This window comes from Arachis hypogaea, chromosome 10 (genome assembly GCF_003086295.3).
Source record: "Arachis hypogaea cultivar Tifrunner chromosome 10, arahy.Tifrunner.gnm2.J5K5, whole genome shotgun sequence".
Taxonomy (NCBI): domain Eukaryota; kingdom Viridiplantae; phylum Streptophyta; class Magnoliopsida; order Fabales; family Fabaceae; genus Arachis; species Arachis hypogaea.
In genome coordinates this window covers 59,999,493-60,071,581 of record NC_092045.1, presented here as the reverse complement: position 1 = coordinate 60,071,581, position 72,089 = coordinate 59,999,493, and the positions used below count along the sequence as shown (strand labels likewise).

General features: G+C 36.9%; 3 protein-coding genes and 1 non-coding gene across 5 annotated transcripts; 2 read left to right on the top strand and 2 right to left on the bottom strand.

Annotated features, from left to right (window-relative positions):
• The first annotated feature begins 23,269 nt into the window (after positions 1-23,269).
• LOC112715627 (polyadenylate-binding protein 2) lies at positions 23,270-28,562 on the top strand. Its single transcript, XM_025767405.3, has 9 exons — positions 23,270-24,288; positions 25,662-25,780; positions 25,891-26,547; positions 26,628-26,705; positions 26,833-26,922; positions 27,255-27,392; positions 27,526-27,699; positions 27,787-27,990; positions 28,116-28,562. Exons 1-9 carry the CDS (start codon positions 24,036-24,038, stop codon positions 28,359-28,361), a joined length of 1,959 nt encoding a protein of 652 aa, XP_025623190.1. The 5' UTR covers positions 23,270-24,035; the 3' UTR covers positions 28,362-28,562.
• A 6,705-nt stretch (positions 28,563-35,267) lies between these two features.
• LOC112719500 (small nucleolar RNA R71) lies at positions 35,268-35,374 on the top strand. Its single transcript, XR_003161800.1, has one exon. It is a non-coding gene; the product is annotated as a small nucleolar RNA R71 (small nucleolar RNA).
• A 2,687-nt stretch (positions 35,375-38,061) lies between these two features.
• On the bottom strand, positions 38,062-38,585 carry LOC140175655 (uncharacterized). The gene is made up of 2 exons (XM_072204185.1): positions 38,491-38,585; positions 38,062-38,362 (listed from the first exon to the last, which is right to left on the bottom strand). Exons 1-2 carry the CDS (start codon positions 38,583-38,585, stop codon positions 38,062-38,064), a joined length of 396 nt encoding a protein of 131 aa, XP_072060286.1.
• An 8,178-nt stretch (positions 38,586-46,763) lies between these two features.
• Positions 46,764-53,577, bottom strand: LOC112715626 (probable E3 ubiquitin ligase SUD1). 2 transcript variants are annotated; one of them, XM_025767403.3, is made up of 9 exons: positions 52,677-53,577; positions 51,395-52,087; positions 49,971-50,738; positions 49,673-49,884; positions 49,219-49,581; positions 48,814-48,974; positions 48,571-48,734; positions 48,328-48,474; positions 46,764-47,791 (listed from the first exon to the last, which is right to left on the bottom strand). In XM_025767403.3, the coding sequence occupies exons 1-9, from the start codon at positions 53,055-53,057 to the stop codon at positions 47,309-47,311; spliced, it is 3,372 nt and encodes a 1,123-aa protein (XP_025623188.1). In that variant the 5' UTR covers positions 53,058-53,577; the 3' UTR covers positions 46,764-47,308. The 2 variants fall into 2 exon arrangements, with proteins under 2 accessions (XP_025623188.1, XP_025623189.1); XM_025767404.3 differs by having other exon boundaries at positions 48,814-48,971; positions 52,677-53,570.
• Between the last annotated feature and the right edge of the window lie 18,512 nt (positions 53,578-72,089).

The following is a 72,089-nucleotide window of genomic DNA, read 5'->3' as shown; positions in this document are numbered from 1 at the left end:
TCTCACACCAAAGAGGTCGAACGAGTTGAACGTCCACCTCACACCCCTGAGAGACATGTTCATAGGAAGATTCGCAGGAGTAGGGATCTCTAAGTCATCTCGCAAAGGACACCTCAAAGAGGTATATTAAGGAAGGGAGAGAGGTTTGAATAGGACAACGGGGTGCAAACAAGCCTTCCGAGATTTCAAAAGTTCTTGGGGCAACCACCCATTCTTCCCTAACCAAGGGAAAGTGAAAAGCTCATATTATACCTCGTAGAGGGAAGTCGGGCAATAGCCTCATCACTAGTTAAAGAAGACAAAAGTGGGCAACAACCCATCTACTTCATCATCAAGGCTCTACAAGGGGCCGAACTATACTATCAAAAGATAGAAAAGTTCGCCTACGCCCCCATACTCACCTCTTGATGACTCCACCCATACTTTCAAGCTCATACTATCAGAGTTCGGACCAACCAGCCCATCGAAGGCATCCTAAAAGAAAACAGACTTAGCAGGAAGAACTCTACAGTGGGCAGTCAAAATCGATCTTCGACATAAAGCTCAGACAGCCATCAAATCATAGTACTTGGCCGACTTCATTACAGAGTACACTGACACCCCGGGAACTCCTACAAAATGGAAACTCTACATGGATAACTCTTCAAAAAAAACCAGGAGTGGTGCAGGTGTAATTATAGAAAAGTGATCAGGGAAGCCAAATCAAGCCAAATGACCAAGCTAAATACGAGGCACTACTGGCTGGTTTAAGGCTAGCTAAGAAGGTAGGAGCTTACCATGTCCAATGACTCACAAGTAGTCACCTCACAAATAGAAGGGAGCAACCAAGCTGAGGATCCCACCACAAAAAATACCTCGGGTAATTCGGGGGACCCTGGACAAAACCAGAGAACAGCTCGGACAATTCAGGAGACCCTGGACAAAAATAGAAAACAGCTCGAACATTTCGGGGAATATGAAGTCTGACACATACCTCGGGAGCAGAATGCCCGAGCTGATGCATTTTCAAAACTAACCAACACCAAACCATGGGGCAATAATAGAAGCCTCATCCAGGCTACATCACAAGACCACAACAAGTCAATCTCAGGGATGTACTCAGGGTCAGCCATAGTAACACGCATTAAAAAACTATGGAATCCAGCCAATTAGACATGCCGTCCGGGATCTTAGTATACATCTCAAAAACATAGGTCAACTATGGGGTTACTACCAAACAACTCGGGCAACAACTCGAACAATAACAGCAAAATATCAGGTGTCAGATACAACAGTAAAAGGAAAACCCCAGGACTCACACGAAGGTCCAGGGCACCCTTTAGAGGCAACAACGGAGAAAAAACCCAAATACAAAGTCAAAGCTTTACATCAAAAAGCATGCCAACTTCCACATTGCCCCACCAGAGGAGCTCATCAGTGTAACATCATCTTGGCCGTTCGCAAAGAGGGGACTCGACCTCCTCGGACTATTTCCCCAAGGATTGGGACAAGACAAGTTCCTCATTGTAGGGGTGTTCATAAAATGGATTGAGGCAGAGCCCCTAGCTAATGCCACTGCTCAAAGAAGTCAGAAATTCTTGTACAGAAACATTATTACAAGCACCAATTCACATCCGTAGAACACCCACAAGCCAATGGATAAGCAAAAGCTGCCAACAAAGTCATACTAGCTAGGTTAAAACGGAGACTACAGGACGCAAAGGGAGCTTGGGCTGAAGAGCTCCCACAAGTCCTATGGGCATATCAGACAACTCCACACTTCACCACGGGGGAATCACCCTTTCGATTGATTTACGGAATGGAGGCAATGATCCCAGTAGAGATCAAAGAAGGATCCCCCAGAATGATCTTCTACAATGAAGAGGTCAACTCCCAAATCCAAAGGAAAGAGCTCGACCTACTTCCAAGAGTCTGAGAGAGAGCTCCGATCAAGGAAGAGGCGTTAAAACGACGAATGGCCTCAAGATACAATCAGAAGGTAGTACAGCGAAGCTTTGCCAACAACAACCTCATCCTAATCCGAAATGATATCGGAACAACTCGACCTGGAGAAGGAAAGCTAGCAGCCAACTGGAAAGGACCATACCAAGTTGTTTAGAAGAACTGGGGAAAGGTTGCTACAGACTGTCCGAACTCGAAGGGCAAGAGCTACCAAGGTCATGGCATGCCTACCATCTAAAAAGGGCGCCAGGCTGAGATCCAAAAAGATTGCCCGACCTAGAAAGGTAAGTACTAACATGTACACACTCTTATCTTTATATTATTGTTTAAAAGATTGCAGATTCCCTAAAAAGTTTCCTACCAAGACGCCCGACTACGGCAGGTCAGCAAGGTGAAACACCAAAATCACCGCCCGATCACGACAAAGTCGGCAAGGTGAAACCCAACTTCACCGCCCGACCACGATGAAAACCGAATTCATCATTTGATTTCGACAAAGTGAAAACAAAATTCACTGCTATACCAAGACGCATTAATCTGAAATGCAAATTTCACTGTCGGATCACGACAAGGTCGGCGGGGTGAAAACTAAATTCACCGCCCGTTCATGATAAAAGTCGGGAAAGATGAAACCAGAATGCATCGCCCGATTTCGACAAGGTCGGCAAAAAAGTGAAAGCAACGTTCATCGCCCAATTATAAAGCAACAGATCGGCAGAAAGTGAAAAACAATTTCACTGCACGATCATGATAAAGACAACTGTCCGATAAAGGTGAAAACGCGATTCACCCAAAAGACGATCTAGAGATGACAACCACTTTCTACAAATCGGCAAAGATGAACACAGAATAATGTAAGAAGTTATCGAAGGTGATCTAAAAAAGAACCTGACGAGGTCTTACGGATCGCTAAAATAATAACTTAAGGACTGGTCGAACGTTAAGAAGTTGAACCAAGTCAACCCAAGTTATAAGTAAACCCTGGAAAGAGGTCTGGCCAACCCTATTAAAGAGGATTACTTTAACTTAGAAGGGTCTGACATAACAAAGTCAACCCAAAACAAAAAGTTATACAAGTAGTTCCTGAAAGAGATCTGACAAAGATCCAAGAAAGAGGACTACAAAAAATAACTTAAAGGAGACTGACGTAACCAAGTCAGACTCCTACTACCAAAGAGTTATAAAAGTAACCCCTGAAAGAGACCTGACAAAGGTCCAAGAAAGAGGATTACGAAATAACTTAGAAGAGATTGACATAAAGAAGTCGGTCTCCTACAACGGACAAGTTATAAAAGTAATCCCTGAAAGAGACCTAACAAAGGTCCAAGAAAGAGGATTACAAAAATAACTTAAAAGGGCCCGACATGAAGAAGTCAGCCTGAGCCAATTAAAGCGACAGATTGGACTGACAAGAAGAAGTCGGACCAACAAAAGCTACAGCTTGGACCGACAAGAAGAAGTCGGACCAACGAAAGCTACAGCTTGGACCGACAAAAAGAAGCCGGACCAACGAAAGCTACACGACAAGGCTATCAAAATGGTTCAGACTGACTAAAAAGTATTCTACGAGAATACTAAAAAGTCGTCGGACAAGTTAACCCCAAGGACCACCTCGACCAAGCAGAAAGTGGACAAAATCAGAAGTGATCAAAAGAGGTCGGACAACAAAGTACCGACTGGTGGACGAAATTGTGATTCAATTGTTATTCCATTTTGCAAAATTCATTGCTTTTCATTCCCTGGTAATGGCGCCAAAAACATGATGCCAATACCATAACTCACAACTCCGTTCAACTAACCAGCAAGTGTACTGGGTCGTCCAAGTAATAAACCTTACGCGAGTAAGGGTTGATCCCACAGAGATTGTTGGTATGAAGCAAGCTATGGTCACCTTGTAAATCTCAGTTAGGCAGATTAAATTAGTTTAATGGGTTTTCGAAAATTAATAATAAAATAGAAAATAAAAAGGGATAGAAATACTTATGTAAATCAATAGTGAGAATTTCAGATAGGTGTATGGAGATGCTGTGCTCCTCTTGAAGCTCTACTTCACTACTCACTCTTCCTTCAATCCTTCTTACTCCTTTCCATGGCAAGCTGTGTGTAGGGCATCACCATCATCGGTGGCTACTTTCAATCCTCTCGGGAAAATGATCCCATGTGCTGTGACTGCACGGCTAATCGTCTGGAGGCATCACCCATGGTTGATGGCTACATCCCGTCCTCTCAGTGAAAACGTTCCTATGCTCTGTCACAGCACGGCTAATCATCTGTCGGTTCTCAATCAGGTTGGAATAGAATCCATTGATTCTTTTGCGTTTGTCACTAACGCCCAGCCTTCAGGAGTTTGAAGCTCGTCACAGTCATTCAATACCGGAATCCTACTCGGAATACCACAGACAAGGTTAGACTTTCCGGATTCCCAGGATCCTACTCAGAATACCACAGACAAGGTTAGACTTTCCGGATCCTCATGAATGCCGCCATCTATCTAGCTTATACCACGAAGATTCTATTGGGGAATCTAAGAGATATGCGCCTGGCCTAAGGTAGAACGGAAGTGGTTGTCAGTCACGTGCGTTCATAGGTGAGAATGATGATGAGTGTCACAGATCATCACATTCATCAAGTTAAGTATAACGTATATCTTGGAATAAGAATAAAAGGGAATTGAATAAAAAGTAATAGTGATTGTATTGAAACTTGAGGTACAGCAGAGCTCCACACCCTTAATCTATGGTGTGCAAAAACTCCACTGTTGAAAATACATAAGTAAAAGGTTCAGGCATGGCCGAATGGCCAGCCCCCCTGAATGTGATCAGTAGTCTCCTAAGATGAAGAATAATACAAAACTGAGACCAAAGATGTCTAATACAATAGTAACTTATCCTATTTATACTAGACTAGCTACTAGGGTTTACATGAGTAAGTAATTGATGCATAAATTCACTTCCGGGGCCCACTTGGTGTATGTTTGGGCTGAGCTTGATCTATCCACGAGCTGAGGCTTTACTTGGAGTTGAACTCTGAGTTATAACGTGTTTTGGGCGTTCAACTCCGGATCATGACGTTTTTCTGGCGTTTAACTCCAGACAGCAGCATGTACTTGGCGTTCAACGCCAAGTTACGTCATCAATTTCCGAATTATGAACTATTATATATTACTGGAAAGCTATGGATGTCTACCTTCCAACGCCGTCGAGAGCACGCCAATTGGAGTTCTGTAGCTCCAGAAAATCCATTTCGAGTGCAGGGATGTCAGATTCCAACAGCATCAGCAGTCCTTTTGTCAGCCTTTTTCAGAGTTTTGCTCAAGTCCCTCAATTTCAGCCAGAAATTACCTGAAATCACAGAAAAACACACAAACTCATAGTAAAGTCCAGAAATGTGAATTTAACATAAAAACTAATGAAAACATCCCTAAAAGTAGCTCAAACTTACTAAAAACTACCTAAAAACAATGCCAAAAAGCGTATAAATTATCCGCTCATCACAACACCAAACTTAAATTGTTGCTTGTCCCCAAGCAACTGAAAATCAAATAGGATAAAAAGAAGAGAATATACTATAAATTCCAAAATATCAATGAATATTAATTATAATTAGATGAGCGGGACTTGTAGCTTTTTGCCTTTGAATAGTTTTGGCATCTCACTTTTTCCTTTGACGTTCAGAGTGATTGGCGTCTCTGGGAACTCAGAATTTTGGATAGTGTTATTGAATTTCCTAGTTAAGCATGTTGATTCTTGAACACAACTACTTATGAGTCTTGGCCGTGGCCCTAAGCACTTTGTTTTCCAGTATTACCACCGGATACATAAATGCCACAGACACATAACTGGGTGAACCTTTTCAGATTGTGACATAGCTTTGCTAGAGTCCCCAGTTAGAGGTGTCCAGAGCTCTTAAGCACACTCTTTTGCTTTGGATCACGACTTTAACCACTCAGTCTCAAGCTTTTCACTTGGACTTTCATGACACAAGCACATGGTTAGGGACAGCTTGATTTAGCCGCTTAGGCCTGGATTTAATTTCCTTGGGCCCTCCTATCCATTGATGCTCAAAGCCTTGGATCCTTTTTACCCTTGCCTTTTGGTTTTAAGGGCTATTGGCTTTTTCTGCTTGCTTTTTCTTTTTCTTTCTATTTTTTTCGCCATTTTTTTCGCACAAGCTTTTGCTTTTTCACTGCTTTTTCTTGCTTCAAGAATCAATTTCATGATTTTTTTTCAGATCATCAATAACATTTCTCTTTGTTCATCATTCTTTCAAGAGCCAACAGTTTTAACACTCATAAACAACAATATCAAAAGACATATGCACTGTTCAATCATTCATTTAGAAAGCAAAAGTATTGTCACCACATCAATATAATTAAAATTAAATTCAAGGATAAATTCGAAATTCATATACTTCTTGTTCTTTTGAATTAAAACTTTTTTCATTTAAGAGAGGTGAAGGATTAATGGATTTTATTCATAGCTTTAAGGCATGGTTACATACTAATGATCATGAAGTAGAGACACAAAACATAGATAAACACAACATTTAAAGACCGAAAACAGAAAGAAATAAAGAACAAGGAATGAATCCACCTTTAGTGGCGTCTTCTTCTTGAAGGACCAACAATGTCCTTAAGCTCTTCTATGTCTCTTCCTTGCCTTTGTTGCTCCTCCCTCGTTGCTCTTTGGTCTTCTCTTATTTCTTGGAGAATGATGGAGTGCTCATGATGTTCCACCCTTAATTGTTCCACATTGTGGTTCAAATCTTCTAAGGAGGTGTTGAGTTGCTCCCAATAGTTGTTGGGAGGAAAGTGCATCCCTTGAGGCATCTCAGGGATTTCTTGATGATGAGCTTCCTCATGCATCTCTTGAGAGTCGTGCATGGTCTCTCTTGCTTGCTCCATCCTCTTCTTGGTGATGGGCTTATCCTCTTCAATGGAGGTGTCTCCTTCTATGATAACTCCAGCTGAGTAACACAGATGGCAAATAAGGTGAGGAAAAGCTAGCCTTGCCATGGTGGAGGACTTATCGGCTATTTTGTAGAGTTCATTGGAGCTGACCTCATGAACTTCTACTTCCTCTCTAATCATGATGTTATGGATCATGATGGCCCGATCCACAGTAACTTCAGATCGGTTGCTAGTATGAATGATGGAGCGTTGAATGAACTCCAACCATCCTCTAGCCATAGGCTTGAGGTCCAGTCTTCTTAGTTGGACTGGCTTGCCTTTGGAATCTATTCTCCACTGAGCTCCTTCCACACATATGTCCATAAGGACTTGGTCCAACCTTTGATTGAAGTTGACCCTTCTAGTGTAGGGGCGTTCATCTCCTTGCATCATGGGCAAGTGAAACGCCAATCTCACATTTTCCGGACTAAAATCTAAGTATTTCCCCCGAACCATTGTGAGATAGTTCTTTGGATTCGGGTTCATACTTTGATCATGGTTCCTAGTGATCCATGCATTGGCATAGAACTCTTGAACCATCAATATTCCGACTTGTTGCATGGGGTTGGTTAGGACTTCCCAACCTCTTCTTTGGATTTCATGTCGGATTTCCGGATACTCATTCTTTTTGAGCTTGAAAGGGACCTCGGGGATCACCTTCTTCTTTGCCACAACATCATAGAAGTGGTCTTGATGGCTCTTGGAGATAAATCTTTCCATCTCCCATAACTCGGAGGTGGAAGCTTTTGTCTTCCCTTTCCCTTTTCTAGAGGATACTCCGGCCTTAGGTGCCATTGATGGTAATGGAAAAACAAAAAGCTTATGCTTTTACCACACCAAACTTAAAATCTTGCTCGCCCTCGAGCAAGAAAGAAAAGAAGAGAAGAAGAAGAAGAAGAAGAGAATAGGGTAGAGAGGGAGAGAGGTAGGTTCGGCCATTTTGGGTGGAAATGGGTGGGAAATTGATTTTGAATTTTATGAAGGTAGGTGGGGTTTATGGGGAAGAGTGGATTGATGTGAGTGGTGAAGGGGGTAATTGGGAAGAGGAATTGAGGTGATTGGTGAAGAATGTTGGGAATTGTGATATGGGGAATACAAATCACAAAGATAGGATTAGGAGGTAAGGTGGGAATATATTAGGTGGGGATCCTGTGGGGTCCACAGATCCTGAGATAATCCTGTGGGGTCCACAGGATCCTGAGGTGTCAAGGAATTCCATCCCTGCACCAAATAGGCATGTGAAATGCCTTTGCACACCAAACTGGCGTTTAAACGCCCATTGGTGCACGTTCTGGGCGTTCAACGCCCATGTAAAGCATGTTTTTGGCGTTGAACGCCAGTTTCATGCTTGTTGCTGGCATTCAGCGCCAGTTTTTCTTCTCTGGGCACATTCCTGGCGTTCAGCGCCAGAATGTTGCTTGTTTCTGGCGTTCAGCGCCAGAATGGTGCTCTGTTCTGGCGTTAAACGCCAGCCAGATGCATCTTACTGGCGTTGAACGCCAGTCTGTGCGTCCTCCAGGGTGTGAAAATTGTTTTCTTCTGTTTTTGACTCTGTTTTTAATTTTTATGATTTTTTTCGTGACTCCTCATGATCATGTACCTAATAAAACACAAAATAACAATAAAATAAAAATTAGATAATTAAAATTGGGTTGCCTCCCAACAAGCGCTTCATTAATGTCAATAGCTTGATAGTGGCTCTCATGGAGCCACAAGGTGATCAGGTCAATGTTAGTGTAGTCCCAACACCAAACTTAGAGTTTGACTGTGTGGGCTCTTCTTGACTCTGAACTGAGAGAAGCTCTTCATGCTTACTCTCTTTTGTCACAGAGGGATGGCCATGTGCCTTAAACACAAGGTAGTCCCCATTCAATTGAAGGACTAATTCACCTCTGTTGACATCTATCACAGCTCCTGCTGTGGCTAGGAAAGGTCTTCCAAGGATGATGCAATCATCCTCTTCCTTCCTAGTGTCTAAGATTATGAAATCAGCAGGGATGTAAAGGCCTTCAACCTTTATTAACACGTCCTCTACTATTCCATAAGCTTGTCTCAATGACTTGTCTGCCAATTGTAATGAGAACAAGGCAGGTTGTACCTCAATGATCCCCAGCTTCTCCATTACAGAGAGTGGCATAAGATTTATCCCTGACCCCAGATCACATAGAGCCTTTTTAAAGCTCATGGTGCCAATGGTACAAGGTATTAAGAACTTGCCAGGATCTTGTTTCTTTTGAGGTAGAGTTTTCTGAATCCAAGTATCCAGTTCATTAATGAGCAAGGGAGGTTCACTTTCCCAAGTCTCATTACCAAACAACTTGGCATTCAGCATCATGATAGCTCCTAAGTATTGAGCAATTTTCTCTCCAGTCACATCTTCATCCTCTTCAGAGGAAGAATAGTCTTCAGAGCTCATGAATGGTAGAAGGAGATTTAATGGAATCTCTATGGTCTCTATATGAGCCTCAGATTCCTTTGGATCCTTAATAGGAAACTCCTTCTTGCTTGAGGGACGTCCCAGGAGGTCTTCCTCACTAGGATTTTCGTCCTCCTCCTCCCCTGTGCATTCGGCCACATTGATCACATCAATGGCCTTGCACTCTCCTTTTGGATTCTCTTCTGTGTTGCTTGGGAGAATACTGGGAGGAGTTTCAATGACTTTCTTACTCAGCTGGCCTACTTGTGCCTCCAAATTTCTAATGGAGGATCTTGTTTCATTCATGAAACTGAAAGTGGCCTTTGACAGATCAGAGACTATATTGGCTAGATTAGAAGTGTTTTGTTCAGAATTCTCTGTCTGTTGCTGAGAAGATGATGGATATGGCTTGCTATTGCTCAGCCTATTGCGTCCACCATTGTTAAAGCCTTGTTGAGGCTTTTGTTGATCCTTCCATGAGAAATTTGGATGATTTCTCCATGATGAGTTATAGGTGTTTCCATAAGGTTCACCCATATAATTAACCTCTGCCATGGCAGGGTTTTCAGGATCATAAGCTTCTTCAGAAGCTGCCTCTCTAGTACTGTTGGATGCATGTTGCCATTCATTCAGATTTTGAGAGATCATGTTGACCTGTTGAGTCAACACTTTGTTCTGAGCCAATATGGCATTCAGAGCATCTATTTCAAGAACTCCTTTCTTCTGAGGTATCCCATTATTCACGGAATTCCTCTCAGAGGTGTACATGAATTGGTTGTTTGCAACCATGTCAATAAGCTCTTGAGCCTCTTCAGGCGTTTTCTTCAGGTGAATAGATCCACCTACAGAATGGTCCAGTGACATTTTCGAAAATTCAGAGAGACCATAATAGAATATATCTAATATGGTCCATTCTGAAAACATGTCAAATGGACATCTTTTGGTCAGCTACTTGTATCTTTCCCAAGCTTCATAGAGGGATTCACCATCTTTTTGTTTGAAGGTTTGAACATCCACTCTCAGCTTGCTCAGCTTTTGAGGAGGAAAGAATTTATCCAAGAAGGCTGTGACCAGCTTATCCCAGGAGTCCAGGCTATCCTTAGGTTGTGAATCCAACCATATTCTAGCTCTGTCTCTTACAGCAAAAGGGAAAAGCATGAGTCTGTAGACTTCAGGATCAACTCCATTCGTCTTTACAGTCTCATAGATCTGTAAGAACTCAGTTAAAAACTGATAAGGATCTTCAGATGGAAGTCCATAAAACTTGCAGTTTTGTTGCATTAAGGCAACTAGCTGAGGTTTCAGCTCAAAGTTATTGGCTCCAATGGCAGGAATGGAGATGCTTCTTCCATCAAACTTGGACGTTGGCTTTGTGAAGTCACCAAGCATTCTCCTTGCATTATTATTATTTTCGGCTGCCATCTCCTTCTCTTGTTCAAAAATTTCTGAAAGGTTGTTTCTGGATTGTTATAATTTAGCTTCTCTTAATTTTCTCTTCAGAGTCCTTTCAGGTTCTGGATCAATTTCAACAAGAGTGCCTTTTTCCCTGTTCATATGAAAGAGAAGAAGACAAGAAAAGAAAGAGGAATCCTCTATGTCACAGTATAGAGATTCCTTTATGTTAGTAGAAAAAGAAAGGGGAGAAGAATCCAAACACAAGGGATATAATGAGTTCGGATTTTTAGATGAAGAGAGGTGAAGAGAAATGTTAGTAAATAAATAATTAAATAGAATAAGAAAAGAGAGGGAGAATTTCGAAAATAATTTTTGAAAAAGGAGTTAGTAATTTTCGAAAATTACAAGGTATTAAAATTAAAACATGAAACACTTAATTAATTAAAAAGAATTTTTGAAAAGGAGAGAGGTATTTTCGAAAATTAGAGAGGGAAAAGTAGTTAGGTGGTTTTGAGAAAGATAAGAAATAAACAAAAAGTTAGTTAGTTGATTGAAAAAGATTTGAAATCAAATTTTGAAAAAGATAAGAAGATAGGAAGTTAGATAAGATATTTTGAAATCAAATTTTGAAAAAGATAAAATTTTTGAAAAAGATAAGATAAAAGATAAAAAGATTTAATTTAAAAAAAAATTTAAAATTACTTACTTCACTAACAAGAAACTACAAGATAAGATTCTAGAACTTAAAGATTGAACCTTTCTTAACAAGAAATTAACAAACTTCAAATTTTTGAATCAATCACATTAATTATTAGTGAATTTTCGAAAATTAGATGTAAAGATAAGAAAAAGACTTTGAAAATATTTTGAAAAATATTTTTGAAATTTTCGAAAAATAGAACAAAAAATGAAAAAGATATAATTTTTGAAAAAGATTTTGAAAAGATGAGATTTTTAAAATTGAAAATTTGACTTGACTTGTAAGAAACAACTAATTTTGAAAATTTTTGACTAAGTCAACTCAAATTTTCCAATATTTAGAGGAAAATAAGGAAAAGATATTTTTTTGATTTTTGAATTTTTAATTATGAGAGAGAAAAACAACAAAAATACTCAATGCATGAAATTTTTAGATCAAAACAATGAATGCATGCAAGAATGCTATGAATGTCAAGATGAACACCAAGAACACTTTGAAGATCATGATGAACATCAAGAACATATTTTTGAAAAATTTTTTGATGCAAAGAAAACATGCAAGACACCAAACTTTAGAAATCTTTAATGCATGAAAAATATGAATGCAAAGATGCACATGAAAAACAAGAAAAGACACAAAACAAGAAATCATCAAGATCAAACAAGAAGACTTGTCAAGAACAACTTGAAGATCATGAAGAACACTATGAATGCATGGAATTTCGAAAAATGCAAGAAAAATTTTTAAAGCATGCAATTGACACCAAACTTAAAAATTGACTCAAGACTCAAACAAGAAACACAAAATATTTTTGATTTTCATGATTTTCTAATTTTTTTGGATTTTTATTAATTTTTTCGAAAAAAAAGTTTAGAAAAACGAAAAATAAAAGAAAAATTTTGAAAAATTTTTGAAAAGAAAATTACCTAATCTGAGCAACAAGATGAACCGTCAGTTGTCCATACTCGAACAATCCCCGGCAACGGCGCCAAAAACTTGGTGGACGAAATTGTGATTCAATTGTTATTCCATTTTGCAAAATTCATTGCTTTTCATTCCCTGGTAATGGCGCCAAAAACATGATGCCAATACCATAACTCACAACTCCGTTCAACTAACCAGCAAGTGTACTGGGTCGTCCAAGTAATAAACCTTACGCGAGTAAGGGTCGATCCCACAGAGATTGTTGGTATGAAGCAAGCTATGGTCACCTTGTAAATCTCAGTTAGGCAGATTAAATTAGTTTAATGGGTTTTCGAAAATTAATAATAAAATAGAAAATAAAAAGCGATAGAAATACTTATGTAAATCAATAGTGAGAATTTCAGATAGATGTATGGAGATGCTGTGCTCCTCTTGAAACTCTACTTCACTACTCACTCTTCCTTCAATCCTTCTTACTCCTTTCCATGGCAAGCTGTGTGTAGGGCATCACCATCATCGGTGGCTACTTTCAATCCTCTCAGTAAAATGATCCCATGCGCTGTCACTGCACGGCTAATCGTCTGGAGGCATCACCCATGGTTGATGGCTACATCCCGTCCTCTCAGTGAAAACGTTCCTATGCTCTGTCACAGCACGGCTAATCATCTGTCCGTTCTCAATCAGGTTGGAATAGAATCCATTGATTCTTTTGCGTTTGTCACTAACGCCCAGCCTTCAGGAGTTTGAAGCTCGTCACAGTCATTCAATACCGGAATCCTACTCGGAATACCACAGACAAGGTTAGACTTTTCGGATACCCAGGATCCTACTCGGAATACCACAGACAAGGTTAGACTTTCCGGATCCTCATGAATGCCGCCATCTATCTAGCTTATATCACGAAGATTCTGTTGGGGAATCTAAGAGATATGCGCCCGGCCTAAGGTAGAACGGAAGTGGTTGTCAGTCACGTGCGTTCATAGGTGAGAATGATGATGAGTGTCATGGATCATCACATTCATCAAGTTAAGTATAACGTATATCTTGGAATAAGAATAAAAGGGAATTGAATAAAAAGTAATAGTGATTGTATTGAAACTTGAGGTACAGCAGAGCTCCACACCCTTAATCTATGGTGTGCAGAAACTCCACTGTTGAAAATACATAAGTAAAAGGTTCAGGCATGGCCGAATGGCCAGCCCCCCTGAATGTGATCAGTAGTCTCCTAAGATGAAGAATAATACAAAACTAAGACCAAAGATGTCTAATACAATAGTAACTTATCCTATTTATACTAGACTAGCTACTAGGGTTTACATGAGTAAGTAATTGATGCATAAATTCACTTCCGGGGCCCACTTGGTGTATGTTTGGGCTGAGCTTGATCTATCCATGAGCTGAGGCTTTACTTGGAGTTGAACTCCGAGTTATAACGTGTTTTGGGCGTTCAACTCCGGATCATGACGTTTTTCTGGCGTTTAACTCCAGACAGCAGCATGTACTTGTGATCAGTATGGACTATTATATATTGCTGGAAAGCTCTGGATGTCTACTTTCTAACGCCGTTGAGAGCGCGCCAATTGGAGTTCTGTAGCTCCAGAAAATCTATTTCGAGTGCAGGGAGGTCAGATTCCAACAGCATCAGCAGTCCTTTTGTCAGCCTTTTTCAGAGTTTTGCTCAAGTCCCTCAATTTCAGCCAGAAATTACCTGAAATCACAGAAAAACACACAAACTCATAGTAAAGTCCAGAAATGTGAATTTAACATAAAAACTAATGAAAACATCCCTAAAAGTAGCTCAAACTTACTAAAAACTACCTAAAAACAATGCCAAAAAGCGTATAAATTATCCACTCATCACCGACACTCTACAGAGATTCACAAAAACAGACAAAGACATCTCGCAAAACGGCCAGAGGAAGGCCAGGAATGTTTGGTTAAAAGGTACGAAGTCTTGAAAAAAGACACTACTTAAAAAGCGAAAAGCACAGCCTCAAAGACAGGGCTAAAAAGTCATCCAAACAAACTATAAAAAGGTTCCCCATCGGAACACTACCTAAAAAGTTGTTGGATTATGACTAAAAAGCCCGAACAGCGATGACAAACAAGTCGGAAGAAGGTTGAAAAGACCCCTCAACAAAGTAAAAGGGGCAATACCAGACTCGCACAAGGAGAAACTTCTCAAAGATCGACCAAAGTCAGGATGCTTGAGCACGACTTCCCCAAAGAGATCGAAACTCTGAAAGCACGGTCTCACGGAAAAGTCCGAACTCAAGCAGGGGCAAAGTCATACAGGTCGACGTCAGCTAAAGAAGAGGTGCAAGTACGACTTCAAAAAAGAACAAGCCAAAAGGTTAGGAAACAACTTAAGGCTCAAATGCGCTTAGCCAAAAAAGGATACAACTCCACTAAGGCACAATCTCAAACCGGACTAAAAAAAGGGGTTCTATATAAAGAACACTAAAAAGTCGTCGGACAAATCACTAAAAGTCTGGATATCAAGCCGCAAGGACAACTTCGCCAAAGCAGAGGGTTGTCAACACAAACTTAAAGCAAGGCGTGATCCAGAAGGCAAGGGTAGAAAACCCACGCTACCACTCAAAAGAGGTTGGATTGTGAAGTCCCAAACCTCTAGAAAATCTTCAAGATTGCAAAGCAATGAAGAAACAAGCCAGACAGATGCTTGAGCACGACTTCCAAAGAGATCGAAGCTCTGAAAAGCACGATCCCACGGAAAGATCGAACTCAAGCAGGGGCACTGTTCATACCCTGGGTCAAGCTGTTCGACCCGGGATGTTTAGCGACAAGCCGACCTGTCCTCTTCAAGTCAGACTATCCGACCTCTTCTCAAAGAGCTCGGCCAAATCGCCAAAGGAGCCCAAAGCAGGCCCAAAACGAAGGAACACAGCCCAATCTAAAGGCAGCCAAAGCCCAGAAAGATAAAGGCGGTTCCCTTAAAGATAAGATGACCTCACTTAAAGATAAGATAAAGATAAGATAAGATAACTAACTTATCTTATCCACAGGAGGCCACATCTCACCATTATAAATACACTGGAGCACCTAGGTATAACTCATACTCTGATTCTACTCAATACCTGTTTAATACCCATGCTAACTTAAGCATCGGAGTCTCCTGCAGGTACCCCCCACCCTCCGGTGACCAAGGATCAGCAGTATAGCCAGTCCAACAAGTCGGACGCGGCGGCTCCGGCCACCATCAACAAGTCGGACGCGGCGGCTCCGGCCAGCACAGAAGATCTCATCCGAGATCGACCTACAGTTTCAGGTAACCCTCGGAACACCTTCCCTAACTAATTTCTCTATGAAGTTTTTCAAGTCAAAGCATTCGTTGGTGGAATGTCCTCGGACTCGATGATACTCACAGTATTCGTTCCGATTTCCTCCTCCCCTTTTGTCTTTAAGTGGCCGAGCTGGGGGTATTTTTTCCGTATGGCAGACTTCTTTGTAAATATCTACCAGGGATGCCCTAAGAGGGGTGTAATTATGATATTTTTTATTTTCTCTCCGGAGCGATCTTCTTTTTTCCTGGATTCTTTATCTTTATCTCGGTAGGCAGAACCGAACCTCGAGGCTTCCCCAAGTCGAGAATTCTCCTCCATGTTGATGTATTTCTGTGCCCGTTCTTGTACTTTGTCTAAGGATGTCGGGTACCTCTTTGATATAGATTGGCTAAATGGTCCTTCTCGTAGGCCATTTATGAGACCCATGATGGCAGCTTCTGTTGGTAGACTTTGTATATCCATGCATGTTTTGTTGAATCTTTCCATGTAGTTACGAAGACCCTTCCAATCTCCTTGCTTGATCCCTAGTAGGCTGGGTGCGTGTTTGCCTTTGTCCTTTTGTATGGAAAATCGGGCCAGGAACTTTTTGGCCAGGTCTTCGAAACTCGAGATGGATTTTGGAGGTAGGTTGTCAAACCATCTAATGGCTGTCTTGGTAAGAGTTGTTCGAAAGGCTTTGCAGCGAACTGCATCTGAGGCGTCAGTGAGGTACATTCTACTTCTGAAGTTGCTGAGATGGTGGTTAGGGTCCGAGGTGCCGTCATATAGAGTCATATCCGGAAGTTTGAAATCTTTTGGGATTTTGGTCTTCATAATTTCCCTGGTGAATGGATCTTGATCTTTCTGAATGCTATCCTCTGTGGAGGGTCGTGTAGCTTTAGTTTTGAGATCGGCTTCGAGTTTCATAAGCTTATCTTCTAATTCTCGGTGACACCTTATCTCCCGATGTAGATCCTCTTCTTTTTCGCGTTGATGTTGGGCTTCTTTCTCAAGTTGAATTAATCGATTTTAAAGTGCTTCTATCATCCCTGGATTTGATGAATTTTTGTCTCCATTGGGTTCCGGAGTATCTTTAAGTATAGGATCCCTGTTCTTGTGCGGCGTTCTATCCTCCAAACCTAAGTCGTGGTTGTTGTCATGGTTGTCCGCCATGGTGTTGGGATGACTTCCAGGCTCCCCGGCAACGGCGCCAATGTTCCGAGGGTTACCTGAAACTGTAGGTCGATCTCGGACGAGATCTTCTGTGTGGGTTGGAGCTGTTGTGTCCGACTTGTTGGACTTGGTGATGGTGCTGATCCTTCGTCCCCGGAGGGTGGGGGGTACCTGCAAGGGACTCCGATGCTTAAGTTAGCAAGGGTATTAAGCAGGTATTTAGTAGAATCAGAGTATGAGTTATACCTGGGTGCTCTAGTGTATTTATAATGGTGAGATGTGGCCTCCTGTGGATAAGATAAGTTAGTTATCTTATCTTATCTTTATCTTATCTCTAAGTGAGGTCATCTTATCTTCAAGGGAACCGCCCTTCTCTCTGTAGGCTTGGGCCGCCTTAGGATTTAGGGCGTGTTCCTCTATTTGGGCCCTTCTCTGGGCTTTCCTGGGGACTTGACCGACCTCTTTTAGGAAGAGGTCGGGTTGTCCTGACCTGAAGAGGTCGGTCGCTTTGTCTGTCGAACATCCCGGGTCGGACACCTCGACCCAGGGTATGAACAGTATCAGTGTTAGAAAAAGTCAAAACAAAATTAAATCATAAAAAATAAATAGTGTGTCTGTGTTAAAAAAATAAAAGAAAATCATAACTAATTGAAAACAAAATGAACCTATAACTTAGACAAAAATAAATATTTACTTAAAATTGTGAATATAAATTCTTTTAAGTTACTCTTTCAAAGAATCGTGATTATAGATTCTTTTAGGTTACTTCCAAAACCATGACTATAGAACCCTTTAGATCACCCCCTGATAAACCCCATTTTTAGGGTGTATCTTGTGCTTAATTTAGGGGATTTTATCAACCTTTTCTCACATTTATTCAATGAAATAGTATGGTTTTATAATTCTCCCTTAATTTGTGCTTAAGTGTGAAAACATGCTTTTTAGTTTTTAAAATAGCTAAATTTCATTCACTTTGATTCCATTAGATGCCTTGATATGTTTGTTAGTAAATACAGATTGATAATTGCTAGGAATGGATCAAAGGAGGAAGAGAAAAGTATGCAAAATGGAGAACTCATGAAGAAATGAAAGAATCGCAAAGCTGTCACCCCTAAAACTGTGACTATAAACTTTGTTAGGTCATCTTTTTTTGAAAAGTCGTGATCATAGACCTTTTTAAGTCATCCCCCAAAATCGTAACCATAAACCCCTTTAAGTCACCTCCTAGAACCATGACCATAGACCCTTTTACATCACTTTTTTTTAAAAAAACTATGACCATAGACTTCTTTAGGTCACTCCTAAAATTGTGATCATAGGTCCTTTTAAGCCACTCTTTTTCATAAAACCGTGACTATAGATACTTTATGGTCATTCCTTTTTAAAAGACTGTGACCATAAATTTTTTTTTTGTTACAATAAAAAATTGTGACTATAAACCTTTTATAGTCATAATTTTTTACTGTGACAAAAAAACTGTGGTCATAGACCTAAAATATTATAATAAAAATTCGTATTTAAATTTTATTTAAAATATGTGTATAAATATAGATATAAAATATTTTTTAAATTGAATCATGTATATAAAATAACTAAGATGAGAATAAAAAAAGTACATTTTTGTGATAAAATTAGATAAAATTATGAATTACATATAAGTTTCAAATAATCTAAAACATAAGCATCTTTGTCTAAGTCTTTTACGGGAAGATAAACTAGATCTTTTAGGGAGTTGTTTTGCTACCAATAATCCACCATTAATATTGTTAAATTTCCAAACTATGTAACCTATTTTGTGGTACCATTGCAAGCAAAACACTTGAACTTGTACGTTTAACACAATAAATATTTAAATAAACTTGAATGATCTATCTGCATAAAAAATGTTTAAATACGAGTCAATTTTGATTAAGAAAATGTTGAAAAGAAATTTAAAAGACAGTTAAAATGATAAATTCTAGTTTATTAAGAAGCCTAAATATCATGTAATTATTCTATATCTGACTTTATTTAGATTAAAAAAAATAGAAAGAGTGAATAGTCTTGTAAGACCTCGATACTAAAAGTGAGAAGCATCGTGGAGAAGAAGGAGAATTATTGAATAATAGTGTTGAAGATGAAAGTGCGTCCTCCGCGAGTGATTTCTAAAAGCTATCTTTTCGGAATATGAGTGGTGGAAGATAGTCTTACTGTCTTAGCATCAGGGATGACCATAGCTAGGGTAAAATAAGGGTTTGAACTCAACTCTAATCCTATTCACGAGTTGAATTTATTATTAAAATTTAATTTTATCCTATTTACGGATTGAAAACAACTAAAACCTAATTCTATTTGTAGTTAATCTGCAGACTGCAGGTAATCAACCCTACTTGCTGATTTTCACAAATAACAATATTATTATATAACCTAATGAGTATGCAAATTAAAAATTTAATACAAATAACACAATCATTCAACAAATAACACAATCATCCCATAAACAATATAACTATCAAATGTTTAAATCTACATAAAAAAAATTTTTTAAATTAACTAGTGGCTCAACAGGCATTGTCGTACCTGTTCAGCCGCTTTTTTATTGAGTTAAAAAAATATTTTTATATTTTTATTTTTAAAATTAGAAATTTAATATCAATAATTAAAAATAAATTATGAAAAAATAAATATTTTAAATTATTTAATATATGTAAAATGTATAAAATAAATAAGTTTAAATTAAAAAATAAAAAAATTAAGTTGTTATTATGTGTAACAAAATCAAGATAAAAACTTACTAATATTATTTACAAATTAATTATTTATATATTAAATTTATTTATTTTCTCAATCCTATTTAATTTGAAATAAATTTAAAAATTTATATTCATATTCAAAACGCTCTTTTAGAAGATACATAATTCTAATAGATAAAAAATTATTTCTTTAATCTTATATTGAACAACTTTAATTATCTTAAATTTTATTATTATTTGAAAATTATTAATTTTTATTTTGACTATATCATTTCATTATACTATACACTATTATTTTTTCTTATTATTTTTTTACATGTATAACTATTATTGTCTCGCCGTCACTATTATAGTTCCTTGTTTTATTGTCCTTCCTTGTTTTCTTCTTCTATTAACCTCAACCGCAATCTATTACCGCAATCTATTACCACCATATCATTATCGCAACTCTCATTTTTTTATCACTTTGATTCATACATATCCATTGTGTTAATTTTTTAGTTGTTAAAGATTTGTTAAAAAAATTATATTCTTGTTTGATTTAGATATCCAGATATATAACTATTATATAAATACTTATTTTTCATACTTACTTGTTAAGTCATATTTTATCATTTAAAAAAATAAGATATCAAGCATTCAAAAATTTTGTATAGAATAATAAAATAAAAATAAAAAAATTTATTATTAGTTATTTAATTTTGTTAATATATAGAATAAGTGAATTTAAATTAATTTAGGTATAATGCTAACAATGAAGATAAAAATTTATAAATATTTTGTAAATTTATTTATTTCACCACCACTCTTATATTAGCTTGTTATCTCTTTCTTCCTCTATTTTTTTTATTCACTTTCTATCTTCTCTTCAATCGCATTTAGTTACCATCATATATTAGTTCATGATTATTACACTCAAGGATGAATACTAATTTAAAAATAAAGTTCAAAAAGAAAAATCTCGTAACTCTTATGTGAATCATCTACACTCCTATAAATGTAACGAATGAATAAATTTAACTTTTTTTTATTATGAGTAATTTTTTTATTATCTAATGCATATAATTCACATATTTTTATTATGATAAAAGTTGAAAATTAAAGTTAAATGACATTAGTACTTTTTGGTTTAATAAAATTAAAATAAAGTACAAAAATAAGAATAAAAACTAAAAAAATAGATGGCTCTAGAGAAGGATAATGTTAAATTTTATGTCATTATGTATGAGAACAATGATTTATTTTATTATATTTATTTTTGTACCAAATAATAAAAAAAGTTAAATTTTATGTCTGTTTTTTATTACTTATTTTACTTATCTATAGTTGTTTAATTTAGACTTTAAGTCATGTTTCCTTTCAACAAAAAAATAGTTACCAAGTCATTTTCATTTTTTTATAGGAGTACATCTATGATATCATGATTTTAATAATTAATGTAAAATTTTAAAAATTAAATAAACATATATTTATTTTTATTCATTCAATACTGAATTATATATATTCCTATAGTGAAGAAATAGATTTAACTTCTTTTATAATAAATAGTTTTTCAATTCTTTTTTATTTATCCTATAAAAATTAAATATTAAAACTAATGTTAATACTTTTTTATTAATAGAGCTAAAATATACATAAAAATAAACCTGAAATAAAAATAAAAATACAAAATTTTGAATTCTAAAATATAAAATGGTTATAAGATAAAAAAATTACTTAAATATAATTTTTATAAGGTACCCAATGAATGAATTTAGATGAATGAATATTATATGTAAAATGAATTCTAATATATTGGTACAAAAATTATTTTGCGTAACTTTTTAAAAAAAATATTATCTTGTTAAACTATTTTACTTTTATTCTTTTAAAAGCATATCCACAATAAAAATAATCCGCATGAATAATTAACGTCCAATAAAAAATTTTGATAGAGTTGCTGTAAAAAATGTGTGAAAGTTTTTTTATTCCATGTCACTGTCGGATGTATGGGAGAAATTTTTTTTAATAATAAACTTTTCTCGGGTAATATTGAAACTTAAATTTAGACGACATTATATATTATGTAGGTACCTAGAGTATATTAAGAGAGTATGATAATAATTTGAAGAGAAAATTATTTTTTGTAAATTTATTTTTAAAAAAATTGTCCTTATTGAATTATTTTACTTTTATTTTTTAGAAATATATCCAAATAAAAAATTCTGCAACAATAATTTACATCCAATACGAAAATTTTTTTTATTATACAGTAACAATAATATGAGATGATAGATAGTAAGAGAGGTAGAAGATAATGATAGAAGTTCCGTGAATGTGAATTAATAAGATAGAGAGAACGTGAATGTATGTGAGAAGAAAGAAGATAAAGCAGTAGAAATTTTTTAACATAGAATAACTGATATCTAGTGGGTAATATTGGAAATGGTAAAATTGGAAAAGAATTTTGAACACCAAAACAGGTTTTGCCATTATATATTGTTATAGATAATACAAACATAAATAAAATGTGATATAATGTTGTATTTGTATATCACTAAAATTGAATTAGTTTTTATATAAATAAAAGTGTTAAATTATCAATTGATAATCTTAGCTCAATAATAAAAAATTTTTATATTAGGTGAGAGGTCTTGATTCAACACTCACCCATCCAATTAGTTCTACACTCAACTCAACTCTACTTACAGCGAAACGAATTAACAATTTTATTTGACTAGGTTGGGTAGGATTAGAAACCGGGTGAATTTTGCCAATGGGTTGGATAGCAAGTGTTAAAAAAGTTGAACAATTCATGTGTAGAGGCTGATTGCGGACCATATACCAGGGGTGTTCGCGGTAGGGTTTTGATCGGTTTTGAGTCAAAAACTCATCCGATTCGAACACTAGTTCTACTTACAGTGCGGTTTGAATTGGATGCTTTTTTTTAAAAAAATCCGATCTGATCTGATCCAATTTCAAGCGGTTTTGATTGGATTGGATTTGCGGTTTTATAAATTAAAAAAATTAAATACATATAACAAGTCTCAACATAAAATTTTAAATAATCAACAATGACATAACAAATCTCAACAATATCTTAAAAAACCAAAAATAATATAACAATGGAAATAAAATTCTAGGTTAATTAAAATAAATAAATAAATAACATTTTGAACATAAAATATTTATTAAATAATAATAATAATAATACATGAATAATATAAAAATATATAAAAAATTGAACATGTTATAAGTATAATTGTAAATATTTAATAAAATAATAATATTATAACACATTGTGCAGTTTGGATTGGATTTGATTGGTTATGAAAAGTAGATCCAAAATCCGATCTGATCCAGTAGTTTACAAAAAATAGAATCCAATCAAATCCGAATTAGTACGGTTTTAATCGATTTTTTATTTAGATTGGATTGGATAAGTGGTTTAATTTGGATCGGTTTGGATTTGAACGCCTACCATATAGGCGATTAAGGGAATATCTCTATTTTTTTGGTCATGAGTGATTAAGGGAATATCCATTTGTTTTCTTTGGGTTTGGGTTTCGGCCCAAACAAAGCCCAAAAATGTAATCAGTCTAAAAAAGAGTGATAGTAAAAGAAAAAGATGTGGAAAGAAAAGACTTAATAGTTAAAAGTAGACAAATGACAGCACCAACTCACCAAGCCAAGCTTAGATCATGCCCCTTTTAACAGTTTAACGGCCCATAGTAATGTAGTAAATACAACCTCTTACAAAGTGAATGGGTCCAATATGTCAAACGCAATTACATAACTCACAATTTTCACCCTAGATTCTTCATTCTTCCGCTTACGTTTCTTTCCCCTTAAATCCTTATCTACTGTTTTTCCTCATCCCACTGATCTCATAGCTGGTCCCACACACCCCCTTATCCAACGGGTCAGATTTCATCGAAGGATTGTGTTAGGGTTTACCCAAACCCGCCACCATCATCATCCACCACCCAACCCCAACCCACACACTATATACTCTCTTTACTGCGCCATTTCTCACTCCCCTTTTTTCCTCTTCGGTACTCTCTTCCTGTGCTCTCTCTATTTCACTTTTTATTATTACACCATTTTTTTCCTTTCTCACGCGCCGCCGCGCTTCTTACCGGCGGCCACCACTTATCCTTTTTTCGCATCTACCTCCATATCTCTCCCTTCCCTCTCCTCGCTTTTCTCCATAAAAAAAAAAACCAAAAAATAGAAAATTTTTAGAAAAAAACCTAAAATTTTTCCGAAGGCTGTGGTTATTGTTCTTCAAATCTACCGTTTAGCTCAGTCTAGCTAGGGTTTATTTTTCGGTTCTTCCTTAGGGTTTTATTGTTCTGAATAACAAGAGGAGGGGGAAGAGAAAAAGAAAAAAAAAAAAAGAAAAAAAGAAAATTTGGGTGAAAAAAGAAACCAGGAGTTATTATTTTCTTCTTCTTCTGCTACTGCTGCTGCTGTTGTGTTGTTGAAGTAGTAATTGTTGCTGTTGTTGTAGTAGCTGTTGTTGTTGTTGTTGTTGATTGAGATGGCTCAGGTTCAAGTTCAGCCTCAGAATGCGATGGCGGGTCCAAACGGAGGAGCAGCTGGTGGTGCTGGTGGAAACCAGTTCGTGACGACGTCGCTTTACGTTGGGGATCTGGACCCGACCGTGACTGAGTCGCAGTTGTATGACCTATTCAACCAATTGGGTCAGGTTGTGTCCGTTAGGGTTTGCACCGACCTCACTAGCCGCAGATCGCTCGGTTACGGTTATGTCAATTACAGCAACCCGCAAGATGGTTAGTTAGTTATTTTTTTATTTTTACTTCTATTTATTTTATTTTACTTATTTTGTGTTTGGTTATTCCGCCCTTTGCTGTTTTCTGCTATTGAGTAGTTAAATTTAAAATGTGTCGGGTTCTCTGGTTGTGAAATGGATTTGTGTATAAGGTTGCTGCTTGTTTATCAATGAGTTAGTTCAGGACTTGGGTTAACATATGTTTGCATTTTTTGGGTGCTAATTTATTGTTTGAGTTTGTGTTGTTCTCACGGATGTGTTCATGTCAGTTTATGGGCGAGAGATTCTTGCTAGGCTTCTAATTTTTTGTTTGCCGCCTTGCTCTGGTGAAACCTAGAGTAGCTTGATATAATTGAAAGCTCCGGAAGATTTACTGGCTTATTTACATTGGTTAGTTGGTTATATTATGTTCTAAATTTCTTTTAATGCAACAGTAGACTTTGTTGAGCACTTGTAATTATCTATCGTTTTATGATTTATTGTTGCATAAATACTGGGATATTTTGTTTATGAAGTACTCTATTATAACAAGTATTTGGCTAAAAACTAATGGAAATTTTTTATATAATCAAGGCATTGAAAATATAAAATATTTATCTTTTCAAACATTTTCAATGAGGCATGGAAAAGAAGTTTGAATGCTATGTTAAAAATTAAGCATTGTGCAGCAAATTGTTGCCTATTGATTATTTAGAGGGTTTGGGTGTACTCTATTTCCTAGGGATTTTTACCCTTCCCTGTAATCTGCATTATCAGTGTATAAAACATGCACTGCTGGATCATTTAGTATTAACATTGGCCTTTTTCGTGTATTTGGAAGACTAAGCTGTTGTAGTTCCAAAAGTAACTGGTGTAAATCTAATGATAATTTCAACTCTAGATGAATTTTGAAGAGATCATGGAGCTATTTGATCACTAATGTCTCAAATACATCTTACCAGAAAAGCTCCTTGGTGTTGGACTTTCAGAAAATTTAGAGTACTTTTTTACTTTGCTGTCGATTTCTTACAAAGTACAACAATTAGTTTCCACATTTGTCATCGAAAGCATGGTGGAGGAAATAATTGCTAGAATATATTCCAATGCAATTTGTGCTCTTTAATATATTACATGTTTGGTTACTGTCCATGCCCATTCTGCGATGGGAATAGTTTCATGAATTATAACCATATTTTGAAACTTGATTTGATGTGGTTATCCTTCTTGTTTAATTAGTTTGTCGTTGGTCTGATATTCTTTTATGTGTTTCCATGATCTTCTCTGCCCGAGTATTACTGTGTTATTATTGATGTTGTGATGAACCATAAGTTATTTGCTCTTTTATCATCTGATTCAGTGTTCTTGCCGTTCATAAGATTTGCTACCTGTGTACAGCTGCAAGAGCACTGGATGTTCTGAACTTCACTCCTCTGAATAACAAGCCTATCCGCATTATGTATTCGCATCGTGATCCCAGTATTCGTAAAAGTGGTGCTGGAAACATATTTATCAAGGTATGCTCGTCTTTTTACACATTGCTTTGTAATGGAATGCTAAGAAGCTTTCAGTTTGCATGTCTAGGTGATCCTGACTCCATTTCTTTCTTTTGTGTGGATTATTGCAGAATTTGGACAAGGCAATTGATCACAAGGCATTGCATGATACATTTTCTTCCTTTGGGAATATCCTTTCTTGCAAGGTTGCTACAGACTCATCTGGCCAGTCAAAAGGGTATGGGTTTGTGCAATTCGATAGCGAAGAAGCTGCTCAGAAAGCCATAGAAAAGCTGAATGGCATGTTGTTGAACGATAAGCAAGTGTATGTGGGACCCTTCCTTCGCAAGCAAGAGAGAGAAAGTGCCACTGACAAGGCAAAATTTAACAATGTGTTTGTGAAGAACCTATCTGAGTCAACCACGGATGATGATTTGAACAAGGTTTTTGGTGAATTTGGGACCATTACCAGTGCTGTTGTGATGAGGGATGGTGATGGAAAGTCCAAGTGCTTTGGATTTGTTAACTTTGAGAATCCTGAAGATGCTGCTAGGGCTGTTGAAGCACTTAATGCCAAAAAATTTGATGACAAAGAATGGTATGTTGGAAAAGCACAAAAGAAATCTGAAAGGGAGCATGAGTTAAAACAAAAATTTGAGCAGAGCATGAAAGAAGCTGCTGACAAATACCAAGGGGCAAACTTGTACATCAAAAACTTAGATGATACCATTGGAGATGATAAACTTAAGGAGCTGTTCTCCCCATTTGGCACTATTACCTCTTGCAAGGTATGTAGTATATTTGGCGTCACGCTATATGTTTGCTAGCAACACGATCTCTGTACATTATTTCCTTTTTTAATTGAAAGGTTATGAGGGACCCTAATGGAATCAGTCGAGGATCAGGGTTTGTTGCATTCTCAACTCCTGAGGAGGCCTCTAGAGCTGTAAGTCATTTGCTAATTTTTTGTTGGAAATAATTGGTAATTTTTCTCGGCTGATTAGGTTTCTTCCCCTTAGTTTTATAATATTTTTCTATTGATTTCTATTATTATTTGGTTTCCTGTTTTGTAGCTCTTGGAGATGAATGGAAAAATGGTGGTAAGCAAACCCCTCTATGTGACTCTTGCCCAGCGGAAGGAAGATAGAAGAGCTAGATTGCAGGTATCTCATTATAAACATTGAGCACTTTTTAACTTAGACCATTTGTAGTTGCAATTGTGTATTACCAATGCAGAGAAAAATCTCTCTTGCCATTCCCTCCTTTTAAAAAAAATTACTGATCTACACAAGCCTTCTCTGGTCACTTTATCATTACTTGTATACATTATTGTATGCTTAGACTAGATTTTCGTAGTAAAATACCTGGTTATTTTGTTATTTGAGGTTGGTAACATGAGCTGTAGTGATGATGTCCCTTGCCTTGTCACCATTCTATAAGGATTAGTTTTGTGACTATGAAGATGTTTATATGTTGGACTCAAATAAATATACAGGCTCAGTTTGCTCAAATGCGGCCCATTGCGATGGGACCCACTGTTGGTCCGCGGGTGCCAATGTATCCCCCTAGTGGTCCAGGTATTGGTCAACAAATATTTTATGGTCAAGGCCCTCCTGCTATCATTCCTTCCCAGGTAATCCCTTCTTTCTACTTTGTTTCTGGACTTGAACCATGTGGTGAGCTTGAATGGAGCTCAATATTGTTCCTGTTTCTCCTTTATGTGGATAATAATTTCCTTATTCTTCTCGCCTCTTGCCTTTTGCTAGCCTGGGTTTGGTTATCAACAACAACTTGTGCCTGGTATGAGGCCTGGCGGGGCTCCTGTTCCAAATTTCTTTGTGCCAATGGTTCAGCAAGGACAGCAGGGGCAGCGTCCTGGTGGAAGACGTGCGGGTGGAGTCCAGCAGTCCCAGCATCCAGTTCCAATGATGTCACCTCAGGTCGCTTGAATTCTATCTCAATTCATTTTTTTGCATATCATCTATATCCTATTTGGTACACTGACCTGGTTATTTTGGGGTTGGCAGATGCTTCCTAGGGGACGTATGTATCGTTATCCACCCGGTGGTAGGGTTCCTGATGTTCCCATGCCTGGTGTTGCTGGAGGCATGTTTTCTGTTCCGTATGATGTGGCCGGGATGCCTATGCGTGATGCAACAATCTCCCAGCAAATTCCTATTGGGGCTTTGGCTACTGCATTGGCAAATGCTTCTCCAGAGCAGCAGAGAACGGTAGGTCTTCTATCCCCACTCAATTTTAGAATGATTGTTGTTTATATTCTCCTGTGTGATCAGATGAGTTCCTGGTCTGTTGCTTGTTAGTTTTTATAACTGACTGTTTGGTTGTATATTTGTAGATGCTGGGTGAAAATCTCTACCCTCTGGTGGAACAGCTGGAGCCTGATAATGCTGCCAAGGTGACTGGAATGCTTCTGGAGATGGACCAGACTGAGGTTCTGCACTTGCTCGAGTCACCCGAAGCCCTGAAGGCAAAGGTGGCCGAGGCAATGGACGTCTTAAGGAATGTTGCACAGCAGCAGCAGACTGGCGGTGCTGCTGACCAGCTTGCTTCATTATCACTCAATGACAACCTTGTTTCTTGAGATTTATATGTTGGGCTTTACATTCCTAGTGATGATGGATCTCTATTGTCGGCGCTTGCTTGATACAGTTTTCAGGTTGAGTTTGTTTCACTAGATTAGATACTTTTGGTTTGTTCTGGACCCCTCCATTTGGTTTAACGCTTATTTAAATTATGCCGGGTACAAGGAATTATTTAATTTCATGTTTCTAGTTTGGTTGCATGAGTTTTTTTCTGGGAGGTTAGATTATGCATTATCTGTGATTTGCTATGCCAAGTTTTGATTGCGTTGGGTATGATTGTTATGTTTCTAGTAACTACTGGGAGGTTGAGTCATCCTTGTTTCATTTGGTGTCTAAACAAAAGAGAAAACTAAAACAAACTCCTAGCCTAAATCAGAACGGATGATTTGTTGGAGAATAACACTAGGCCCTGACCAAATCACATTAGAATTATTTCTTGTTTCATATCTAGTCATTCAATTCATCGCCTTGTTTGCTTTGCTAACTATTCAATCAACTTGAACATACTAAGGTCTTGACAAGTTTTGTGAACTAAATCAGCAATTTCAAGGACGTATCTATGGTTCACACAATGACTTTCAAACTGCAATCTTAGGTTAAGACAAGTACCCTCTAGACTATGAGAACTACCAGAGCAGTCAAGAGTCTTTAATAATACCGCTAAAATTAGCTAAATTCAAATCAGAAAATAAATTTACATCACAATAATACTGCCAAAATTAGCTAAATTCAATTTAGAAAATAAATTTACATCACAATTAACTTTAAAGGTGTTATCTACAGGAAGTTTCCAACATTATTGATTTTTGAGGGTGCTGAAAGAACAGGAAGTTTCCAGCACTATTGATCTTTGAGAGTGCTGAAAGAACATGGTGTATATAAAATCTTTGATCCATGACAGTGCTTTTGCTAAGGGCAACTACCTTGTGATTCATCCAATGATTTCCGACACTGAAAATATCATTATACCAACCATCACATTTTGGCCCCAAAAAGAACCTTATTATCAGGCACGACTTTTTTAAACCACGTCTCAATGGAAGTGTCTTCAAAACGAGTCAATAAAGCGAGTATCTAACATTTGCCAAAGCCTCTCGGATTAACACAGTTCCGCAAGCAATGTTCAACTGTCTTCAGAGTCGAATTGCATCTCTGGCACAAATCTGAAATAGCTAGATGCTTCCTGAAACGGAAAGCCCCCATCAGGAGAGCGTTATGAAGCCTAAGCCACATAGTGAATTTGATCTTCAACGAAAGATTTAAATGCCATAGCTAGCTCCAATTACTATTACCATTCCAATTGGTGGACGAAATTGTGACCCTCTTTGTATTTGCATGAGATTTATTTAATGGCTATTGATTATGTGTGGACACAACTCCGTTCATCTTAACCAGCAAGTGTACTGGGTCATCCAAGTAATACCTTACGTGAGTAAGGGTCGATCCCACAGAGATTGTTGGTATGAAGCAAGCTATGGTCACCATGTAAATCTCAGTTAGGCGGATTCAAGTATAATTGGATTATTGGTTTAAATTTGATTAATGGAATAAATAGAAAATAAAGATAAATAAACTAAGATAGAAATACTTATGTAAATTAATGGTGGGAATTTCAGATAGGCGTATGGAGATGCTGTGCTCCTCTCGAATTTCTACTTTCTTATTACATTCATCCAATCCTTCTTACTCCTTTCCATGGCAAGCTGTATGTAGGGCATCACTGTTGTCAATGGCTACATCCCATCCTCTCAGTGAAAATGGTCCTATGCTCTGTCACAACACGGCTAATCATCTGTCGGTTCTCAATCAGGTTGGAATAACTGCAAGAGGAATTGTCGTAGCAAGTGTATCCACCATCCAAGATCCATCGCGCTACAAATTAGTCACTACAAATTCCAACTCAGATATGTGAACATAGGGAACAAGATCACAAAGTCTTCCAAACGTAGTTCACTCGTCATACCACATGGATTGCTGCACATCCCCTACATTCCACCTAAACCCATCCTTAAGAGCTTCATATGTTTTGAGAATGTTTTTTCAAATGGTCGACGCATTCTATCCATGACCACCACCAAAACAATTTGAATTCCGAAGGTATTTTTGCATCACAATCTGCACCACAGTTTGTTTTTATTATTGAAGTAATCCCAAACCAACTTGCCAAGAAGTGCTAGATTAGCACAATATGTATCTCGTACATCCAAACCACCTGCCTTTTTGGGAGTAATAGCTACTTACCAATTAACTAAAAACAACCCTCTCCCATTATTCTAGCATTTCCATAAGAACTGTCGCATCAGTGAATCAATCTTTTCACATGCATTCTTTGAAAGTAGAGTTACCTGCATGTTGTAGACTGAAATAGAAGCCATTACCGACTTAACCAAACAAAGTCTTCCTACCTTATTCAGCAGATACCCCTTCCAACTAGCAAGCTTGTTCTAAATGTTCTCAATGACTTCTTGATCAATCTTTCTAGAAAACCTTTTATGCCCAATATTAACCCCCCCCCCCCCCCGAGATATGCTTCAACAGGAATCACACAGGGGTAGATTGATACAATAGAAACCTCTGGTAAAATGCCCACCCGTAACCCGATAAAGTACATTACATAGTCCGTTTTAGGGATTGGCGACTTACCCATTTAATTACTTTTGCACCGGACGTTCCCCTAGTTACCGTCCCAAGTCCTGGCAAAAACGAATACAAGATACTTCTGAGAGCATCTCTTTCCTTCTCATAGACACATTCTTTGAACATTGAGCCCTAGACTTACTAAGATTCACCCGCTGGTGCGGAATTTACTAAGACACATTCTTCTTCGCGTGTCACGCGTACGCGTCAGGTACGCGCACGCGTCAGGTACACGCACGCATCGCTCCTCGCTGATCATCTCTTTTAATTCTTGTTCTCCTTCCATTGTGCAAGCTTCCTCTCCATCAAATCCAACCAAATGCTACCTAAAATAAATAAAATTGCACGAGACTCAAAGTAGCATCCAGAGTGGCTAAAAGATAATTAATTCTTGATTAAACTCAACAATTTAAATGCAAATTCACTAGGAAAAGATAAGAAAGATGCTCACGCATCACAACACCAAACCTGAATTGTTGCTTGTCCTTAAGCAACCAAAATAAGTGGATGATTAAGATGTGAATTTGCATGAGAAGTGAGAGTTTGGTCATGCTCAAGTCTATTTTTGAAATGGGGTTTATTCATTGTAATTTTGAACAGTTTTGGCATCTCACTCTCCTTTGAATCAAAAGAATGTCAGTGTCATTTGGAATTAGAATCCGAATCATAGTATGAATTCTCTGATCTTTATACTCCAGTTTAATCCTTGATGCAGCATAATTTTCTTTAATTTATTTTTCTTTGGTGCTTTGCACCTTGAGCCTAGCCGTGACTTTAAATGTTTTGTCTCAAGGGTTACTTGACACAGAAACACCACAAGCACTTAACTAGGGAACTTCCTTTAAGTTCTGATTTTTCTTTCAGTTACTCCGAGATAGTGGTGCTCAAAGCCTTTGGCATACTCTGTTAAACGCACTTGGTCTCGACTCTAACTGTTCTTTCTCAAGGATTATTTGACACAAAAACACCATAAGCATATGACTAGGGAAACAACTCTTTGAGATTTTAATCATGTCTAACCTCCCTAGTCATTGATGCTCAGAGCCTTGGACCTTGCTTTTATAGTTTTTTTTCTTTTGCTGTTTTTTTTTTTGCTTCAAGGATTAAATTTTTGTTTATTTCAGAGGAGTCATAATAATTTTCTAAATTTCTGTTCCTTATACATCAACATTCTTTGATTCAAATCCAAATATCCACCGTTTATGTCATGCATTCAAAATCACAAATAATACCACCACATTTAAGTAAATAAGACTACTCTTAAAATTAAACTAAATTTCTCAAGCAATACATCACTTTTCTTTTCTTTTTTAATTTAAGCTCAGTGAGCAATACGTGAGGCAAAATTTTTTTTAACTAAAAGTACTAAAGATCATGCAAGCAATCAAAGCAACAGAAAACAGAAGACAACAAAATAAGAACGGAAGAGAAATTGAATGAAAGGAACTCAACCACCTCAGTTATGCTGGTGGTCATCTCATTCCTTCATGAAGAACATTCAACTCCCTTTGGTGCTAAACAAAAAAACCATACGTGAAGCGTCAACATCAAACTTAAAGGATTGCTTGTCCTAAAGCAAAGAAGAACTGAAAACAGAGAGGGACATAAAAAGACACACGAAAAAAATAATTAGTATGAGAAAAGAAGAGTAAAAGGATAAAAGAACAAGAGGGAATTAGGATTTGGGAGGGAGAGAGAATGTAAACAGGGTGGTGCGCGGGGTAAATGATGCAGCGCGATCGACACGCACATATACGGCACCTGTACGCATGGTTGGTCACATGGTGAGGGTGACACGTACGCGTCAGGGATGCGGACGCGTGAGTTGAGTTGCGCGGCTAGCACAGTACCAGCGCGAGACCAGCATAACTTTCGGCCATGCACCCATTTACGTCGATTTTTCAAGGCACGCGTGGGTGGTTTGAGAACCAGAGGGATGCGTAAGCGTCTGGTACGCGTACGCATGGGTGAGATGGTGCACGATGCATAATTCCTGCACAACTCCAGCGCAACCTTCGGCCTTTTTTTTTTTTCGAAGTGTTCAGTTCCTGTTCTAAAATAGCTGCATGATCAACACACATGTAAAACGAAAGAAAAACAGTAAAAACTCAATAAAAATCAAATAAACAAGAAAACCACTACTACGAAAAATAACTAAGGATACATTGCCTCTTGACAAGCGCTTCTTTAACGTCACTAGCTTGACGGTCAGCTCCTCTAAGGAGGAGGATCATAGGGGCTCAGCTCTTCACCCCTTACTTTGAACTTCTTTCCCGTGTCTCTATAAAGTAGCTCAATATGCTCTAGAGAGAGGATTCTGTTTACTGTATAAATCCACACTGGATTGCTAGTCAACACCACTTTCATTCTTGGGGAGAAACCTTCAGTGGGGATCTTTTTGTTTTTCCATCCTCTGGGTACTTTCTTCTTTTTGGGAGCCTTCTCCTTGGTATATGATGCATTCCTGACACCAAACTTAGGTTTGATGTCAGGAGGAATTTTATTGATTGTCACCAAAGGAGGTTTGAGTTGCAGATTCTGCTGTGCATCATCAGGGGGTTCTTGAAGGTTTGGATTAATAAGCTCAGTCTGCATGCACCTCTCCTCTTCACCTACTGAATGTATATCTTTTAAGACATGAAAGACTAGTTGCTCATCATGCACTCTAAGCACTACTTCACCCACTTCTACATCAATCAGAGCTCTTCCAGTGGTTAGAAATGGTCTTCCTAGAATTATAGAGGCATTCTCATCCTCCCCCGTGTCAAGAATCACAAAATCTGCTAGGAGGATGAACTTACCTACTTTGACCAAGATATTCTCCATTAATCCGTATACAGGCTTCGTAGATTTGTCTGCCATCTGTAATGCTATTCTTGTGGGTTGTGCCTCTTGGATTTGCAGCTTCTTCATCACAGACAAGGGCGTTAAATTGATACTTGCTCCCAGATCACATAACGCTTTCTCAAAGGTTGTGCTCCCAATGGTGCATGGAATTTGAAAACTCCCTGGATCTAGGCACTACATTCCTTAGTCAGGACCACTGTCTCATCTCCCTTTAAAGGCTTCTTCTTTGACAACAATTCCTTCATGAATTTGACATAGAGAGGCATTTGCTCCAAAACCTCAACAAAAGAAATATTGATTTGCAACTTTCTGAAGACTTCCAAGAACTTTGAAAACTACTTGTCCTTGGTCTCCTTTTGAAGTCTCTGAGGATATGGCATTTTAGGCTTGTACTCAGGAGCTTTTGGCAATATAGGATAAGTGTCAAGAGAGTCTGGGAATGGGTTGTCCTCACGCTTTGGAGGGACGTGCTCTACTTCTTCCTTCTTCTCCTCTGGAGCTTCTTTTTCAACTAGCTCCTCATTAACTTGTGCTTCCATACTTGCTACTTGTCCACTTATCAAAGTGATAGCCTTGCATCCTCTCTTGGATTTGGAATTATGTTACCAGGAAGGCTATTAATGGTCCTCTTATCAATTTTATTAACTTTTGTGGCTAATTGGCCCATCTGAATCTCCAAGTTTTGAATTGTATTTGCAGACCTCTCAGGTATTTGCTTGCTCAGTTGGCCCATTTGCACCTCCAAATTTCTAATAGAGGCTCTGGTTTCCGGCATAAAACTCCTCATCATCTCCCAATTAGAATCTTGTTGGGATTGAGAATTTGCCTACTGAGGTGGTTGTTGTTGATGAGACTGAAATTGGCGGTTATTATGATTGTTCTGTTGGAATCCGCTCTGAGAATTATTGTTGAAATTCTGAGATCTCTGAGGTTGGTCCATCCACCCAAGATTGTATGTCTTAGAGTATGGATCATTATTGGGGTTTCTAGGACCATTCTCCATCTAATTTACCTGTTCAAAAAAAGATTGAGCATAATCATAATTCTCATTTTGTATAAAATTACCTGTCATGTCATAAGGGACATCTTGAGGTGCATTTTGGGTGTTGATTGCTGAGACTTACATGCCACCCATCTGTTGAGTAAGTAGACTTATTTGCTGAGATATAAGCTTGTTCTGAGCAAGAATAGCATTAAGAGCTTCTACTTCCAGAACACCCTTCTTTTGAGGAGTCTCAAAGTTCACAGGATTCCAGTTAGATGAGTATAAATATTGGTTGCTAGCAACCAATTCAATAAGCTCAATAGTCTCCTCTGGTGTCTTCTTCTTGTGCAGTGAACCACCAGCAGAATTATCTAAGCACATCTTGGACATTTCACCCAAACTTTCATAAAAGATATCTAGTTGGGTCCATTTGGAGAACATATCTAGAGGGCATTGCCTAGTCAGTAGCTTGTATATCTCCCAAGCTTCATAAAGAGTTTCACCATCCTTCTGTCTGAAGGTCTGAACCTCCACCCTAAGCTTAGTCAGCTTCTTTGGTGGGAAAAATTTAGTAAGAAACTCAGTAACAACCTTGTCCCAAGTATCCAGACTCTCCTTGGGTTGGAAATCTAGCCATAGCTTTGCTCCATCCCTCAGAGCAAATGGGAAGAGAATGAGTTTGTACACCTCGGGTTTCACTCCATTTGTCTTCACAGTATCACAAATCTGCAGAAAATTAGAAATAAATTGATTTGGATCTTCTTAGGAAAGACCATGATATTGGCAGTTTTGTTGCACCAGGATAACTTATTGTGGCTTCAACTCAAAGTTGTTCGCATCTATACGAGGCACCACAATGCTTTTTCAATAAAGATCTGCAATAGGAGTAGAGTAAGAGCCAAGCACTCTCTGTTGCTCATTCCCATTCAGATTTGCCACATTGGCATTATCAGTATTGTTAGGATCCATAATGGATTCTACAGCCTTGTAAAGTCTTGCTTGTTGCAAACATCGCCTGAAAGTCCTTTCAGGTTTAGGATCAAAGTCTAAGAGATGTTCTTTGTCTCTGCTCCTACGCATAAACAAACAGAAGACAAGAAAAGTTAGAATTTTCTACGTCAGAGTGCAGAGAATTCCCAGTGAGGTAACCTGAATAAAGAGATAAAAATATTGAATAAAACAAACAAACACTAAATTTTGAGAATCACTAGTAAAATTAAGATTAAAAATTTTTCGAAATTATTAGGCAAATTAAATAAGAGAAATTAAAATAAGACTAACTAGGAAACACCAAACTTAATTTCAAAAATTAAGAAAAATATTAGTGCTATTTTTATGAATATATATATTTAAAACTAACTAATAAAAGAAAAGAAATAGAAAACGAAACAGGGGAGGGGGTATTAAGGAAAAGGAAATAAATAAAGAAAGAAAGAAAAATAAAATCTAACAATACTAAAAAAAATAATTAATGAAAAAAATATTATCTAATCTAAGCAATCAAACAACGAGTAGTTGTCAATCACAATCAATCCCCGGCAACGGCGCCAAAAACTTGGTGTGAAATTTACAACCACAAACTAACCGACAAGTGCACCGGGTCGTACCAAGTAATACCTCAGGTGAGTGAGGGTCCATCCCACGAGGATTGATGGATCAAGCAACAATAATTGAGTAATTAGCTTAGTCAGACAAACAGAAAATGGTTTGAAGATTCAAAAGCATTAACAATAAATTCAGAATATTAGAAAGACAGGCAAGTAAATAAGTTGGGAAAAATAATATGAAGAAGGCAGTTAAGGCTTCAGAGTTATCTATTTTCCGGATTGATTTTTCTTATTAATTTATTTTAATCATGCAAGATTTAATTCATGGCAAACTATATGTGACTAGATCCTAATCCCTTAGACCTTTCTAGTCTCCTCTAATTCTCATCAATCGCCAATTCCTTGGTCAATTAATTCAAATTAGGGGGTGAAGTTTAATTCTAGTTATTATGCCGCAAAAATCCTAATTATCCAAAATATAAGAGGATTATATGTCACGTATCCCGTTAAATCCAGATAATTAGAATTTAGGAGAAATTGTTTTCAAGCTGTTGTTCAAGTAAAGAGCTTTTCCAAGTTATACAAGAACTCAATTAGAAAAAGGGTCATACTTCCGTTCCACCCAAATTCATAAGATAAAGAACGAAAACAATTCTTGAATTATAAATCAAAATATGAATTAAAATAGAAAAATAATAGTATCAATCCATACAATAGACAGAGCTCCCAATCTTAACAGTGGGGGTTTAGTTGCTCATGGTTCAGAGAGAAAATAAGGATTCAGGTAAACTGTAAAAGTGCGGAATGAGGTGGAATAGAATAATATTATCTTTTATATCTAATTCTAATTAATTTAAAATCTAATTTTTAAAATTAAAATAATATATTTTCCTATTTTAAAATTTAAATTTAAATCAGAATTAATTAAATAATCTGTGCCTTGTAACGTGGGGATCACTTGGCTTCACTAGATCCACGCCTAACTTGGCAGATAGCTGCGCCTTACTTGAGTGCCAAAATGGGGACCAGAAATTGCCCCCAACATTTTCTGCGTTTTCTGCACATGGCGCATGTCACGCGTACGCGTTAGTCACGCGTACGCGTCGATGGTCTTCATTGCGTGTCACGCGTACGCGTCAGGTATGCGCACGCGTCGCTGCACAAATCTCCAAATCACGTACACGCGTCAGGTACGCGCACGCATCGCTCCTCGCTGATCATCTCCTTTAATTCTTGTGCTCCTTCCATTTGTGCAAGCTTCCTCTCCATCAAATCTAGCCAAATGCTACCTAAAATAAACAAAATTGCACGAGACTCAAAGTAGCATCCATAGTGGCTAAATGATAATTAATTCTTGACTAAACTCAACAATTTAAATGCAAATTCACTAGAAAAAGATAAGAAAGATGCTTACGCATCACCCGCAGGCCTGATGCTTTGGAAAATAAGTTCATGCACTGCATAACCTCCTCTACCTAAGCTTTCGTAGCTTTACAGAACAAAAGTAGATCATCAACAAACATCAATTGGGTTTTTTTGGGCGATGTCTGGAAACCGACACCGATATCCATGAGCCCTGCAAAACCTGATGGGTAATAAAACAAGCAAGACATTCCATACAAAGCACAAAGAGATATGGGACATGAGACCCCCTTATCTCAAACCCCTCTGGAGATTAAAGCTCTAAAGTTTCTCGTCGTTCCACAAAACAGATAAAGAAGATGACGTCACACAAGCCATAATAAGATGAATAGTAGCCCTCGAAAAGCCAAACCAAACCAAAATTGCTTCAAGAAATCTCCAGTATATCCTGTCATATGCCTTTTCCAAGTCAATCTTAAAGATCATGGTCCCTTTTCTATAAGAAGTGTTCTTCATGAAACTCATAATTTCCTCCACAATGATGATGTTCTCTGTAGTACCTCTTTCCGGGATAAAACCACCATGAAGCGGGCCAATGATCTTTGACAGAAAGGGTCTAACCCTGTTCATCAGCACTTTTGTAACGATTTTATAAAGAACGTAGGATCTTCAACTTTAGGAATTAGAACAATGTAGGTCTTGAAAATAGCAGCATTTAAAATTTCTCTCTCAAAGGCTCTCTTGACTAACCCCCACACATCATAGCATAGAGAGTTCCAAAACTCCTTATAAAACAGGGTCTGAAAACCATCTGGTCCTGAAGCTTTAAAAGAATTCATGGTCATTACAGTACGTTTCACTCTTCCAACTCCACCGGTTCAACCAACCTTTGACAGGCTTACTAAGGGAAGGACTGGGAAAGTCTTTCATAGCATGAAGATCAATATGCTCCCTTGTAGATAAAAAACTTCTAGAAGAAGGAGTTTGTTGCTTTCTCTAACTCCTGCGACTCAGTAGCCCAAGTTCCATCTTTCAAAGACAGTCTACGAATTTTATTCCGCTTTTTCCTGATGATTGTTTGCAAGTGAAAAAATTTAGTGTTCATGTTCCCACACTGAATCGGCCGCTCTTCTGATTTCTGATACCACATAAGTTCTTCTTGAAGAATGATAGTATTTAGTTCATCATAGATAACTTGTTCTTTTGCCCTCAACCCCAAATCCTCCATACACTCAAGAGAAATATGAATATCATTCAATTGTCTCTCCAACTCCTTCTTTTTGACAAACACATTACCAAAAGTTTTCTTATTGAAGAGAAGAGCATCCATATGTACCTTTATCAAACTTCTAACAACATCAGGGACCCCGTTATTCCAAGCTGCACAAACAAAGATGAGTCATCCTTGTTTAGTTATTTTAATATTTTTTCATTCGTAATTCCTAATAAAGATATGGAACTACTTAGTACGGTTTTCTTAAAGCGATTAAAGGGCCCGTCGCTATTTTATACAATGGCAAAATAATTTGTTTTTCTTTTTCGGTCAATCTTCATTAAGGCTTAATTTTAGAGAAAGACAGACAATGCACAACAACTCGACTTGGATCGTGTTTTTATTATTTGTTGCTTTAGCTTTTAATCCGCAAATTTTTACCTTTCGTAAATGGAAATGGAAAAGACTCATACAAAACTTGTACAACTAAAATAGCAGGAGAAATAAAAAATGCAAAATTCTTTGTCTGCTTGGTTAGTCAGAATTCGCATTAATAAAAAAGTAGAACTTTTCGCTCCAAAATCAAAAGAAAAGGAGGTTCATGGCCAAGGCTAAAGATATCCGAGTAAAGGTTATTATTTATCATTAATGGTTTAATTACTCTGTTCGTCCCTATAGTTTTACCGAATTTTCAATTAGGTCCCTATACTTTTTTTCTTTTTGATTAGGTCCCTATACATTATTTTTTTTCAATTTAGTCCCTGCCATGACAAAACCGTATGAAATAACAGAATATTCTATTCAAAAATCGAATATTCTCATGTTTGAATTAAAATAACTAATTAAACCCACTTCTATTTTTTCAAAATGTCAAAACTACCCTTAGCATTTTGTCCCAAAATTAAAGAACCCTAGGCAGCGCTTGCTCTCTGAATCCAGTGGCGTTTCTCCACCATTCATCTGCGTCGTCATCCATCTGCGTCATCATCCATCTACGTCGTCGTGGTCCTTGGTCTATGCTGCACTGCTCTGCTTTGTTTGTCTTTGGTCTGCGCTGCGATGCACTGCGTCTGCTCTATTCGTCGTGTTCCGTCACCGTGCCTCACTTAGCAATAAAAGTAATAACGGAAGAGTGACGTGGGAAGGATGCAGCATCTTGCTTGACATCAACGACGGTGACCGTCTCGTCTTCGATCGCCTCTCTCCCGCTGCGTAAGTTATTCTTCTTCTTTATTAATTAATTAACTAACTTAATAATAATAACAATAATGTTTTCATTACGCAAGAAATTGAAGATTGGGAATAAGAACTACTCTGTCCAACCTTTAATCGGCACTCGCTTCGGTTCTCTCTTTCAGCTCGATAGCACTTCCCTCTCTCCTTTTTATACCTTCCCCTCAAGGTATCTATGCTTATGCATCATTGCATATTATAATAGTTTAGTGCTGATGTAAGTTATAGTTTCTAGTTTCAATTCAGAAACTATTCCTAATTTATAATAACCTCCAAAAGTAATTCTATTAATCACATGGATGAAATAAACTTATAGCTGATGCTACTAACAATATGGAAATAAAAGATGGTGGTCAACCGAATCTTGAATCCAAAGATAATCACGAATTGGTTGACAATAACACTGCACAAATCCTCACTGGTGAAGATATTGAAGCCATGCGAAAGTAACATTTTATGCAATCCTTATTTAGATGTGAAAAAGAAAATGTTTATTAAAGCATTATTAACTGTTCGTGATATATTACTTGAAGAACTTCAAAGACTTGGTAAAGCAATTGATCAAGCTCTTGATATTTCAGAACTTCTGTTAAATATGAACAAGATGAACTCATTAAAGTTCATACATCCAACAAATCAAGTTTTGCAACAAAAAAAATCACAAAATGGCCAAGAGTTTTTGTTTTTTTTTTTTTTCATTTTCAACTTATATATGAATTATTATTCCCATTTTAAAATAACTACAGTTAATTCGTCCAAATTGGTACCAAATTTGTACAGGGATTTAGTGTTGATTTTTTGAATGCTGGAAACCTCAAATCTCTTAGTCAAAAAGAACTTTTGAAGTGTTTGAATTTATTAGGACATCAATTGTTCAACTTGTGTAACGAATTTTTGAAATTTCATAAGTTTGCTTTCTCATCTTGTATTATTATTAATTTGATAGTTGATTATTAAATAAACATGCATAATTATATTTGGTCCAATGATATTCACTTGTTGATATTGTTTGACATGGTTTAATCCATGAATGTGCGAAAAAAATTTTAGACTACTATTGCCATGTCTTGTTTGAGAAAATTATGTGCAGAGAAAATTGGTTCTCTTGTTTGAAAAATTATATAGAAATTATTTTTGTAAACAATTTTAGTTATTACTTTTTCACAAAGATGATCCTGTTCCGACTTCTTTTGTTCCAAAAGCAGGCTAGCTACTATGCTTTGATTGAAGCTTTTGGTGGAAAGGGCTATCTTATTGGGACACTTGATGAACTTAAGTCTGCTCTTTTAGAATCCTTCTCGGCTCGGATACCGGTTGTTATCAATGTTATTGTTGATCCCTATGCTGGTTCAAAGAGTGGGAGGCTCCAATACAAGAATTGATTTTCAGATTATCTGTATTATACTGAAATTGCATTTTCTATGGTTTTCGTTTTTAGATTTTAAATTTCAATAACACAAATACCGAGCCTTGAGGTTTTCTATGGTTTACCATAATATGATAAAGACACAAATTATATTCTATGAATCCACACAGATGTAAAATGTTACATGATCATATTGAATCCTTGAATGATAGAAGTTGAATTTGAGAAGGTATAAAAGTCAAGAAAAATGAGAAGGTATTTTTGGTACAATTTGTATATCAATAAGCAAAAGAATGATAGTGACAAAATAAAAGAGATTATAGGAATATTTTTCATATCGTAGAATCATTGAATAGGGATTATAGTAATATCTTTCATTGAATATTTATAATTTTATTGAATTTTCAATTAGGTCTTTATACTTTTTTTCTTTTAAATTAGGTCCCTAAGGGTATACAAGTAATTTCACAATTCACTAACATTTCTTTGATGTTTAACGTTAATAGGAATTAAATTGAAAAAAAAATGTATAGGAACCTAACTGAAAAGGAAAAAAAAATATAGAGACCTAATTGAAAATTCGATAAAATTATAAAGACCTACAGAGTAATTAACCATCATTAATTTATTAGATTTTGCACCCGAGACCATGGGGAAGTATGAAATAAAGCAACTGTGTTCGAACTTGTGTTTGAAATGATAGATCTTGTTTGGATAGTAATGAAAAAAAAAAAGGTATCGGTATGTATCGACAAATAACGGATTTACTTACATGATTATTTAATTAATTATATACAAAATACAAAATAAATGAAATATAACGGTAAAATAATTTAGAAATGGGTAAAGTATCGTTTTTGTCCCTAAATATTTGGGATAAGTTCTATTTGTATCCCTAATATTTAAATTATCCTATTTGTATCCCTAACGCTTATAAAAATAATTCAATATTATCCTACCGTCAATTATACTAACAGATCAGATTGTATTTTTCAATCATTCTCACTTTGATGTATTCATTCTCAATCAGGTCTCACTTGAATGTGTTCGATTTCAATATTGTACCTACTATTTGTATTCAGATTCAATTATATCCCCAAAAAAGTGAATTATGTAAATATTACAGGAATTAATTTCAACTTTTGATGAGTTATTATCCGGGATAGATCATCGGTTCTATCCCAGACATTCATATTTTATCTTTAAGAAGAGATTTTCAGAACTCCAACTAAAGCTCTTGATGTGTAATTGACGGCAAGATAACATCAAATCACTTTTACAAATATTAGGGATACAAATAGGACGATTTCAAAGTTAGGGACACAAATAGGACTTATCCCAAACGTTGGAGACAAAAACGATACTTTAATCATTAGGAAAAACATTGATATGATACTTTTAAGAGTAAAGTGATAATTTTATCTTTAAGGATTTTGAATTCGGACTAATTAACCTTTGAAAAAAAAAATACTAATTAAGTCTTTCATGATAGTAAATAGTGAACATGTATGTCCTTCCATTAATAAGTGCAATAGTGTAAAATGAAACGAAATTGTCTATATATTTCGTTGTCTATTGCATGTTTTATTATTGCCACATAAGTATGGAAACGATATATTTTTAGACAATAAAACATTCACTATATTTTGAATTTTTATATAATCTTTATAAACTGTTGTATATTAACCACAAATCCTACCAAAATAGGTGAAATTTTACTCCAAAAGTTATCTACGTGATGATTTTTCATAAACAGATACATCACATGAGTTAATGGTACATATAAGTACCACTATTAAATTTTACATGATGAATTGATAGAAGAACATAACATGTCTATCATTTAATATCGTGAATAATCAAATTATTACTTTTTTTTTCTTCAAGGACTGATTAGTTTGAAGCAAATTATTTTTAAATGACACAAATTATAGTTAAACTAGGGTTTAGATAAATTTTATGCAAAGTCATTTTATTCTATTATTATCTAAATTAGTCCTCAAAAATTTTTAAAATGGACATTTTAATCTAAAAAAAAATTAATATACAGATTAATCCCCAGTCCGTTAGACATAATAATATCCAAACTGCATGTCTAAGGAGAATTATGCTAAAAGTTTATCTATATCTTTATAAATTGGGAGAATCCCACTTTCCTCTACTAGTAGTCCTGGCTTTTGTACACACTTTTCTTCCATTCGAAATAAAATTGCATCAGTCTTTGAGAAAAAAAAACAAATACTGCTAGGCTGCATAACGATGTTCTAATTCAACTATGCGGGATGGGAGAACGGTACATAATAGTTAGGGTTCTGAAATAGTCGATCGCTTTTATTTTCAATAACCATACTATGTGAAAAAGAAAATTAAACACCAATCAAACTATAAAATACGTATTTAATTAGGGTTAAATACTTTTTTCGTTCCTAAGATTTGGAGTGAAAATCAAATTCGTTTCCAACCTTTTTTTGTTATTAAAATCATCCTTAACGTTACAATACGTTATAAAATCATCCTTTTTTAAAATTTTAGACTAAAATACCCTTCATCATCATCTTTTTCCTTTATCTTCCTCACTCTATTATTTACTTCAGCCTCTACCTCAACCTCCTCCCTACTCCATTGTCTCCACCCAAATCTTCAACAACAACAATACCAACAATTTTTTTTTTAATTTCAAAAAAATCAAACAAAACCAACATAGAATCAACAATAACATTATATCCAGTTTCAAAAATCCATCACAACAACAACTATTTTTTAAATTCAAAAAAATCAAACAAAACTAACAAATAATCAACAGCAACAATATACTTAAATTCAAAAATTCATCAACAATAATAACAGTCCTTCAAAATTCAAGATAGAAAATTCCAAATTCCAATCCTTCAAACTCAAGAGAGAGAACGCAGAAAAGAGAGAAGACAAAAGGGAGAAAAAAGAGAGGAGGAAAACTCAGAGAAGAGGGGTGGTGTTGCTGCCGTCCGTCGCCGTCGCGGTTGAAGTAAAGAGGAGGAAGAAGCGACGGCACGGAAGCTACTGCCATCACCGACGCTATCGCAGCTGTGGCTAAGGAGAAGATAGATCGAGCGAGGAGGAAGAGCAGAGCCCCTCACCACCAAAAGCTCGACAACGGTGATGGAGCCCAACGTCGACAGAGTAGCTCTCCGCCGTTACTGTTTCTTGCCATCACCGTTCCCTACCGTCATTGTTCCCTGCCGTCCTCCTCCTTCTTCCTTTTCTTTCTTCTCCCTTTGCTCCTCTCTTCTCTCTCATCTGCTTGTTTTGTCTCTCTCTAGTCACGACACAATGACGGCAACAACGGCGACAGCGGCGGCCACACTCTTCCCCGCCGTCACCTCCCTTTTCGTCCTTTCCTTTTCTTTCTTCTTCCCTTATGTTTCTCTCTTCTTTCTTCTTCCCCTATGTTTCTCTCTTCTGATGTTTGTCTTTTGTTTTTTTTTTTGTTTTTGTTTTTCTGTTTTAAGTAAGGATAAGGGATAGGATTGTTTGTCTTTTGTTTTCTTTTTGTTTTTTTGTTTTCTTTTTGTTTTTCTATTTTAGGTAAGGATAAGGGATGGGGTAGGGGTAACGGATTGGGTGGAGGGGGATGTTTTTTTTTAATATTTTTTTATTTAAAAGGTAAAATTATCCCAAAAAATATTTTTGAACAAAAGAATAATTTTATAATGTTTTAATGTTTTGTAACGTTAAGAATGATTTTAATAACAAAAGAATGTCAGAAACAAATTTGATTTTTACCCCAAACCTTAAGGACGAAAAATATACTTAACCCTATTTAATTATTTCTCTACTAAAAAATTTAATTATTGTAATAACTGATTATTTAATTTAAAAAATACTGATTAATTAAAAAAATACATAAGGACTAACTGTGATACTCTTCGTGTACATAAAATAATTTTTATCATCAGTTTTTCTTTAGCTGCTTTTTTTTTATTAACGTTTTTTCTTCAGCTTTAGAAATATCATTATCAATAACCAAATTTGATCTAATTCACATTTCTTGAATTTTGTAAAGATTTTTTTTTTCAAAGAAGGTTGAATAGTAATTTCAGTAGACCCTTAACGGGTTCCTCATACATTTCTTCAAAACGGGAAATGTATGGATTTTATAGGGTGTGTTTGACAATCACGTTGGAGAAAATAGAAGTGCGTTTGAGCTTCTTGAAAGTTTCATTTTTATGTTTGGCAATTCTTATCTTTCAAAACGTAGAAATGATTCTGCCTTTGAACGCACGTTCAGAAAAAGCTAAAATTTGTAGCTTGTGTTTCACGTTCATGGTTGGTGATCACCCTTGAAAAATTAGATGAAAAATTTATTTCTTTTTTACCAACCATACCTTTCATTTTCTTCTATAAAAAAAAAAATTAGTTCTTTGTAGTTTTTCCTTCTTCTTTATAATTCTTAGTTACAACTTTTTTTTTCATCAAATTAGTTCAAATTTATTTTAATTACCAGCAAATTGAATATTTTAATTTTTTTATTATATTTAATATTCATTTTTATATTTTAATTTATAAATTTTTTATTTATATTTTTATTATATTTTTTATTTATATGATAAATATTTTTATATTATTTGTGTAGTGCTCTTCTATTTATATGACAAATATTGTTGACTTTTTTTATAATATTTTTATTATTTTTTGTTCATATAAATTCTTTTTTTTTCTATCTTTTCCTGCATTGTATTTATGTTATATATGAAATTTTTTATTTTTTTATTTGATTTTATTGTATTTTTTGTTCATATGATATATATTGTTGGTTTTATAAAATTTTTATTATTTCTTATCATTTTTTTCTGTTCTTTGATGTACTCTATTTTTATTTTGTATTAATTTTATCTATTTATTCTGACTTTGTAATATTTGTAATTGTAATTATTATATACTACGTTTATTATCAAAATTTGTATAATATAAATTATGATCCTATAATCAATTTTGATATAAAGATTGTCAAACATAAATCCCGTTAACTCAAACTTACTTTTTATCAAAATCAATTTTACAAAATCAATTTTGTACAAACTCCCGTTTGCAAACTGAAATCCAAACACACACATAGTCTACAAGCAGGAACCTACCTAGCAAATATATATGTTTTCAATTACTTTTAATAAATCGTTAAAAATGTTATTGTCGAGATCCATCAAATTTGAAATTTGAAAAACGTCCAAAAAGTAAAAGAAATCCACATTTGCAATTTACATCTTGTATCAAAGAATAAAAAGGTTTCTCCGGTAATTGAAGACCTTGTGCCCATGACAAAAAATTAAACGCTAACTAAACATCTATTCAAATTAACCTTGCTTTCATTCCCTAAAAGTAACCTTCTAGCTACCCATCAGAAGTTCACGTTGGAACACCCTAGGTACTTTTGTATACAGGTTATGGTTAACTTTCATGATCCTACATCCTCATGTCTACTTCAAACCACGATAATCCAAACATTTCGAAAGGCAACCCAGACTCCAACATGCTACCCGCTTCCTTCTTTCAACAACCCAAAAACATAAAAAAACAAAAAGTAAATAATTTCTACCTTTATTTTCCTACCATTAGCTAAATTATTGTGCAAAACATACTGTTTTTTCTCGACTGAAGTACAGGTGTTGTGACAGATGTTGTAATAACTATCCAAAGAAGGTGCATAATTATACATTACCGATTCATGAGCAGAACCAACAGGCATGAGGTTTAACAAGTTCTCATACCTGAAATACATCTCAGCCTGCCTGTTGATTTATGCGCCTCAGCCTAAGTCCAACATCTACTTCGTGGTCAGATAAAATTGTATCCGGCACACCTGTAGAAGCTCCCGCTTCATTTGCCTTCTCGACATGTTCTCCAAAGTTGTGCAACCGCCGGCCAATGAGATACCGGTCATCGCGTATTGAATTATGAAGATTCGTAAACCAAACATGAAATCTCTTGGCACAAAAGCACAAGAAACTGAAACAGAGGCATCCCAACCATGCAAACCGATATACAGCAGAATTGACCACCAATGGATACCCAAGTACCGGAAACACACCTCTGGCAAGAACATAAGGTACACACAATGCTGTCAATAGTTTCATTATGATTGGAAGTACAATTTCCCGAAGGACCCAAAGGCCTTGTAGCCTGGAGAAACCATCTTCTCTCACTCTCTCAAACTTTACTCGCCAGCTGTCATCCACAAGAGGCATCATGTGGTCTAACATAACCTATTCAAAGAACTAAGTCAGCACCAAGAAAATCAAAGCAAGCTTATCAATTCCAAATTATTAGTCGGGTATGAAAAGGTTTCAACTTTTCTTTAGCAATACTTGGTCAGCTGATAGGAAATTGATGAACTTAAAAATTATAGAAGATGAGCCAAAATTTCTCCCTGCTTACAATGCAAAGTATAACTCACCAGGACCTAACCTTACAAGTCATTCTCATAAAAAGTTAATACCATTGCCAACTTGATATCCAAAATAGGGTGTAAGAGGGTATATAATCCTACTAGGAATAATAAACTACATATGCTAGAAGGAAGTATGAACAACAGGTGTAGATGATAACATGGATCAAACAATGACATTGGATTCTATACTGTCTCTGTCATATGGCTATGTAGATCCAGATAAATTGGACAATCTGTGGGATAGTCATTAATTAATGCGAAACTTTGTGAGTTACTATAAAATGGATCAATTACAAAAGTTAGTACAGCCAAGGAAATGTAGATAATTTTTTAAAAAACAAAAACACTTACCAATCTTGTCCATATCTTTAGGAATATAAGGCCTAAAGCCCAGTCTTGATAGAGGAGGAACACAGGACTTTCGTCCACTGGAACTCTCATTGGCACGATGACCAAAAGCTCAAAGAGAAGCCCAATTAGCACCGGGATGACAAATATCTAAAATAAGGGGAAGCGGGGAAGATAATTTAAAATAAAGAAAAACTATGCATAAGCAAAATCAGGCTGAATAACAAGATCAATGACCATCCTTACCCATATAGACAAAAGTGCAGAACTCTTCATAACAATGGCACACCACTTCCATATTTGGCCAAACAAGACTGAGGCCCTCCTTTTTTTTAATTGCTCAATCGAGTATCTAACTCCAGCAACAGCAGTCCAGATCACGTAGCTTCCAATTACGAATGCATACAGATCTGAAGAAAGATACAACATTACAACCACATTCATATTAACAAAGTTTGGGAACAAAAACCAGTTCACTCAATTACATACCGTTGCACTTAATGCCATGCGTTATGGGCAGACGTGGAATAGAATTGAAAAGTGCCCGTCCAAGTGAAATTGGTACAACTATCAGGGCAGAGTTGAAGACAAGCAGGGTCATCCAAGCTATCACCAGTAGTAGAACAATGCGAAGTGCAAAAGCATAACTGCTGGAGTAAGAAAATATGTAATCAGATGGTGCCAGAGAAATAGCTTCCGAAACATGAGTGTACACACACAGATTAGCAGCTAGACCTATCATCGATGAATTATGCAAAGTAAACATAAAAAAATAAAAGATAAAAAAAGTAAAAAGTACAAAAAGGTCCCATAGACAAAATAACTAGATAGAGAGGAGGAAGGGCCTAAATCATAATAGTGGGACTTTAATCTAACAATACGGAAGGAACTCACTCAGAATCAGATTGTTCATCATTATCATAATCCTCTGCCGCATTTGGATCACCTGCTGCATTAATAACCCTATTCAAATCATCCCCTGCAAAGGCCACCATACCCTGATCGTGCACTCCTGCTTGTACAACCTGTAGCCTGTCCTGCCTGCCTGGTTCCCCATTTCCATTTTCTTGACCACCATTGTCATCAGGTCTAGGCAGTAAGAAATCAGTTAAACCAAGTGCCCAACCAACTGCTGTGAACCAGTATCGAAGCAGGGATTTAATAGTTGTCCGCAATTTAAAATGCTCAATAGCAAATGGGATACAAATCTGAAAGAGAAGCATGTCCGCTGGGATTTCAGTGAATGGATCAGAAACCCTGCAAAAATATGTATTTGAAGTTAATAACTATTGTAGAGAGGCTGAGTGCATGTATGAAATGTTGGAACCGCTCAAGGAGGTCAGCTTACGATATGTCAAGTGGGAAAATAGAAGGAGCCATCCGCATGGCAAGTTTAACAGGCAAAAATACTAGCATCACAATCAAACTGCCATAAACTGCAACAGATAACAGAACCCTGCGAGCATGCTTGTGGACAGGATCATCAATCAGATCACGGAACGGATTGTAGTTTGGATCAGCTGGATCCCGAAGGAAGTACAGAACCCCATTGCGCAAAACCTGCCATAAGAAACAGATGAAACATGTAAACTAGTAGTCAAAAATAGAAATAGCTTTAAGAATCATGGCATATGAGCAAATGTTACCCCTCTAAGAAGGCTGACAAATATGCTAATTTGTAGCATATACACAATCCCCACAACCCAGTGGACTAGGGAACTTGCTAAAGGTGATGCAGAGAAGAACTGAACTCTGTGAACCATTGTCTTCCCAAACATCTGTATGGTGCAAACATCAAGCCACCATCCACACATCAAGGGGAATACCCCAAGTTCAATAACCAAAAGGAAAGCAACCTTAACCATAGTCATCAAGTGCTTCATTGCTGCCAAAAACTGCCTGAAGAGAGATGGAATTGTTTCTGCTATAGAAGCAATACCATAGAATCTTCCCATCATCAAAGGCTCACCCTTCGTGTAACGAATCAAAGCAACAATACCAAAGTAGCAGAAAATTAGACTCAATATGAAAATATATCCTATTGCTAAAGTAGTAACATCTGAAAGCCTTGAAGTTCCAATTGACACTCCTTTCAAGAGATCAGACGAGGCAGATTCACTTATGTTGTTTGCCATTTCACTCAATCCACTAGCATTCGCTTTCAGCATGTCTGCAACCTGACCAATTGATCCACTTTCTTGAGTCTCAGATGACAAATTCTTAACAGCTGTTAATGCATTTTTTAACGTAATATTTGCTAGGGAAAGAGATGCGTCAGTAAGTGGGGCCATAGCAGATATTACAGGACCACTAGCAGTTGAGAAGAACCAAGATAGATAATGGAGTATGATGCGACCCAATGAGAAGGGCACAAAGATTACAACACCAAGGAAAATCATATTGCTTGCAAGCACCTGCATGTGGAACAACATATTTAATCTCTAAATAAAATACCATGTAAAACAATGGGTTCATTTTGTCAAAGAAAAACATTAAAATTATCATCAAAGTTTATCAGCACAATATATAACTTAATGAACATAAGCTGCTGCTTCAACAAAATGACCAATTAACATAAGAAAGATAATCATAGAATTCAATACTCATGCTCCACCTAATGATCAAAACACAGCCAATAATCAATTTTAAGGGAATGAGGCTTGGATTTCATGCAACCAACCCCCAGATTTAAATTTTACATGCAAAAGTAATGAATATTTTTCTCTGATCAAGTAAAATTCATCACCTCATATTAGTGCATTCCTTCCATTCACATGTTATGAGAGAAGTTTATTAATCAAGATTGCATTTCATCCATGACCGCAATAGCATACTAAAATAATGTTTGAATACAAAATATACATCATCATTATTCGGGAGAGGAGCTTGTTAAATATAGCTCACTGACATAAATGCAACTAAAATAAGCTTAATCATTTTTGGCTAAACATTCTTATCTGCCTAGGCCAACTTGTCCATTTTTTTATAAAGAAGCAATAACAAGACCAATAACATTGTAATAAATGAATAACGAACATTAGACGTTATAACATGAATTTAATAGACTTACAGTAAATGCGTTCTCAACCAAATGAAAAACTGGACCCTGCATGCCGACAAGTTCATCAAAGGGCACATCCTCTGCTCCATCAGCATCATCCAGACCATCAAACATCTGCTCAACATGGGCCTCAAGACGTGCTGCTTGCATCTCCCACCGTGCAGCAACATTTTCAGCATTTCTTCTAATCACTTGTCCAGCTCCTGCAATTCCTTGTGCTCCACCAGCATCTTCACCATTCCCATCACCATTAATATTACGATTAGCTTGTCCAGGAGCTCTTCTAGCAATTCGCGCTCCATTTCTGTCCACTTCATCTTCCCTATCAGCATCCTGTCCCCCAATTTCTCGCAAATGCCTAAAGTAATCTCTCAGAGAAGTGGCCCCAAGAAATATGAAGACAATGCTTGCAGAAAGCAGGAAACCATGGAGGCAATCAGTCAGAATAACTGCTGTTGATAAATGACTTAGGAATAGCCTCTGGGCTTCACTGAAACTTCTTACAAAAGCCAATCGCCATATCCAGAATGTTATGAAAGGTATAATTAGGAGCCACACGGATAGCACAAAGCTCAGGCGCAAGAAGAATTGCAGAACGTGGCAAGCTTTCATTGCCATTCCAACCACAAATTCTTGAAACGGTAACCTAGCTGGGGCATTCTCAGCGTAAACAGGAGAAAACGAGAATGCATGCTTGCAGACCTGCAGCATATATGAAACAAACTTAGGAGAGCCATCAAAATCAAAAGGGATGTAAGGCTTAGAAGTACACCATAAACGTTGTCCCAACTCAGGTACATTCAGGCAGGGTTATTGGCGTGTTGAACATAGCATATGAACTGATTTTAAAAACAAAGCCCTACTTTCAGTATAAGTTTATTACATATGTTTCCGATCAACTCTTCCAAGTCCAAGAGTAACCAACTGTATGACACATTGCCATCACTCTTACTTAACATCAAATTAGAATACTTCTAAATCTTCGTCTTCATCACTAGACAGCTCATGTGAGCTCAAGTTCAGGTAAAACCTAGCTAAATAATCATATAGAACCAATACTATATACATGGGAGTTAACTTCTGAGAAAGGAACTCTCACCAGCTCTATTTAAATAACATGTGTGAAATATAAAAGATACGGATCAGAAATTCAAATTTTTCTAAAAAAGCATCTATAGAAGTTAATCCATGCTAATTTCAAAGGATCAAACCAAACAACGAACTACAATCATGTTTCAGAGCTATGACGGCGAACAACTAGGAAGAAATAGGGCAAAAATAAGGGATTAACCTCGCATTGGCGAGCGTTGCTGTGATTCAACCACTGAAGGAGACAATCCTGATGCACAAACTTGATACTCCCGCTGCACGCACAAGGATACCGGAGAGGGTTCTCGGCATCGCCAGGGTTCCTGCATATCCGGCACACGTCCTCTTCCTCCTCGTCATCATCTTCGTACCTAGCAGTAGGCGAAGCCGCCGGCGCCGGCGCTGCCGACGATGCGGTTGATTCGATCTCCTTTCCTTTTGCAGCGCGAGGTGACGAAGCCAGAGAGGAGGCAGAAGACGAAGGGGAGGAAGAGGAAGACGACGACGGCGGAGAGTTTGCAACAGTTTCGGCGGCGATAGGGCTGCCGTCGAGAGAAGGCGGTGGCTCGTGCGCGATCTCCATGGCGGATTCGAACCGAACCGGCCTGGACCGGCGATGACTTAGGGCAAGTCAGAAACCGAGTCGGTGGAGGCGCTGAAGAGAAAGAAAGCGAATAAAAGATGGAAAGAGAGAAAAGAGAAAGAAAAGAAAGAGCGGCGACGATCGGAGATGGCGGTGTGTTGAAAATGAGTTATTCCGGGATTGCCCTTGTTTGGTTATTTATATTACGCGCGTGTTGGCGTTGTTGGTGACGTATATGGTACATGGGGGTTGGGATGACGTGGCAGATCGTGATTTGTATGTGGCGGTTTATGGTTGCGCCTGCCGCTTCTTCTGCCTTTGCCTATTGCAAGCAAACCCAATCTCGTAAATTCAGCGGTTGTTCAGTGTTTTTTTCAACGTAAAAACCAAATTAACCAAGTTGTTTTGCTCAGGTACATTTCACTCGCTCGCTTACTTTCGTTGCTTTGCTCAGCTAAGCTTATTTTTGTTTATTTTCCTTTAAAATTCTGGCTTCTTGCCAAAAAAGAATTTAATCTGCGAATGGATAGGATTTCTTTTAAAATATGAATATCAATTTAAATATTTTTAAAATTAGGAAATTTATTATTATTATCATTATTTAAGGTAATTTTAAAATATCCGATAAGATAGTGCATCTTTCATTTTAGGAGATTAACACGGTAACTGATGAAATTACATAATACTAATATCCTTATGAAATATATGATTGAAATTTTGATTATATAAAAATTGTTGTAAAATAAATAAAAGATATATTAAATATAAAATAAAGATGTATACATAAAAGATTCTAACATTAAAATAATTAGCTTAATAATAATTTATATATATATATAATAATATTATATGTTGTAATGTGTATATATATAAAGATAGAAAGGAGTATTAAAAGTAAAGAGAGAGAATTGTATTTGCTTTTGTTTTATTATTGCTGTGTCAATATCATGCACTGAGGTTGGCTATTTATACATGCAAGGAGGCAAATATTTTCCACTATCATAAATGTAAGAGCTTTGATAATGTAGCCATTCAGCATGGAAAAGATGATTCTTTCATGGTCATCCATTTCATCCTTATCGCAACACTCTCCTTTGGATGACCATTAAAGATTATTGACTCGTTAAAACCTTACTAAAGAAAAATCTAGTGGGAAAAAAACTTTAGTGAAGGAAAAAGAGTACAATATCCTTTAATGATGGGGACTGTCTCATTAAAAACCTTGTCAAGAAAAACCCAATGGAAAAAAAATCTGACCAAGGAAAAAAGAGTACAGTCTCCCCCTCTTGCCGACATCATTTAATGTCTCGAAATCGGCGCATCCCAATTTCATGTACCAATCTTTCAAAGGAGGATTTTGGGAGTGACTTTGTGAATAAATCTGCCAGATTGTCACTTGAGCGAATCTGTTGGACATCAATTGTCCCTTGATTTTGATGATCATGGGTGAAGAAGAATTTGGGAGAAATATGCTTAGTTCTATCACATTTGATGTATCCGCCCTTAAGTTGAGCAATGCATGCTGTATTATCTTCAAACAAGACAGTTGGAGTTATCTTATAATCAATCAGTCCACATGATGACAGAATATATTGAATCAGGCTCCTCAGCCAAAAACACTTACGACTAGCTTTATGAATCGCTAGTATTTCAGCATTATTAGAGGAGGTTGCTGCTATCGTTTGTTTCGTGGACCTCCATGATATAGCTGTACCACCATATGTGAACAGGTATCCTGTTTGAGATCTCCCTTTTTGTGGACCAGACAAGTATCCGGCATCTGTGATGAGCGGATAATTTATACGCTTTTTGGCATTGTTTTTAGGTAGTTTTTAGTAAGTTCAAGCTACTTTTAGGGATGTTTTCATTAGTTTTTATGTTAAATTCACATTTCTGGACTTTACTATGTGTTTGTATATTTTTCTGTGATTTCAGGTAATTTCTGGCTGAAATTGAGGGACCTGAGCAAAACTCTGAGAAGGAGGCTAACAAAGGACTGCTGATGCTGTTGGAATCTGACCTCCCTGCACTCGAAATGGATTTTCTGGAGCTACAGAACTCCAAATGGCGCGCTCTCAATGGCGTTGGAAAGTAGACATCCAGAGCTTTCCAGAAATATATAATAGTTCATACTTTATTCGGGAATTGACGATGTAAACTGGCGCTCAACGCCAGTTCCATGTTGCTGTCTGGAGTAAAACGCCAGAAACACGTCACGACCCGGAGTTGAACGCCCAAAACACGTTACAACTTGGCGTTCAACTCCAATAAAAGCTTCAGCTCATGGATAGACCAAGCTTAGCCCAAACATACACCAAGTGGGCCCCTGAAGTGGATTTATGCATCAATTACTTACTTTTGTAAACCCTGGTAGCTAGTTTATTATAAATAGGACCTTTTACTAGTGTATTAGCTATCTTTGGACGATTAATTCTCAGATCATGGGGGCTGGCCACTCGGCCATGCCTGAACCTTTCACTTATGTATTTTCAACGGTGGAGTTTCTACACACCATAGATTAAGGGTGTGGAGCTCTGCTGTACCTCAAGTTTTAATGCAATTACTACTGTTTCTATTCAATTCTCTTTATTCCTGTTCTAAGATATTCGTTGCACTTCAACTTGATGAATGTGATGATCCGTGAAACTCATCATCATTCTCACCTATGAACGCGCGTGACTGACAACCACTTCCGTTCTACCTTAGGCCGGGCGCATATCTCTTAGATTCCCCAACAGAATCTTCGTGGTATAAGTTAGAATTGATGGCGGCATTCATGGGAATCCGAAAGGTCTAACCTTGTCTGTGGTATTCCGAGTAGGATTCCGAAATTGAATGACTGTGACGAGCTTCAAATTCCTGAAGGCTGGGCGTTAGTGACAGACGCAAAAGAATCAAGGGATTCTATTCCAACCTGATTGAGAACCGACAGATGATTAGTCGTACTGTGACAGAGCATTTGGACCTTTTTCACTGAGAGGATGGGATGTAGCCATTGACAACGGTGATGCCCTACATACAGCTTGCTTTTTCAATGGCTACATCCCATCCTCTCAGTGAAAAAGGTCCAAATGCTCTGTCACAGCACGGCTAATCATCTGTCGGTTCTCAATCAGGTTGGAACAGAATCCCTTGATTCTTTTGCGTCTGTCACTAACGCCCAGCCTTCAGGAGTTTGAAGCTCGTCACAGTCATTCAATTCCGGAATCCTACTCGGAATACCACAGACAAGGTTAGACCTTCCGGATTCCCATGAATGCCGCCATCAATTCTAGCTTATACCACGAAGATTCTGTTGGGGAATCTAAGAGATATGCGCCCGGCCTAAGGTAGAACGGAAGTGGTTGTCAGTCACACGCGTTCATAGGTGAGAATGATGATGAATGTCATGGATCATCACATTCATCAAGTTGAAGTGCAACGAATATCTTAGAACAGGAATAAAGAGAATTGAATAGAAACAGTAGTAATTGCATTAAAACTTGAGGTACAGCAGAGCTCTACACCCTTAATCTATGGTGTGTAGAAACTCCACCGTTGAAAATACATAAGTGAAAGGTTCAGGCATGGCCGAGTGGCCAGCCCCCATGATCTGAGAACTAATCGTCCAAAGATAGCTAATACACTAGTAAAAAGTCCTATTTATAATAAACTAGCTGCTAGGGTTTACAAAAGTAAGTAATTGATGCATAAATCCACTTCCGGGGCCCACTTGGTATATGTTTGGGATGAGCTTGGTCTATCCACGAGCTGAGGCTTTTATTGGAGTTGAACGCCAAGTTGTAACGTGTTTTGGGCGTTCAACTCCGGGTCGTGACGTGTTTCTGGCGTTTTACTCCGACAGCAACATGGAACTGGCGTTGAGCGCCAGTTTACGCCATCAATTCCCGAATAAAGTATGGACTATTATATATTTCTGGAAAGCTCTGGATGTCTACTTTCCAACGCCGTTGAGAGCGCGCCATTTGGAGTTTTGTAGCTCCATAAAATCCATTTCGAGTGCAGGGAGGTCAGATTCCAACAGCATCAGCAGTCCTTTGTTAGCCTCCTTCTCAGAGTTTTGCTCAGGTCCCTCAATTTCAGCCAGAAATTATTTGAAATCATAGAAAAATAGACAAACACATAGTAAAGTCCAGAAATGTGAATTTAACATAAAAACTAATGAAAACATCCCTAAAAGTAGCTTGAACTTACTAAAAACTACCTAAAAACAATGCCAAAAAGCGTATAAATTATCCGCTCATCAATCTGCATAGCCAACTAGTTGTGACTTGGATCCATAGGGATAAAACAATCCCATATCAACCGTTCCATGAAGATATCGAAAGATTTGCTTGATTCCACTCCAATGTCTTTTGGTTGGAGAAGAACTATACCTTGCTAGTAAATTCACAGCAAATGATATATCGGGTCTTGTATTATTAGCAAGATACATTAGCGCTCCAATGGCACTAAGATATGGTACTTCAGGACCAAGGATATCTTCATTCTCTTCTTTAGGACGGAATTGATCATTTTCCACATCCAAAGACCTTACAATCATTGGGGTACTCAAGGGATGTGACTTATCCATATAAAATCTCTTCAAGATCTTTTCTGTCTATGTTGTTTGATGAATAAAGATCCCATTTTTTATATGCTCGATCTGCAAGCCGAGACAAAACTTAGTCTTTCCAAGATCTTTCATCTCAAACTCTTCTTTTAGAGTTTTTATAATTGTTGGAATCTCTTCAGGAGTCCCAATGATATTTAAATCATCAACGTACATAGCAATAATAATGAATCCAGATGCAGTTTTCTTTATGAAAACACATGGGCAGATATCATCATTCTTGAATCTGTTTTTGGCCAAATACTCAGTAAGACGATTATACCACATTGGTCCAGATTGCTTTAGACCATATAAAGATCTTTGCAATTTAACTGAGTATAACCCCTGTGAATATTCATTGGATGGTTTAGATATCTTTAGTCCTTCAGGGACTTTCATATAGATATCCCGATCTAATGAGCCGTATAAATAGGCTGTTACCACATCCATTAAATGCATATGCAGTTTATGATATGCAGATAAACTGACTAAATAACGCAATGTTATCGCATCCACTACAGGAGAATACGTTTCTTCATAATCTATACCGGGCCTTTGTGAAAAACCTTGTGCCACAAGTCGGGTTTTATAGCGCACAACTTCATTTTTCTCATTTCGTTTTCTCACAAATTCCCACCTATATTCAACAGGTTTTACATCTTCTGGTGTACGGACTACAGGTCCAAAGACTTCACGTTTAGCAAGTGAGTCTAACTCAGCCTTCATGGCTTCTTTCCATTTTGGCCAATCATTCCTTTGTCAACATTCTTCGACTGATCTTAGCTCAAGATCCTTATTTTCGTGCATGCTATTTAATGCCACATTATATGCAAATATTTCATTGACAATTGTCTTATTTTGGTCCCATTTCTCTCCTGTAAAGACATAAGTTATCGAGATCTTATCATTTTCACAATTTTCAGGTACTTGAACGTCTTCTGACGTTAACACTATATCAGAATTTTGGACAACTGCAGGTGTCTCTACTATATCTTTTTCAACAGGAATATTATTCACCTCTTTTCTCTTTCGAGGATTTTTGTCTTTGGAACCGACAGGCCTACCACGCTTCTGGCGTGAATTTGCTTCAGTGGCTACTTGTCCTACTGGGACATCAATTCGAATTGGGGCATTTTTTGCTGGTATATAAGATTTAGTTATCTTCTTTGTATCGGAAAATGCATCAGGCAAATCATTTGCTATTCTTTGCAAATGTATAATCTTTTGAACTTCCAGTTCACATTGCCCTGATCGAGGATCTAAATGCATCAACGATGATGCATTCCAATTAAGCTCCTTTTCAGGAAGCTTATTCTCTCCCCCTAATGTTGGAAATTTTGATTCATCAAAATGACAATCTGCAAACCGGGCTTTAAATACATCTCCAGTTTGTATCTCAAGATACCTCACTATAGAGGGAGAATCATATCCAACATATATCCCCAATTTTCTTTGGGGTCCCATTTTGGTGCGATTAGGTGGTGCAATGGGAACATATATCGCACACCCAAATATTCTTAAATGGGAAACATTTGGCTGCTGGCCAAAAGCAAATTGCATATGAGAGAACTGATGATAACTCGTTGGCCTCAAACGAATAAGTGCTGAGGCATGTAAAATAGCATGCCCCCAAACCGAGGTTGGGAGATTTGTTCTCATAAGTAAAGGTCTAGCAATTAATTGGAGGCGCTTAATAAGTGATTCTGCTAACCCATTAGCCATACAATAAGCATCAAAAGCTTGGGAAGTAAATTCACCAGCATTATCAAGACAAATTGCTTTGATTGGATTTTCTGGAAATTGTGCTTTTAATCGAATAATTTGAGCCAGTAATCTCGCAAACGCTAGGTTATGAAAAGATAATAAGCACACATGTGACCATCTCGAAGATGCGTCTATCAGGACCATAAAATATCTAAAAGATCCACAAGGTGGATGAATAGGTCGACATATATCTCCTTGAATCCTTTCTAGGAATTCAGGGGACTCAAATCCAATCTTTACTGGTGATGGCTTTAAAATTAACTTTCCTTGAGACCATGCAGCATAACAAAATTCACTAGTTTTCAGAATCTTCTGGTTCTTTAGTGAATGTCCATGAGAGTTTTCAATAATTCTTCTCATCATGGTTGTTCCCAGGTGACCCAATCTATCATGCCAAGTGGTGGACGAAATTGTGATCATCAATATTGGCTCTTTGGCATATACACAAAAACTATTGTGTCTCTTGGTTAAATTCACAACTCCGTTCAACTAACCAGCAAGTGTACTGGGTCGTCCAAGTAATAAACCTTACGTGAGTAAGGGTCGAATCCACAGAGATTGTTGGTATGAAGCAAGCTATGGTCACCTTGCAAATCTCAGTTAGGGAGATTAAAGGGTAATTGTGATTATTGGAATGAATAAATAAAAAGGGATAGAATACTTATGCAGATTCATTGGTTGGAATTTCGGATAAGCGGATGGAGATGCTGTAGAGCCCAGGGACGCCTGCTCTCCTACTGCTTCTACTCAGTCCTTCTTACTCCTTTCCATGGCAAGCTTTGTATAGGGGTTCACCATCAACTGTGGCTACTTTCTTCCTCTCGGGGAAATATCCTATGCGGCTGTCACTCGCACAGCTAACCAGTCTGGAGGCATCACCCATGGCTGATGGCTACATCCCATCCTCGCAGTGAAAACTAATGCTCACGCACTCTGTCACAGTACGGCTAATCACCGGTTGGTTCCCTCCCCTACTGGAATAGAATCCCTCTTTTGCGTCTGTCACTAACGCCCAGCAGGTTACAAGTTTGAAGCACGTCACAGTCATTCATTACCGGAATCCTACTCGGAATACCACAGACAAGGTGAGACTTTCCGGATTCCCAGGATCCTACTCGGAATACCACAGACAAGGTGAGACTTTCCGGATCCTCATAAATGCCGCCATCTATCTAGCTTATACCACGAAGATTCTGTTGGGGAATCTAAGAGATGTGCATTCAAGCTCTGTTGCATGTAGAACGGAAGTGGTTGTCAATCACGCGCGTTCATAAGTGAGAATGATAATGAGGGTAATCTGACTCATAACATTCATCATGTTCTTGGGTACGAATGAATATCTTGGAATAAGAATAAGAGAGATTTGAATAAAAGATAATAGAATTTCATTAATACTTGAGGTACAGCAGAGCTCCACACCCTTAATCTATGGTGTGCAGAAACTCCACCGTTGAAAATACATAAGCAAAGGGTTCAGGCATGGCCGAATGGCCAGCCCCCAAAACGTGATCACAGGATTCAAAATACAATCCAGGATGTATAATACAATAGATAAATGTCCTATATATACTAGACTAGCTACTAGGGTTTACATGAGTAAGTAATTGATGCATAAATCCACTTCCGGGGCCCACTTGGTGTATGCTTGGGCTGAGCTTGATCATTCCACGAGCTAAGGCATTTCTTGGCGTCAAACTCCAGGTTATGACGTGTTTTGGGCGTTCAACTCCGGATCATGACGTTTTTCTGGCGTTTAACTCCAGACAGCAGCATGAACTTGGCGTTCAACGCCAAGTTACGTCGTCATTCTTCGAATAAAGTATGGACTATTATATATTGCTGGAAAGCCCTGGATGTCTACTTTCCAACGCCGTTGAGAGCGCGCCAATTGGAGTTCTGTAGATCCAGAAAATCCATTTCGAGTGCTGGGAGGTCAGATTCCAACAGCATCAGCAGTCCTTTTGTCAGCCTTTTTCAAAGTTTTGCTCAAGTCCCTCAATTTCAGCCAGAAATTACCTGAAATCACAGAAAAACACACAAACTCATAGTAAAGTCCAGAAATGTGAATTTATCATAAAAACTAATGAAAATATCCCTAAAAGTAGCTTGAACTTACTAAAAACTGCCTAAAAACAATGCCAAAAAGCGTATAAATTATCCGCTCATCACAACACCAAACTTAAATTGTTGCTTGTCCCCAAGCAACTGAAAATAAAATAGGATAAAAAGAAGAGAATATACTATAAATTTCAGAATATCAATGAATATTAATTATAATTAGATGAGCGGGACTTGTAGCTTTTTGCTTCTGAACAGTTTTGGCATCTCACTTTTTCCTTTGTAGTTTAGAGTGATTGGCTTCTCTAGGAACTTAGAATTTTTGATAGTGTTATTGATTTTCCTAGTTAAGCATGTTGATTCTTGAACACAGCTACTTATGAGTCTTGGCCGTGGCCCTAAGCACTTTGTTTTCCAGTATTACCACCGGATACATAAATGCCACAGACACATAACTGGGTGAACCTTTTCAGATTGTGACTCAGCTTTGCTAGAGTCCCCAGTTAGTGGTGTCCAGAGCTCTTAAGCACACTCTTTTGCTTTGGATTACAACTTTAACCACTCAGTCTCAAGCGTTTCACTTGGACCTTCATGACACAAGCACATGGTTAGGGACAGCTTGATTTAGCCGCTTAGGCCTGGATTTTATTTCCTTGGGCCCTCCTATCCATTGATGCTCAAAGCCTTGGATCCTTTTTACCCTTGCCTTTTGGTTTTAAGGGCTATTGGCTTTTTCTGCTTGCTTTTTCTTTTTCTTTCTATTTTTTTTTCGCCATTTTTTTTTCACAAGCTTTTGCTTTTTCACTGCTTTTTCTTGCTTCAAGAATCAATTTCATGAGTTTTTCAGATCATTAATAACATTTCTCTTTGTTCATCATTCTTTCAAGAGCCAACAATTTTAACACTCATAAACAACAATATCAAAAGACATATGCACTGTTCAATCATTCATTCAGAAAACAAAAAGTATTGTCACCACATCAATATAATTAAATTAAATTCAAGGATAAATTCGAAATTTATGTACTTCTTGTTCTTTTGAATTAAAACATTTTTCATTTAAGAGAGGTGAAGGATTCATGGAATTATTCATAATCTTTAAGGCATAGTTACTACATACTAATGATCATGAAGTAGATAAACATATAAAAAAACGAAAAGTAGGAAAAAGAAAAAAAAAATTTAGAACAAGGAATGAGTCCACCTGAGTGAGGGTGGCGCCTTCTTGAAGATCCAATGGTGCTTTTTGAGCTCCTTTATGTCTCTTCCTTGCTTCTGTTGCATGATCCCTAGTGATTTTGGTATTTTTATCATTATTTGCTCCCAATAGTTGTGTGGAGGACAATTTATCCCCTGAGGTATCTCAGGGATCTCTTGATTTGCAGCCACATGTTCTACCACTGAGCTATGACGGCTTATATTAGTCTTTCCATCTCCCATGACTCAGAGGTGGAAGCTTTTGTCTTTTTCCTTGTTCCTGCTCATATAGGGAAGAAGAGAACAAGAAAAGAAAGAGGAATCATCTATGTCACAGTATAGAGATTCCTTAATGTTAGTAGAAAAAAGAAGGGGGGTAGAAGAATGAAGAAGAATTTGGATTTTTAGATGAAGAGAGGTGAAGAGAAGTGTTAGTAATTAAATAATTAAATAGAAGAAGAAAAGAGAAGAGAAATTTTCGAAAATAATTTTTGAAAAAGAGGTTAGTAATTTTCGAAAATTAAAGATAAGATAAGATTAAAATTAAAAATTAAAACAAAAAGAATTTTTGAAAAAGAGAGGGAGAATTTTCGAAAATTAGAGAGGGAAAAGTAGTTAGGTGGTTTTGAAAAAGATAAGAAACAAACAAAAAGTTAGTTAGTTGATTGAAAAAGATTTTGAAATCAAAATTGAAAAAGATAAGAAGATAAGAAGTTAGATAAGATATTTTGAAATCAAATTTTGAAAAAGATAAAATTTTTGAAAAAGATAAGATAAAAGATAAAAAGATATATTTGAAAAAGATATTTTGAAAAAGATTTAATTTTTAAAATGACTTAACTAACAAGAAACTACAAGATAAGATTCTAGAACTTAAAGATTGAACCTTTCTTAACAAGAAAGTAACAAACTTCAAATTTTTGAACCAATCACATTAATTGTTAGCTAATTTTCGAAAATTTGATATAAAGATAAGAAAAAGATTTTTGAAAATATTTTGAAAAATAATTTTGAAATTTTCGAAAATAATAAAAAAAATGAAAAAGATATGATTTTTGAAAAAGATTTTGAAAAGATAAGATTTTTAAAATTGAAATTTTGATTTGACTTGTAAGAAACAACTAATTTTGAAAATTTTTGACCAAGTCAACCCAAAATTTCGAAAATTTGGAGGAAAATAAGGAAAAGATATTTTTTTGATTTTTTGAATATTTTAATTATGAGAAAGAAAAACAACAAAAACACTCAATGCATGAAATTTTTAGATCAAAACAATGAATGCATGCAAGAATGCTATGAATGTCAAGATGAACACCAAGAACACTTTGAAGATCATGATGAACATCAAGAACATATTTTTGAAAAATTTTTAATGCAAAGAAGACATGCAAGACACCAAACTTAGAAATTTTTAATGCATGGAAAATATGAATGCAAAAGTGCACAAGAAAAACAAGGAAAGACACAAAATAAGAAAACATCAAGATCAAACAAGAGGACTTATCAAGAACAACTTGAAGATCATGAAGAACACTATGAATGAATGAGATTTTCGAAAAATGCAAGAAAAATTTTTAAAAGCATGCAATTGACACCAAACTTAAAAATTAACACAAGACTCAAACAAGAACACAAAATATTTTTGATTTTTTTATGATTTTCTAATTTTTTTGTATTTTTATTACTTTTTTCGAAAATATTTTTGGAAAAACAAAAAATAAAAGAAAAATTTTTGAAAAATATTTTTGAAAAGAAAATTACCTAATCTGAGCAACAAGATGAACCGTCAGTTGTCCATACTCGAACAATCCCCGGCAACGGCGCCAAAAACTTGGTGGACGAAATTGTGATCATCAATATTGGCTCTTTGGCATATACACAAAAACTATTGTGTCTCTTGGTTAAATTCACAACTTCGTTCAACTAACCAGCAAGTGTACTGGGTCGTCCAAGTAATAAACCTTACGTGAGTAAGGGTCGAATCCACAGAGATTGTTGGTATGAAGCAAGCTATGGTCACCTTGCAAATCTCAGTTAGGGAGATTAAAGGGTAATTGTGATTATTGGAATGAATAAATAAAAAGGGATAGAATACATATGCAGATTCATTGGTTGGAATTTCAGATAAGCGGATGGAGATGCTGTAGAGCCCAGGGACGCCTGCTCTCCTACTGCTTCTACTCAGTCCTTCTTACTCCTTTCCATGGCAAGCTTTGTATAGGGGTTCACCATCAACTGTGGCTACTTTCTTCCTCTCGGGGAAATATCCTATGCGGCTGTCACTCGCACAGCTAACCAGTCTGGAGGCATCACCCATGGCTGATGGCTACATCCCATCCTCGCAGTGAAAACTAATGCTCACGCACTCTGTCACAGTACGGCTAATCACCGGTTGGTTCCCTCCCCTACTGGAATAGAATCCCTCTTTTGCGTCTGTCACTAACGCCCAGCAGGTTACAAGTTTGAAGCACGTCACAGTCATTCATTACCGGAATCCTACTCGGAATACCACAGACAAGGTGAGACTTTCCGGATTCCCAGGATCCTACTCGGAATACCACAGACAAGGTGAGACTTTCCGGATCCTCATAAATGCCGCCATCTATCTAGCTTATACCACGAAGATTCTATTGGGGAATCTAAGAGATGTGCATTCAAGCTCTGTTGCATGTAGAACGGAAGTGGTTGTCAATCACGCGCGTTCATAAGTGAGAATGATAATGAGGGTAATCTGACTCATAACATTCATCATGTTCTTGGGTACGAATGAATATCTTGGAATAAGAATAAGAGAGATTTGAATAAAAGATAATAGAATTTCATTAATACTTGAGGTACAGCAGAGCTCCACACCCTTAATCTATGGTGTGCAGAAACTCCACCGTTGAAAATACATAAGCAAAGGGTTCAGGCATGGCCGAATGGCCAGCCCCCAAAACGTGATCACAGGATTCAAAATACAATCCAGGATGTCTAATACAATAGATAAATGTCCTATATATACTAGACTAGCTACTAGGGTTTACATGAGTAAGTAATTGATGCATAAATCCACTTCCGGGGCCCACTTGGTGTATGCTTGGGCTGAGCTTGATCATTCCACGAGCTAAGGCATTTCTTGGCGTCAAACTCCAGGTTATGACGTGTTTTGGGCGTTCAACTCCGGATCATGACGTTTTTCTGGCGTTTAACTCCAGACAGCAGCATGAACTTGGCGTTCAACGCCAAGTTACGTCGTCATTCTTCGAATAAAGTATGGACTATTATATATTGCTGGAAAGCCCTGGATGTCGACTTTCCAACGCCGTTGAGAGCACGCCAATTGGAGTTCTGTAGATCCAGAAAATCCATTTCGAGTGCAGGGAGGTCAGATTCCAACAGCATCAGCAGTCCTTTTGTCAGCCTTTTTCAGAGTTTTGCTCAAGTCCCTCAATTTCAGCCAGAAATTACCTGAAATCACAGAAAAACACACAAACTCATAGTAAAGTCCAGAAATGTGAATTTATCATAAAAACTAATGAAAACATCCCTAAAAGTAGCTTGAACTTACTAAAAACTGCCTAAAAACAATGCCAAAAAGCGTATAAATTATCCGCTCATCACCAAGTTATGAATTCATTTGGGCTAGTAAACTTCTGGTTTACGATGGCATGTGATTCTATTGCACTAATCTTGGTATAATATAACCCAGAAGAAAGTGAGGGTAATTTTTCCAATATAACCTTTTTATTTGAATCATGAGTTGTGATACATAAGTACTCATGACTTCTCTCATTCATAGTCTCAATATGATATCCATTTCGGCGAATATCTTTAAAGCTCAACAAGTTTCTTCGAGACTTGGTAGATAATAGTGCATTATTTATTATGAATTTTGTTCCTCCAAGAAACAAAATTATAGCTCTTCCGGAGCCTTCAATCATATTGCCTGAGCCAATAATAGTATTAACACATTCTTCTTTTGGCACCAGATGGGTAAAATATATATCACTTTTGAGAATAGTGTGCGAACTTGCACTATCCGCAAGGCATACATCTTCATTATATATCCTTGTCATTTTTTTCAAAGACAAATAATAATAAAATGAGTAGTATGCACAATTTAAATTGAATACTTGATTGGAATTATTTTTCTAAAAAAAACTGCACATAAAAATAATGTCATATACTGAAATTTTATTTTAAAACTTGACATATTTAATGATTTCAAAATTTATAAACATTAATATTTCATTATTTATGTACATCACATTTGAAACTTAAATACATAGAAAATAAAACTTAACAATAAGTTCTTTACATTATTTATTTACATAGATACTTCACAATCCCACATATAAAACTATTCCATCATTTATCAAATGACCAATATTTCTGGTGCACAAAATTGTAAATCACACTTTTCACAAATCCTACCACTAACCAGCAAGTGCACTGGGTCGTCCAAGTAATACCTTACGTGAGTAAGGGTCGAATCCCACGGAGATTGTTGGCTTGAAGCAAGCTATGGTTATCTTATTATTCTTAGTCAGGATACCAATAGGATTCTTTAGTCTCAATTGTAAAATAAAGTGAAAGGGCATAAAATAATTAATTGTTACTTAATAATGGAGAATATGTTGGAGTTTTGAAGATGCTTTGTCCTCTTTATTTCAGCTTTTCTCTTGTACTCCTCTTCACACATGCAAGGCTCCTTCCATGGCAAGCTGTATGTAGGGTGTCACCGTTGTCAATGGCTACTTCCCATCCTCTCAGTGAAAATGGTCCAAATGCTCTGTCACAGCACGGCTAATCATCTGTTGGTTCTCGATCATGTCGGAATAGAATCCATTGATTCTTTTGCGTCTGTCACTACGCCCAATAATCGCGAGTTTGAAGCTCATCACAGCTATTCAATCCTTGAATCCTACTCGGAATACCACAGACAAGGTTTAGACTTTCCGGGTTCTCATGAATGCTGCCATCAATTCTAGCTTATACCACGAAGATTTTGATTAAGGAATCTAAGAGATACTCATTCAATCTAATGTAGAACGGAGGTGGTTGTCAGGCACACGTTCATGGATTGAGGAAGGTGATGAGTGTCACGGATCATCACCTTCTTCATGGTGAAGCGCGAATGAACATCTTAGATAAGAACAAGCGTGTTTGAATGGAAAATAGAGATAATTGCATTAATTCATCGAGACGTTGCAGAGCTCCTCACCCCCAACAATGGAGTTTAGAGACTCATGCCGTCAAAGAGTATAAAATTTAGATCTAAAAATGTCATGAGATACAAAATAAGTCTCTAAACTAGTAACCTATGTTTACAGAAAATGAGTAAACTAAGATGGATAGTGCAGAAATCCACTTCTGGGGCCAACTTGGTGTGTGCTGGGGCTGAGACTTAAGCTTCTCACATGTCTGGGCTGTTTCTGGAGTTGAACGCCAGGTTGTAACCTGTTTCTGGCATTGAACTCCAACTTGTAACCTATTTCTGGCGCTGAACGCCAGACTGCAACATGGAACTGGCGTTGAACGCCAGTTTACGTCGTCTATTTTTGCGCAAAGTATAAACTATTATATATTGCTGGAAAGCCTTGGATGTCTACTTTTCAACCCAATTAAGATGGCACCAATTGAACTGCTGTAGCTCCAAAGATTCCATTCCGAGTGCAGAGAGGTAAGAATCCAACAGCATCAGCAGTCCTTTTTCAACCTGAATCAGATTTTTGCTCAGCTCCCTCAATTTCAGCCAGAAAATACCTGAAATCACAGAAAAACACACAAACTCATAGTAAAGTCCAGAAATATGATTTTTGCCTAAAAACTAATAAAAATCTACTAAAAACTAACTAAAACATACTAAAATCTACATGAAATTACCCCCAAAAAGCGTATAAAATATTCGCTCATCACAACACCAAACTTAAACTGTTGCTTGTCCTCAAGCAACTAGATAAATAAAATAGGATAAAAAGAAATCAAGAAACAATAATATCTCAGAGTTTCAAGTGAAGCTCAGATTCTAATTAGATGAGCGGGGCTAGTAGCTTTTTGCTTCTGAACAGTTTTGGCATCTCACTTTATCCTTTGAAGTTCAGAATGGTTGACATCCACAGAAACTCAGAATTCAGATAGTATTATTGATTTTCCTAGTTTAGTATATTGATTCTTGAATACAGTTACTTTATGAGTCTTGGCCGTGGCCCTAAGCACTTTGTTTTCCAGTATTACCACTGGATACATAAATGCCACAGACACATAACCGGGTGAACCCTTTCAGATTGTGACTTAGCTTTGCTAAAGTCCCCAATTAGAGGTGTCCAGAGTTCTTAAGCACACTCTTTTGCCTTGGATCACGACTTTAACCACTCAGTCTCAAGTTTTTCACTTGGACCTGCATGCCACAAGCACATGGTTAGAGACAGCTTGATTTAGCCGCTTAGGCCTGGATTTATTCCCTTGGGCCCTCCTATCCATTGATGCTCAAAGCCTTGGATCCTTTTCACCCTTGCCTTTTGGTTTTAAGGGGTATTGGATTTTTCTTTTTCTTTATCCAATGATTCCTTGTAAATATTTTTTTATTTTTATTTTTTTCACTATTTTTTCTTGCTTCAAGAATCAATTTCATGATTTTTCAGATCAGCAATAATATTTCTCTTGTTCATCATTCTTTCAGGAGCCAACAATTTTAACATTCATAAAATTCAAGATAAAAAATATGCACTGTTCAAGCATTCATTCAGAAGACAAAAAGTATTACCACCACATATAATGAATTAGAATTTTGCTTATTAAATACTCAAAAAATATAAATTGCCTCTTTATTCTAAAAATCTACTATTTTATTCATGTTTGATGATGATGAGAAAAATAAATTATGACTTAATTGAAAACAAAATCAAAATAGATATACTAATTACTACTACTTATATATAACTTCTAAGGCAAATTCCTATAATAACAACTATCACAGAGTTAAAGCTAAAATTAGAACTCAACAACCTTTATTTTGGGAAGTGGATGTTCCTCTAGTCTGTGGGGTGCTTGGTCTTTCAAGAGATAATTTTTTATGCTTCAGTTCCTTTAAGTCACGCCCTTGCTCTTCTTGTTCCCTAAGAAATTTGCAAAGCATGCTATTTTGATTATTCTGTTCTTCCTTTATTTGGTCTATAACTTCTTGCAACTTGGTAACAGATGCTTCAAGATATTCCCAATATTCAAATTGAGGGAATTCTGGGAGAAATTCCTGTGCTCTCCTCTTGATGGGGTCATCCTGCACTTGTTGTTTTTCCATTGTGGTTTTAGTGATTGGCCGCTCAACTGAGATATACTCAGTTATTCCCATCATCACTCCAGCATCTTTGCAGAGCATAGAAATTAAGCTTGGATAAGCCAACTTGACATCTTTGGAGTTCTTATTTGCAATTATGTAAAGTTCACATGAAATCAGTTGATGAACTTCCACTTCTTTTCCCAACATAATGCAATGGATCATCACTGCTCTTTTAACGGTGACTTCAGAACAGTTGCTAGTGGGCAATATAGAACGCCCAATGAAGTCCAGCCATCCTCTGGTGACTGGTTTGAGATCTTCTCTCTTGAGTTGATTTGGGACGCCCTTGGTGCTGGTGGTCCACCTAGCTCCAAGGATGCATATATCCTCTAGAATCTTGTCCAGGCCCTTGTTTGTTCTCATTATTCTCCTATTAAAGGAGTCTGGGTCATCTTTCAGCTGAGGTAGCTTAAAGATCTCCCTGATTTTGTCAAGGTGGATGTGAACAATCTTTCCTCTGACCAAGGTCCGATAGTCATAGAGGGCAGTTCCAGATATTCTCTGCCTGTCTGTTTGCCACAGATTAGCGTAGAATTCCTGAACCATATTCCTTCCCACTTTTGTTTCAGGATTAGCTAGGATTTCCCAGTTCCTGTTTCGAATTTGCTATTGGATCTCCGGATATTCATCTTCTTTCAAATCGAATTTGACTTCTGGGATCACTGATCTTAGACCCATTATTTTGTAGTAATGGTCTGAATGTTCTTTGGTTAAGAACTTCCCTTGATTCCAAAGTGGTTTTGAAATACTCTCTTTCTTGCCTCTTTGAGTGGGTTGTTTTCCTTTAGGAGCCATGATCTTAGTGGGTATGATTTAGTGATCACGGATAAACACACTAAACTTAGAGGTTTGCTTGTCCTCAAGCAAAAGAAAAGAAAGGAGAGGGATAGAAGGATAGCTAGTGTCGAATGGTGGATGAGAGGAGGGGAGCCGAATGTGGATTTAAAAGGGAAGGGGGTGTTTTTTTTCGAAAAATTTAAAAATATAAGATAGAAGATATGATTTATAAAAGATAAATATGATAAGAAAAAGATATAATTTAAAAATAAAAAGTTGTGAATGATATTTGGAAAAGATAAATCTGAATTTTTATTTTGAAAAAGATTTTAAAAGATAATTGAGTTTTGAAAAATTTGAAAAAGAGTTGGATTGGATTGGAAAAAGATTTGTGTTTATGGATTAAGATACATTTGATATTTTTGAAAAAGGGATTTTAGAAATTAGGATTAAAATTTTTGGAATTGAAGAATGAGAGTTTGTAACATATTTATGCAAGAAATCATGAATTGAAACATAAAAAAATTAAAAAATTGTGAAGTAAAAATGAATTTACCTCCTCCCCACCATCCTGGCGTTAAACGCCCAAACGCTACATGTTTTGGACGTTTAATGCCCATTTGCAGCTTCTTCTAGGCGTTCAATGCCCAGTTGTTGCTTCTAGCTGGCGTTGAACGCCAGAAACTCCTTTGTCACTAGGCGTTTTTCTGAACGCCCAGGACACTATAAATCTGGCGTTGAACGCCCAGAAAGTGCTTCTTTCTGGCGTTCAACGCCCAGATGGCTATCCTTACTGGCATTGAACGCTCAGTGAGTGCTTTTTTTGGGCGTTCAGCGCCCAAAACAGCTCTTACTAGCTTTTTTCGCACTAATGAGCTTCTTTTTGCTATTTTATCCTCTGAATCATTCTGTAACTCCGTAAACTCAAGCAATTGCTATTTTACCTTGAAGATAATTGACATAAACCTGTAAAAATCAATTAATTAACAAATAAGCCTTGTAAATGGCTGGGTTGCCTCCCAGCAAGTGCTTCTTTATTGTCTTTAGCTGGACTATTACTGAGTTTTAATCAAGTCTCAGTTTTGAGCATTCTTGCTCAAAATTGCTTTCAAGATAATGTTTAACTCTCTGTCCATTAACAATGAACTCTTTGTTAGAATCATTATCCTGAAGCTCCACGTATCCATATGGTGACACACTTGTAATCACATATGGACCTCTCCACCGGGATTTCAATTTTCCGGGGAATAATCTGAGCCTAGAATTAAATATTAGAACTTTCTTCCCTAGCTCAAAGACTCTGGATGATAATTTCTTATCATGC

Coding starts and splice junctions, on each gene's coding strand:
- LOC112715627 (XM_025767405.3), top strand. CDS start 24,036: ATGGCTCAGGTTCAAGTTCAGCCTCAGAATGCGATGGCGGGTCCAAAC. Junction 27,393..27,525: donor CTGCTATCATTCCTTCCCAG/GTAATCCCTTCT, acceptor GCCTTTTGCTAG/CCTGGGTTTGGTTATCAACA. Junction 27,991..28,115: donor CTCCAGAGCAGCAGAGAACG/GTAGGTCTTCTA, acceptor GTATATTTGTAG/ATGCTGGGTGAAAATCTCTA.
- LOC140175655 (XM_072204185.1), bottom strand. CDS start 38,585: ATGACCATGAATTCTTTTAAAGCTTCAGGACCAGATGGTTTTCAGACC. Junction 38,363..38,490: donor CTATGCTATGATGTGTGGGG/GTTAGTCAAGAG, acceptor GCTGATGAACAG/GGTTAGACCCTTTCTGTCAA.
- LOC112715626 (XM_025767403.3), bottom strand. CDS start 53,057: ATGGAGATCGCGCACGAGCCACCGCCTTCTCTCGACGGCAGCCCTATC. Junction 52,088..52,676: donor GCAACGCTCGCCAATGCGAG/GTTAATCCCTTA, acceptor TATATGCTGCAG/GTCTGCAAGCATGCATTCTC. Junction 48,975..49,218: donor GATGAACAATCTGATTCTGA/GTGAGTTCCTTC, acceptor TTCTTACTCCAG/CAGTTATGCTTTTGCACTTC.